This window comes from Colossoma macropomum, unplaced genomic scaffold (assembly GCF_904425465.1).
Source record: "Colossoma macropomum unplaced genomic scaffold, Colossoma_macropomum, whole genome shotgun sequence".
Classification (NCBI taxonomy): Eukaryota; Metazoa; Chordata; class Actinopteri; order Characiformes; family Serrasalmidae; genus Colossoma; species Colossoma macropomum.
The window spans coordinates 593,127-665,215 of NW_023494816.1; the positions used below are offsets into that span (position 1 = coordinate 593,127).

Here is a 72,089-nt window from a genome sequence, read left to right on the forward strand (position 1 = left end):
TACATATCATTCAGCATCAATGGTGCCTCTTAAAATTTCTTTAAAATTTGTCTAACAAGCATGTTTGCCACACGCTATAGTTCATAGTTAAACATTTGATGGTGTTTATTTTGAATATTGTATGTTTTTTTATGTAATTTATTGTGTAAATATTTTAAAAGTATTCCCCTAAAAATGTAACTGTATTCTCAATAGTGCCTTTACAAAATGTAACTTGGACTGAATACAGGTACTTAATTTCTGTATTCTGAATACATGTTCCCAGTGCTTGTATTCCATTACATCCCAACCCTGCCCTTAAGACACCTTTAGATCCCATTAGGAAACCATCAAATGCCTCTGGTCTGAGTCCCAGAACATCTGTGAACCCATCAGAATCCTTTACACTGTGACATCAATCCATCAGGAAAACACACAATACCTCACTACACAATACCTTACTAACTGTGGCCACGACTTGATTATCTCATTCCCATGCCTTACTAAGTTGTGGCCACACCTTATTAATGTGTGGGAACGAGATCCTAATGCATGGCCATGACTTAGTAAGGCATGATCTTGTTCCCACACCTTACTAACGGTGGACACAACCTGATTATCTCATTCCCATGCCTTACTAAGTTGTGGCCACACCTTATTAACATGTGGGAATGAGATCCTAATGTGTGGCCATGAACTAGTAAGGCATGATCTTGTTCCCACACCTTACTAACGGTGGCCACAACTTGATTATCTCATTCCCATGCCTTACTAAGTTGTGGCGGCCACACCTTATTAACATGTGGGAATGAGATCCTAATGTGTGGCCATGAATTAGTAAGGCATGATCTTGTTCCCACACCTTACTAACGGTGGACACAACCTGATTATCTCATTCCCATGCCTTACTAAGTTGTGGCGGCCACACCTTATTAACATGTGGGAATGAGATCCTAATGTGTGGCCATGAATTAGTAAGGCATGATCTTGTTCCCACACCTTACTAACGGTGGCCACAACCTGATTATCTGATTCCCATGCCTTACCACGTTGTGGCCACGCATTATTAATGTGTGGGAACGAGATTCTAATGCATGGCCATGACTTAGTAAGGCATGATCTTGTTCCCACACCTTCCTTACGGTGGCCACGACTTGATTATCTCATTCCAATGCCTTAGTAAGTTGTGGCCACACCTTATTAACGTGTGGGAACGAGATCCTAATGCGTGGCCGTGACTTAGTAAGGCGTGGGAATGGGATTCTAATGTGTGGCCATGACTTAGTAAGGCATGATTTTGTTCCCACACCCTATTAGTGGTGGCCACGACTTGATTATCTCATTCCCATGCCTTACTAATTGTGGCCATGCTTTATTAACGTGTGGGAAAGAGATCCTAATATGTGGCCATGACTTAGTAAGGCATGATCTCATTCCCACACCTTACTAAGTGGTGGCCACCACTTAATTATCTCATTCCCCTGCCTTACTAAGTCATGGCCATGCATTAGGATCTTGTTCCCACACGTTAATAAGGCGTGGCCACGCATTATTAATATTTATATGGGATGTCACCAGCAGGGCTCCGTAGTATTGTGAAAACATCTCGAAATACTGCGATAATACATTTATTTTTCATTTTAAAAAATACAGCAGTGAGATTATAGAACATAAACCCCCCAAAAGTGAAATATCAACCCATTAGGAAAACACACAGTACCATTAGTGACTCCTGGACACCATCAGGAACCAATAGGAACTTTTAAAGGTTTCTGTTTTTCTCAGAGGGAATCCCCGCAGCTATACTGAGCTAACACGCTTCAGCAGGAGGTCTGATTTGGTCCTAAAACGAAATAATGAGTTCACTCCTCTCCTGCCTACATGAGGGGGGGGCTAAGGAGGGAGTGGGCGTGACCAGGCCTTCGAGTTTCCTGCCGGAGTGAGCACGTGCTTCCGCGTGTTGTGGCTGGCTGAGTGTGTTGCGCCTTTGCACCTTTAAATCGCCCCCGAAACCCACCCCCACCCCCCAGCACGGCGAACCCCGGAGCTCCGGACTGCTCCCGCCCGCCCGCGCGCGCCTGGCTCTGACGGCTTCTTTCTGAAATCAGGTTCAGTTCGGCGCTTTTTTTAAAGACAACAAAAAAAAAGGCTCGGAGAGCGCGCGGGACATGACGCTGGAGGCGATCCGGTACCGGGCCGGGTCTCTGCAGATCCTCAACCAGCTGCTGCTGCCGCACGAGACGGTGTACGAGGAGATCCGCTCGGTGCAGGACGGATATGAGGCCATCAAGAGCATGAAGGTAAGGAGCGCGCGCGCGGCTGGACTTCCGCACCAGACCGCCGCGAGGCCCTGCTCTGACGAGGCTGAAGTCAGCTTCTTGTTCGAATTTCCCCGTTCCATCTTAAATGGTGCAGCAGTTACATTCTGGCGCCTCGGGCTCCATTTAAGGTGGAACGGGGAAATTCGAACAAGAAGCTGACTTCAGCCTCGCATTGCTTTGGCGGCGGCGGCAGCGCGAGAGCAGATGTTTCTTTGTGTTAAAGCGCGAGCTGGAGCACGGGGGTCGCGCTTTTGTTCGTGCCGTCAGTGTGGCTGATTTGCATAGCGGCGCGAGCTCCGGCCTGCGTGGTGCTAACTAACGTTACGCGCCTGACGTTGGAGTGAATGCGTGGAGCGCGGGAGCGCGCGCAGGTCTTTTATTATGCCCATTCAGCTCGGATATGCTGCACAATAGCAGCGTTTTGATAATGAAACCGGAGCTGTAACGATACGATACTCTAACGTTCGACGAGATTTTCCATTGTGAGGTCACGATTCGATTCGATTTTCCATTGTGAGGTCACGATTCGGTTCGATTCGAATTTCCATTGTGAGGTCACGATTCCATTCGATTTCCTACTGAGCTCTAATTACATACAATGTTGATAGGCTAGGCTTAGAAATAGTGCTGGACAATATGACAATATTAATCATTATTGTGATAATTTATGTGGCAATATGCTTTTCTGAGTATATTATTGATATAATCAGTACCTAAAAACACTTCCGAACTGCATGTTTGACTTAAAAGTGAGCATAATTAATCCTGTTTAACTGGGTTTAGTTCAGCATAGAGTTTGAAATGTTGAACACCAGTTGTTGTGTTCATCATTTTTGGTGTTTTGTTTTTTAAATGTGATGCTATTTTGTCTTTTCCAACTTGTTAGAATGTTATGTTAGAAATAGAGGTTAGAAAAATTAACTGTCATATCATGTATCGTATGGAGCCCCACTGGTGACATCTTGTATAAATCAAAATAATGCGTGGCCACAACTTAGTAAGGCATGGGAATGAAATCCTAATGCGTGGCCATGACTTAGTAAGGCGTAGAAACGAGATCCAAATCTGTGGCCATGACTTAGTAAGGCATGATCTCGTTCCCACACCTTACTAAGTGGTGGCCATGACTTAATTATCTCATTCCCATGCCTTACTAAGTTGTGGCCACGCCTTATAAACGTGTGGGAACAAGATCTGTAATTTATTGTTTCAGTTTTCTGAAAGTTTCCCATCTGAAGTAATTGTTCAGTAAATGTATCATTGACAGTGGCTAAGATGAAAGATGGCAATATTCATGATCTGTGGTTTAAAAAATGTTTTTACATACAAGTTCAATCAGTCAATTTTGTGCTTTTTACTTAAAACCACTTTAATTGTTTTTCCAACAATAGACTTTTCTATTGAGGTAGCAAAGCCAGTATATGCTGGCTCTACTCTGTCTGATTGAATGGAGGTGTGTGGCATAATTAAATTAAGTTCATACAGCAGTTTACTCTCAGAAGAGACAGAGAACCTTATCAATACAGTTTTAAACTTCACTACACTGTTTAAAGTGCTCATTTTTGGGTTTTTCAGTAATGTACTGAGATTGGTAAACCCTTTTAAAACCTTAATTGTCCTTTTAAACTTTAAATTATTATCTTTCCACATTGGATCAGGTTTGTTACCTGGCACTTTTATCCATCATTGAGTGTGTTTACATGCAGTTGATTATGCGATAACTGCAGAAGATCAGATTTTGTCAGTAATCTGATCATTTGTGAGTCTATATGAGTCAGACAGTAATCAGATTTCTGCTTTGCAACGAGCCAGTAAACTTCCAGAAGAAGACGTGACGTAAACGTCACTTTATCTGAAAATATGAACATGCATCATTTTGCAGATGAGAAATATTTAAATCCTTCATTTCGTTGAGAATGTATTTGGTTTCAGTGTCGCTCCAAAAGTGTTTTGCTGCGTCTCGCTGCGATGCTGCTTGCTTATTTCCAGTTTTCTCTCATGCGCAGACTGAGAAATCCGAAAGAAATCAGAGTACGAGTTTACATGCACTGAGAAATCTGATTACTGAGCTAAAATCCAGCTCTCTTTATCTGATTTCTTAATTGCATTTCTAGATCAGAGTATGGTGTTTACATGGCCATTTGAATAATCAGATAACTACAGAAATCCGATTATGATCGAATTATTAAGTGCATATAAACACACTCGTTGTCTGTGAGCTGTAAATGTTGGTGGCCGATTGATCGCTGTTCATTCTCTTCACTCGCTGGTGGTGCACATTGCACAGCGTTACAGCAAACCTGCTCCATGCATTATTGATGCAGCCAGCTCCCTCCCTCCTTCCCTCCTTCCCTCCTCTTCCCCTCGTCCCCTTTTTCTGTTGGAGTTCATCTCCGCTCTTCCCTCAGCGCTGCCGCCTTCACTAAAGGCCCCTCTCTTGCTCAGTCAGACCTTTTTCTCCTGGCTCTCCAGCTGAAAGTGCAAATTGGGAGTCAAACAAAACCACATCAAGTTTATACACCAAGACAGACAGACAGAATATGATGTCATAAATTTTAATGGGTGTGATGTCATAATGCCTGACAGTTACACTGGTGTCAGAGTTGCATGATATACTCTTTACACCAATCGGTGATTTCAATGATGATAAACGTTTCCTGGAGTATGATATCATGAAGGTTTAACCTTCACCAAAGACAGTGATGTCATAGCTGCATGATATCACTGCCTCCACACACGAAATGATGTCATAGTTGTAAGAGGCCTGTCATAGAGGCATAACTGTCGCCAGGACAAAGATAAGTCATAAATACATATGACAGTCTGAAAGTGATGAAAGTGATGTCACAGTGGCGAATTCATAATGTATGATGTCATAATGGCTCATCTTTAACATGTAGGAGGACACCAGTATCTGCTTGATAAACAGCCTGTGATTATTTATGCTTTCGTCCTTCAGTGCTTCCTTTTTAAGACCATGTTTTGACCACATGGTTGAGCTTATCATATTGCAAACTTTAATTCTGAGCTGGGGCAGTATGTAAAACACTAATAAAAACAGAAAGCAGTGATTTGTAAATCCACTTTGGCCTGTATTTAAATAGAAATGATATACAGACAATATATTTAATGTATTACTTTATCAAATTAAAGTCAAAGTTGGGACAGGAGCAAGTTAAAACGCTGTAAAACTTTCAAAAAACACCTTGAACAGTTGATTCAGTTATGCTTGGTTGTAAAAGAAACATCTAGAAAAGGCTGTGTCCTTTAGGAGGAAGGATTGGTCAAGGCTGGCCACTTTGGCAACACTGCATCAGCGAATAATCCAGTAGTTGAAGAACAAGTTCCTCTGCAAATAATTAGGTATTTCACCCTCTGCAGAATAAAGGGCAAGGCTGAAATTCACAGCTAAGACGGCACTGTGTTAAAAACCGGCGTGCTTGTGTGATTGATATCACTGCATGGGCTCAGAAATACTTTGACAAACCATTGTCAGTAAACACTTCAAAACTGCATCCACAAATGCTAGTTAAGACTGCACTATGCACAGTGGAAGCCATATATTGATACTGTCCAGAATTGCCGCTGACTTCTCTGGGCTAAAGCTCAGCTAAAATGGACAGTGAAAATGTATATTGTGGTCAACTTTTTAGATTGTTTGTGTAAATATTGGGCAATGTGTTCTCCAAACCAAAGCAGAAAGGGAGTATCCAGATTGTTACCAGAGTAAAGTTCAAAAGGCAGGGTCTGTCTTAGTATAGGGGTGTATTAGTGCTCATGGCATGGTTACTTTACACATCTGTGAAGGCACCATTATTATATACACACACACACACACATTGGACGTCCATGCTTATTTCCAAGTGACAATACTAAGCCACATTCCTTATAAACATGAGTGCTTGATAAACACTCTAGAGTCACACCAATATGGGAATTCTGGGCTGAATTTCAATATTTTTCAAGTATGTAGTTGTCAGGGTAGAAACTGGGACAAGTGTTAAAGTTCTGGAGTACAATTAGTACGTCAACAAATAGTAATTTAAAATATCAGTCAAATTTAGATTTAAACTTCACTTCAATGCCAGTTATTTGTTTTTTCAATTGTCTGCCAATACCAGTGTGGTTCCGATATCATCATGCGTCCTTAAAATGTACATATCGTATCTTCCCATGAATGCACTCTCGTAGCCCTGTAGCTGTTTAAAGGCCTGTGTTGTAGTAATAACCAGTCAGCCACTCTCAGAACGAAAGAGCAGATGATTGATTTTGTTTTCAGTCTTATTACATAAAAACAGATAACGCCATCCTTGGTGACCCCTTTGTCTGATGCCTTTTGACTCCTCAGGTGCGCGGCGCTCCTGCCATCGCCATTGTGGGCTGCCTGAGCCTCGCCATAGAGCTGCGGGCAGGCGCAGGGGGTGAAGACCCCGTGGGCTTTATCAGGGAGTCGCTGTGTCACCTGACCTCAGCGCGGCCCACTGCCGTCAACATGGGCCGAGCTGCACGTGAGCTGATGGAGTTTACAGAGAACGAGAGCATGGAGAAGAGTGGAGACCCGCTCAGAGAAAGGTACTGGGAGAGATTCATTTGGTTCATTTGGTAGCTTATAATAGGGTCTTTACAAGTGAGTTTGCCATAATAATTATACTGCTACTACTAGTACATCTACTTAATATTTAAAAATAATATTAATATTAATAATAATAATAATAATAATATAATAATAATAATACTCTATGTGACTAGGACTATATTAATATAAGTAAAACATTGGAAAGACAAAACACTGTACTCTAAATTAAAACAGCACAATTACCAACAGGCAGAAATGAGCCATAATGCTTCTAGGCATATGCTAAACAAATACGTTTGACTGAGCGCACTCAAATGGTAGACTAGCATCCAACAGTAATACGTCTGTTTCATCAGAGTTTAGCAAATGAAAGCTCCTGGCCATCCAGCCTTTTATGTCTTTAACACAGTCTTCCATTTGCTGTGGCTGTTTCACTGAATCTGGCTGCGTTGACACGTATAACTGAGCATCATCGGCATCAAAATGAAAGGCAACTTTGTGTTCCCGGATTATATATCCTAGGGACTGTACATAAAGGGAGAACAGTGAGGGGCCTAAAACAGAGCCTTGTGGAACACCATATTGTGCCATTCTGTGTTCAGAACAATCCACATGTATACTGATGAATTTAAAAACAGTCTGTCAAGTGGAAACTAAACAGGCAAGAACTTGCTAAACTGTGTAGTTTTCCTGCTTAAGACATTTAGTCAGTCAGTCTGGACATGAGGTAACTGTGTAATGATTTAGGTGTGCATTTAGCACAGTGCCAATGGGTGGGATGTAAGCTTCCATTACTTATTAGCTACATTAGCCTCATAGCTCTAGTACAAAACTAAAGGACCAAACTTCAGACGGCAAACATGTCTTGGATGATTGAATTTATTTGGTGTAAAGGAGGAAATCTGTGTATGTTTTTGTTTTTTTTTCACCGAAACGATCACTTCAGTGTTCCCCAGCTAATAAAAATAAAAATAAAACGTGGTCTGATTTGATGTCTTCAGATTTAACTGGGTCCTGGGACTCATTGTCATGTCCCTACATTTAATTTACACCCTTGTGATATGAGTGTTGAATCCCTTTCTGGCTGTGCATTGTGTTTATTTGCATTTACTTGTTTACTATTTACTGTCTGTTGTCCATTTACATAGTTCCACATACTTCAATCCACATTGCTTGTACATGAACATGTACTTATTCTGAGCATGTTTTACCTATAATAATACACCTCCCTATGTCTTGGCCCCGCCCCTTTGCAGCGTGATTAGCTGCATCGAGGAGATGTTGGAGCGGGACGTCAACGATAACAAGAAGATCGGTAACTATGGCGCCCAGCACATCCTGTCAGGAGTGCCCAGAGACTCGGTCACCATCCTCACACACTGCAACACGGGCAGCCTCGCCACCGCCGGATACGGGACCGCGCTCGGTGAGTGGGTGTGGCGAGATTAGCACTAACAGAGTGTCTGAAAGTTTACTGTGTTATGTCACTACTATAGGTATTCAGACTTTAGATATCCACAAGGACTCTGTTATGATCTGTGTACCCAAAGCATTATCTGAGATAGTAATGAGCTAAATATATACAAAATCATCATATATAGGGTACTTTCTGTTAGGTGGCGCTTCCAACAATAACCCCTAAATTTACACTTGTGAAAATAATACTTATTTTTTGTATTTTTTTCAATGTTTTGATTCTGTAGTGTCATGTTTTGGTAGTGACAAAGAGGAATGTTCAATCATTTAATCAATGTCATAAATTTAGCATGTTTAAAATGTAATAAAATAAACATGATTAAGTTAAAGGTTCATTCAAAGCAAAAGGATTTTTAGTATTTTTAGTATAAGGTCTAATACGGTGGTCTCTAATCCTGTTCCTGGAGAGCCACTTTCCAGAGTTTGGTTCCAACCTACATTTAACATGCTGCCCCTCCCTTACCTAACACTCCTACATCTTATCCAACCAATCAGGGAGTTTTGAAGAAGTTAACTAGTGGAGCAGGTGTGGCAGATTGTGGTTGGAACTAGACACTGCAGGAAGACAGATCTCCAGGACTAGGGTTGGAGACCACAGCTCCTATATATATATATATATATATATATTGAAGTATTGTTATTGTATTGTTAGGTGTAATATTGTATTGTGAGGTCTGCGCTTCCCACCCCCAGAATCCCGTCAGGACTGTGTGTAGTCTGAGACATGCTGCTGTGTATTAGACTGAGTGTGTTTATGGTGTGTGTAGGTGTGGTGCGGTCTCTGCACGCTCTGGGTCGTCTGAAGCGTGTTTACTGTACGGAGACGAGGCCGTATAATCAGGGAGCCAGGCTGACGGCGTATGAAGCCGTGGCAGAGGGCTTCCCCGCCACGCTCATCACAGACAGCATGGCTGCGCTCACCATGAGGGAGAAGAACATCACCGGTGAGTGAAAGAGTGAGAGACTGTAGATCCAACATAGCCATGTGCACGAGTACTCTGCTATCCATACAGGTGCCAGTGTTCGAATTCTGAAATCACTATCCTGATATTCGTTGCCGTTCATTTCATGTTATTAGCAGGCTCAAGTACTCGGTTAACGATTCAAGGTACCGGTACTCAAATACTGAAACACTATTCGGGTATTTATTATGAAAAGACAGATAAATTAAACAGGCTGACAATTCATTGTCGGCACATCATCTACTAAGGAGAAAATACCTCTTCTAGGAGACAACGAGTCCTGCTCAGCATCCGGCGTAACACTGGTCAGTTCTGTTAGCTCATTGGCTCATCTGAGGAAGCAGCCTCAGTTACTTGTCCAGCATGAAAACCTAATGTTGTCCCTTGGCTGTTTTTGAGTATTTCTCTGTGTGCTGCCATATGTGTGGGCAACAAAAGTACAGTCATCTAAGAAGGTAAGCCAGCAGGCTTAATGTTGTCACAGACAGCCTACCTCAGCTCGGGTTTGCTGTTTCTGTCGAGTGTCCACAGAAATACTGATTTCCAGTCTGGATTTGATTGCTGGTTCAAACATCCAGACTTTAAATGACTCTTGTAATCTTCTTGCTTAGAGGTTTTTGAACATGTGAACGTTTCTCAATATGAAGTGTTTTGTTGCAGTTCAGGTTATTTATAGCAGCAGCAACTTTTTAACTGTTAGAAGTGAAGATGTTTATTAATTTCAAGGTGTAAATATTTCTCCTTGCTGAAGTTGCAAAGCCAAATGACATCATGGTAGATTAAAGGGTGGGGTGATGGCTGTGCAGTCCCAATATAGGTGCACCTCTACCAACTGAAACAATACAGAGGAACTCCATTGAGATGTATGAATAAAGCTTTATAGGTTCTGGAATAAAAGAGATCAACATTCTGTTTAAGTTTAGGCTAAAAAATAATTAGTTTTTATTTAAAATATTTACTGAACGTTTGTTCATTTTTATAAAAACACAACTAGCAAAAATGAACTTGGTATTTTCTGAGCAGATCCCACAGAAGTAATGTTGCTTGTGAACCACTAGTGTAAAGAAAAGAGAGTCTTGACTTTCAGTCTTCTTGGATGTTGAGTGTTTATCATTATGCTGTGTTTGTATGTGCAGCTGTTGTTGTCGGAGCTGACCGGGTCGTTGCTAATGGCGACACGGCGAACAAGGTGGGCACGTACCAGCTGGCCATCGCTGCAAAGCATCACGGGATACCGTTCTATGTGGCAGCTCCCAGCACGTCATGTGATCTGAGCCTGGAGAGTGGACGGGACATCGTGATTGAGGAGCGGCCGGCGGAAGAGCTCACCAGCATCAACGGAGTTCCTGTGGCTGCACCAGGTGAGTCCTCCGTTAATAGTGGATATTATCTGTCCACTATTATTCGCTTAATCTCGTTATTATTATGCCTTCTTTGATTCCTCTTACTTATTCTGTTGTCACAAATGACTTTTTCCACAATAACTGTTGCATTCCGCTGAGCAACGGTTGCTAAGTCATGACTCACTTCACACTGCAGCTAACTGCTACTACTGTTACTTCCCCACTGTCCAAAAACCACTAAGTTAATGTAAAGAGATTTTATTGCAAAAGAATATCTAGATAAACCAGAGGCATTTTGGAGTCAAGTGCTGTGGTCTGATGAAAGGTATGCTTGGAGAAAACAACAGCATTTGATGAAAAGAACACCTTGCTAACTGTTGAGCATGGGGTGGATCTATTATGCTTTAGGGTGTATGGCAGCCAGTGTCGCAGGAGATGTTGTGGGGACAGAGGGAAGAATGGATTCCACTAAATTTAGGGCTCCAGACTGCGACTAAAATGAAATGGAATGCAGTTTCGACCACAATTATTCTTTTGCAAGTAATGAAATTGATTAAGTCTCAAGTGGCAACAGGTGGAAATTAATTATTATTAATTATTACTATTCTTCTGTATTTATTACCTTTTTTGTGTTTATGTATTTTCTTTCCTCATTTTTCATCTTAAAAAATGACTGATATTCTTTAGCGTCACATAACCGGCTGTGTGCTCGTGGGATTTCAACCAGAACAGCAAAGCGTGACAAACAAAGCAGATGAGCTGAGCTGAGCTGAGCCTTTCAGTGAACGTCGGCATGTGGAAAATGGCGAAGCAAAAAATTTCAGATTTTTTCACACAATCTACGTTTCTGTCAGAACTTAAGAGGCTGTTTGCCCAACCCCAGTCTGACACAGGACCAGTGAACTAGTGAAAGACGTACATGAAGATGTGCCTGAATAACCGTCCACTTCATGCACTTCATGCAAAAGTACAACCACAAAGATTTCAAACCTTCCTGGCTTCAGAAATTTGCATGGCTGAGGTATGATAACATAAAGCAGACTCTACTGTGAATTCTGTTCGAAAGAAGCATAGATACAGCTGGAAAATGAATTTCTTAACCGGAACGAATATTCAAAAAAGACACGGTGAAAAAACATGGTGAGAGTCGAACGCTTAAAACGCACGCGATTTCATCTTCGTAAAGAGTGCTACTAAGACAGCTCCCTTAGTCCGTGCATGCGAAAAACAGCCGAGAAAGAATTCAGAGCTTAAAATTAAATTCAACACACCCTACATCTTAGCATGTGAAGACTTACCCTTCACCAAATTCATCTCCCAAAGCTTGTTAATGAAAAACTGGATGCGTCGAAGACGTCTGATAATATGTATGACAAGAATCAGGCATGGTGGAAGGCAGAGATGCTTAAATAACAGAGCTGACCTGAGGTGTGTTGAAAAGCTTTATTTTTTTTGACAGTTATTATTTGGCACTTAAAAAAAGCTACTGCCACCTGATATTTTTTCTTTTAAGAGCCAGCGGCTCCTTATGCAAATTTTTGTCTGGAGCCTTGTAAAATCAAAGAATCCTGGCAGCTAATGTCGTACAGTCAGTGAAGGAACTGAAGAACAGAGGTTGGATATCACAACACGATAATGATCCTAAACATACATCAAAATCAGCCTTGAACTACTTCAGTGAACAAAAGATTAAGCATCTTCAGACCTGAATGTTACTGAAACTCTGTGGTTAGATCTCATATATCCTGTGCAGGCAAGATGACCCAAGAGTATTGAGAAACTAGAAGCGTTCTGCAAAGAGAATTGGGGAAAAAATAGCCTAAATCGGGAAGAGAAAGACTTCTAGCTGCTAGCTGTGTACAAGACACATTTAGAGGCAGTTAAAGGGGTTCTTGCTGCACTGACTGGGGAAAAAAAAACTTGTGCACATGCCACAGTTTAATTTTTTTCAAATATATTAAATTCAGCAAATTAGCCATAATTGTCTGTTTAAAATTAGCAGAAAATGTCTCATATTTAGGTTTGCTCCATGCAGAGGTGAGTGTTTACTCCTGTATTGCACCAGTGCTGTTCAAACTTTCACACACATCTACATGCATGCCATCGAGTTAGTGTTTGTAGAGTAATGCGTGTGAATGTATGCGTAAAAAGAGCTGGAGGAGATGTAGGTGTATGACAATGTGCGAAAGACAGCGTCTGTTCTGACATGAGAGCTGAAACTATATTGTGCTGTGTTTAATTAAACACGTCTGATAGAAGAACGACAGAGCAGAGAGAGAGAGTAATTAAAGGTGGCGGTTTAATTGCTGTGTGGAGTCTGGAGGATGAAGGCTGTTCTCCGGGGGGGGGTTTAGAGCTGTTCTGAGAGCAGAAACCGTCTGACTGTAATAAAGGCCTCAGTCAGAGTTCATATAGAGAGCTGATCTCAGATCTGTCAGATAGATAATCTCAGTTTTCTGAAATTATCAGACACTGTTAGGACAGAATGTGTAAGGCTGGCCTTATATGGGGAAACTTTCATGCAACTAGTTGCATGCTGTAAGTCGCCTGTAACATGATTTCGGTGCAACTTGACAGTTCTTCAAAGCAACTCAAAAACAAAGTTGCACACAACACATTCAGTTTCTACATTCAGTGTGTTTACATTCACTCAATAATCCAATCGTAATCGGATTTCTGTAGTTATCTGTTTATTCAAATGGTCGTGTAAACAGCACACTCTAATTTCTTAGATCAGAGCAAAGTCTGGAAATCTGATTTAAGAAATCCGATAAAGAGAGCTGGATTTTAGCTCAGATTTCTCAGTGCATTTCTCTTACTCTGATTTCTTTCGGATTTCTCACTCTGTGCACGTGTGAAACAAAAATAAGCAAGCGGTGTCGCCGCGAGAAGCAGCAAAACACTTTTGGAGCGACACTGAAACCGACTACATGCTTGACGAAATGAAGGATTTAAATAGTCTTCATCCTCCAGATGATGTATGTTCATATTTAAAGGTAAAGCGGCGCGAAAAAAGACGCATCATGAAGTTTGAGTTTTACATTACGTTTGGATCACGTCTTCTTCTGTGAGTTTATTGGCTGGCTGCAAAGCAGAAATCTGATTACTGCCCGACCCACATAGACCTGGAGTTTCCCCATTATCTGATTACCCAAGTGCATGTAAAGGCCTCAAGTTTAGCTAAATTAGCGGCTCATATTTTTGTGTTATTCTCACTAAAAAGTCACCTGCGAGGTGTAATTTACATATTTGCAGCATTGTTATCATCTCTGTTTAATTTTTCCAGCTCATTGCCAACCTTAATCTGTCTTTTATCTACAGTTCTGCACAGTAAATTGGAGGTATTTTATCTGTTGTGTATGTTACATCTTTTAAAATGAATTTTAAAGTAGCTGTTATGGGTAAATCCTTCTTGATGTTTTGCTCATCCTCATAAGCCGGGTTTCGATTCAAATGTTTCGCAAATGATGGCACATTTACGAAATTTTGGCAGGAAAAAAATGCAAATTAAGTTCCATCCACTACAGTTATGTGAAGAAGCTTTAGATGACGTAGGCTACCATTATTAGGGGCTGCATCGAAACAGGCAAGATGGAGAGATTTAACTCAGTCTTTCCTTTAAGAGAAATTATCTTTACAACCATTTGCCCCCCAGAAGACTGGGAATGCAAATGCTCCAGACAATTATGGACACTTTTTTTTTGTTAATAATCTTTGGATTAGGCACTTCAGAATGTCGAAAGCAACCTTCAGACAGTCTGTAGGAATCACAGAATCATGTGACTTAAGGCTTGATATGTCGCAGTTTATTTGAAAAACACTTTTCTATCACTCCTTTTTGCATTTCGGCTTTAGCGACATTTTCTAACTTTTCGGCCTCATCTTGGTGTAAAACTATTTTTGCAATATTTAAGTGATTCTTCATTTATTTATTTATTTATTTATTTATTTATTTTTTATTTCGTGCTTTCCGTTTTCAAAAATTTGCAAAAAACGGTAAATGGAAAACCTGCTATTCTTCTGCAATAATCTTCATCATTTGGGTTCCAAATTCCAAATCTGAGTGTGAGTGTGAAATTAGAGGGCGTGAAGAGAGAATAATCCAGCTACATAGATCAGAAGAACAGCAGCTAAAGAGGAATAAATAGTGGAACAAGCAGCCGTTTAAACAGCTGTTAGTGTAGTGTTGGCTAGTTAACGCAGCTGCTTACGTAAACAGTGTCGAGAAAGTCAGATTTTTGTTGTGGATCAGAAAACTGTCAAAATGAAAAACTACCAGTCTGGAGTCAGTCGGCAGTAGGGGAGGGGTGGGTGGTCTCCTTTTCAACTGTCCGATAAACCGTCTTTTGTTTTATTCTCTTGTCCACTGATCAGGTGAAATCAGGTGTTTAAAAGTAAGTCGTTCAGCTTGATTACGTGGCACGCTATCAGCGTTTTGATTGGCTGTTTGATGAAACTTCTTCCAAGTTGAGACGCAACTGTTGCGGCTGAGTTTCAGAGGAGTTGCATGATGCGAGTGCAATTTAGAATGACGTAGGTTTCAAGCAAAGCCTAATGATCACATTACACTACACTATGACTGATCTGACAACAGTGAACCAACAATCTTTCTCTCTCTCTTTCTGTGTATCTCTCTCTCTCTCTCTTTCTGTGTCTCTCTCTCTCTCTATCTCTCTCTGTAGGTATAGATGTGTGGAATCCAGGCTTTGATGTTACTCCTCATCAGTTGATAACGGGTGGTATCATCACTGAGCTCGGTGTGTTTCTGCCCTCTGAGCTGCAGGCCGCGCTGACCGGCCGCCTCACCGCACTCTAATGCCACAGCGCCCTCGCAGGCCAGGCTGCGTTATTGCACCACAGTTACCACTCTCTATAAATGTCTCTCTATCTATTCCTCTCTCTCTCTCTCTCTCTCTCTCTCTCTCTCTCTCTCTCTCTCTCTCTCTCTTTTCTCACTTCACAGTGGTGAAAGTTACACCTTTAAAAAAAATATATAAAAATACACACGCATTGGCACAAAATGTGTCGCAAATACACACACACACACACACACACACACACACACACACACACACTCTGTCACAGTCTCACAGCTCTATAACATAAACCCAGGGACAATTACAAACTTCCTTTCCTCTCTGTTTATAGAGTAGCTTTCAACAAACTGGGTTTTCTTTTAAAGGGGAACTCCACCCATTTTTTTTTTATTTCTGCGTAATTAAGTGGTTGAGATTGACAGTCATTCAAAGTGGTTTGATCTGAAAAGGTTCATTGTATTGAAACTTACAGACTCAGATGTCTTTACAGTGGTGCTGATAGGAACCAGGGGTCACAATGTCTGCAACACAAATACAGCCATTTTATTTACTATCCAAAAACCACCAGTGAACCCACACGCGTCTTGTGAGTGTTTATATGTAATCTGCTCAAAACTATGATAAAATTATGTCTCAGACATCAGGCAGTGAATTCATAACCATTTCATGTAATAACTTTTAGAGGTTTTAAACTCTTCAGACGTCTGGTTCCCATCACCACCACTGTGAACCGTTCTGACTCTGTCAGTTTCTCTAGAACAGAGCGTTTCACACCAAACCACTCTGAACGACTCTGTTTACATCTTAACCATTTAATAATGAAGAAATTTTAAAAATCAGTTGAGTTCCTGTTTACTATTTAAACCCTATTCAAGCTGGATCAGTTTTACCATCAGAAAATAGAAGCTACATCCGTCTGAAATTATTACTTCACTGGCTTGTAAAAACTATGGACATTGCAGGTTCTTATCATGGATCTTATTGGTAATCACTCAGATTACAGTACCTCCCTGTTTAAAACTAATCCTTGAATAGGGTTTAAGATTGTTTCCCCTTTCTTTCTCTCTCTCTCTCTCTCTCTCTCTCTCTCTCTCTTTCTCTCTTCTCTCTCTTCTCTCTCTCTCTCTCTCTCTCTCTCTCTCAGCTCCAGTCTTTAGTGAAAGGTATATAATAATTATAGGGAAAGGCTTAAAGGCTTAATGGAGGAAATCCATTGAATAGAAACACTTCAGCTGCGATAATATGACGTTTTCAAAAGTCACTTTAAATCGGGTTCAGTTCACGTTCGTGGACGTGTTTCTTTTAAAGCGTAGACTCTCGAGTAGCTATGATTGATGGATTAGCTAAGCGGTATTTGACTTTAGCTCTCTGCAAAATAAGGGCTATCCAGTAGTGTACATATGTACAAAATGATCATCGATTTGCATAAAACCCTCTGGAAACAAATCCTTCGCCATGAGTGCTGATTCGTAAAATGAGCCTATCGGACAGAAGCTGATTGAAAATGTTATATTAACATTTATCTTTTCATTTTAGACATGTATACTGAAATATACAGCGCTTAAATAATAATATTGAACAATGGAAACACGAGCAGTCTTTGCAAATTGCCTGAAATACACATTGACTGCTTATCCTCATACTGTCCTGATAGCAGAAGGACGTTTAGACCACGCTGTAGAGCCCCTCTGCCCACCCACACAGAGAAAATCATTTCATATTGCTAGTTTATGAAGTAAATAAGTGAAGAAAAGAGAGTTAATTTAAGGTTTCAAGACTACAGGCAAGTTTACTAAGCAAGCGCATTGTAAATGTACCTCCTATACGTTGTAGTAATTACATTATTGCTAATTGTTCTGTCAATGCTCCGCCCACAAATATGATCTTTTGTAGCTATTGTAGCAGTGGTACCTTTTACACTTGTTTACTAATTTGGTAATTAAATTAATTAATATTAATTTGATCATGTAAAACTAACGTTAGCATGGTGATATATTTATTGTTTTTTGTTGTCATTGTTGTTTGTGTTTCTAACCCGATTAGCTACGGTTATACACAGTGCAGTGGAGTGTATAGCAGAACCCTTTTGGTCCTATACAGAACCATGTTTTTATTAAAGATTCTTTAAATAACCATGCAAAGAACCGTTTGTCCATTAAAATTGTTCTTTTGTGTTCTGTGCAGTAATGTGCAAAAGTATAGGCACCTCTGGTCAAATTCCATCTATTGTTCATGTTCTAGGTGAAATTAGTTAACACACCCTCTACAGAGAAACTCGCTTAAATATGGCATTTTCTGCACATTTTAATCCAATATTTCTATTTATATTCTGTGTTTAACATACTGGGAAAAAGGAAAACCTAAAACAGAAAATCTGCCGTAACTTTTGCACACTTCACATTTTAAGTTAAATCTTTTGCATTATGTTAAATTCAGCAAAGAAACAGTAATTGTGCATTAAAATGTGCAGAGGTCTCTGTAGAGGATGTGTTAAATCAACAAAGACGTCATTTGACCAGGGGCGCCAAAACTTTTGCATACAACTGTATATATCTGTTGTCTTGGCTCTAGAACTGTTCCAGAACTACTTTTTACTTTTTTAAGGGCGTACACTTTCTCATTAGGTTAAATGTGATGTTAAGCAACCAAGCAGCAGTCAGAGACGGTTTATGAGGAGACTGGCCTCTTCTTATTTCCCCCGTTATATCAAATACATGACTGCAAAACGCCAGAGGGCGCCCGCGATGGAGTCCTCAATGAATGAGAGTAAATGGAGCTCAACCGCTAAAAACAAAAACTCAAAATAGCTTAAAATTACTGCTACTGAGTGCTGATTGGCTGGCAAACGGAGCAGCTCATTGGCTGTTCGTGCTCACTGATGTCATGAACGTACATGAGGCACCATTTTAAACTCCCATAACTCGAGTTTAAAAGCTCTTAAAAATATAACAGCGAGGTTAAAATGTTTTATGCTGTTCAGTGTTCAGGAAATTAATGTATTCTTTACATTAAAAATGTTTAAGCATTTATAAACTATGATTTTACTCAAATGCTCCTTCTTAACCCATTCGTTTTGGGCTCGCTCGGGAGCGCCCTCTAGCGTTTGAAAAAACCCGGAAGACATTACAGAGTGGGAATCCTTCTCTCTACAAGTTCTCTGGCAGCAGTAGCTACGAAAGAACACATTTGTGGGCGGAGCCTGGATGGGCTAATTGAAAGCTTCGGCTGCAGTATTCAAATTTAAATCCTTTAAATTTAAATCCTCCCTGAAATCAATGTGAACGGAAGCTCCTTTAAAAGAAACACAGTGTCTTATGAGGTCAGGATACAGTGTTGGAGACGGATCTTATGAGACGTTTTTGTAAATGGGTAAGTGGGTAGTGTTAGTTGTTGTCCGCGTGAGTAAACGGTGCTATGGAGCTAGACTACACTATACCTCAGCAGATTACCCAGAACCCTCTGCTTCTACAGCATATAAGTGTTTATTTTTCTCCCCATTGTGAGGTGTAGTCCCGTGTTATATCACACCACAATCACATACACACACACACACACACACACACACTCATGCATATTCGCACGATTCAGCCAGGGCCTTTACTTGCATAATTACATAATTTCATAATAATACAAGTTGACATGACTTTGTTCGTTGTCGATTGGCATCAGCAGTGGAATAAAAATGAATAATCTGGACTGGTTAGCAAGTAGCTTGTATAAAACCTCGTATGCTAATATGCCGCGTCAGTATTCATTCACCAAGACATTTTATCCACACAGCGATCATATTTTCACAATATTGACTGTATTTTCAGACTGGAATGTGCAACTAATGTCTAAATTCATTCCCCAATGTTTAAAGGTCAAATGAGATTAGCAAAACATCCAACTGGTCCATCCTGATTCAGTCTCCCGGTCTAAAAATAGCTTTATGTGCTTAACAATGCCAACATGGCTAACGTTAAGCGCAGGCTAGTTTTACTCTTTAAGCTTTACATCAGGCTAACTAGGAAGAAATTTTATCAGTTTATCATTTTATCATTTTAACAGTAGAAGTGAATTAGCAAACAGTGAAAGCCAGTCTTGCCAGTTAGGCTAATAGGACACCATGCTAATTGGCACCTTCTAGCAAGGGTGGCTTTTGTTCATTTTAGGCTAACAGTGAGTGAAAGGAAACATTAAGTAACAGCAAATGAAAACCAGTGTTTCCAGTTAGGCTAACAGGACAACATGCTGATTGAAGCTAACTAGCGAGAGTGGCTTTCATTCATTTTATGCTAGCAGTGCCAGTGAAAGCTAACATTAGTTAACAGGGAATGAAAGCCAGACTTCCCAGTTAGGCTAGTAGGACACCATGCTAATTGGCACCATCTAGCAAGGGTGGCTTTTGTCCATTTTAGGCTAACAGTGAATGATAAACTAACAGCAAACGAAAACCAGTGTTTCCAGTTAGGCTAACAGGACAACATGCTGATTGAAACAAGCTAGAGTGGGTTTCATTCACTTTATGCTAACAGTGCCAAGAGTGAATGAAAGCTAAGATTAGCTAACAGGGAATGAAAGCCAGTCTTCCTAGTTGGGGTAACAGGACACCATGCACCATCTAGCAAGGGTGGCTTTCGTTAGTTTTAGGCTAACAGTGAATGAAAGGTAACATTAACTAACAGCAAGTGAAAGCCAGTACTCCCAGTTAGGGTAACAGGACACCATGCTAACTGGGAACATTAGTTTTTCCTCACTGTTAGCAATGCTGTGCTGTTCTGGTTGTACTTTCCCAGTAAAGGCCGAGATTAGCATAGTGAGATGCCAGCCAGTACATCTCCATAAGACTGAATTGGTGAAGTCTGGATTTGAATGTAAGGAGGCCAGTTCTCCTCACTGCCTTACACAACCAGCAAAAACACCCACCACACCCACTAGACTCTGACTGATTGAATTGTGTGACCACCCCCCCTTAATATTTCCCACACTGCCCACCCTTTGCGATGCCACTGTTATAGCGACATGGGATACCAAAATATACAATAAAAAATATACAATAAAAGAACAAAAAAGTTTGAAAATGTGAAGAATTACCCTCTATTGTCTTTTTTTGTCCACTTTTTTTGTCCACTCTTCTCCCCTTCTGCCCCTTCTCTGTAAGATTTTGTGTTACATTAATATGGATAAAAGCTTTTTGGAACAAACTTGGTATGAAGGGTATTTTATTTTATAATTTCAGCGAAGAAAAATCATGTAGCACCAAAAAAACGATCAGATCTTCTTTACAAGTGCAACAGTGCGTCCATCAAATAACCTGTATATTCAAAACACAGATCTGGACGTCGTTTCCCAAAAGTGTTTAAATCGCCTTAAAAATTAAGAGAAATTGTCGACAGTTCAAGGTGTTACTTGCTGTACCATCTTAGGGTTCTTTGAGATTTAATGCTTTTGGGAAATCGGGTGCTAAGCAACATCTCTGCTGTGGTTTTATTTTTAGGATATTAATTCTAATAGTTTTTAGGATTTTTCTCATTTTGTAGAGGAAGGAAAAATGTCGACCTGAGCAAAAGTCACTGTACACAGAAATGTAGCAAATTTTGTGGCCATTTGTATGTTCACTAGCTTTGATTCATTCAAAAAAAAAGGTACGAGGTTTCATTATTTTCTCATCATGTTCACTCTTCTTTGGCTGTGACCTGTTTTTTATTATATATAAATATATATGTATACTGTATATCTCTGAATTGTGGTTCTTGGTGATGAAATTTGTTTAAAAGCTTTGATGGGAAGGCCTTCTTCATACATAATGCATCTCGCCACACCACGGAGCATAACACGGCTAACGTAGCTAATCGCAGTGTCGAGATGCCATCTGAACACTAGAAAATAACATAACACAGCTAACGTAGCTAATCGCAGTGTCGAGACGCCGTCTGAATACTAGACAATAGCATAACATGGCTAACGTAGCTAACCGCAGTGTCGAGACGCTGTCTGAATACTAGACAATAGCATAACAAGGCTAACGTAGCTAACCGCAGTGTCGAGACGCCGTCTGAACACTGGAAAATAGCATAGCATGTAGCTGTGTTATGCTATTTGTGCTGTGTTATTTGCTATATGTGTCGAGATGCCATCTAAACACTAAAATATGTGTTATTTTAGATTTGGGATGAAAAGATTATAGATTAGCTTTGCAGAGAATCGTACTATCCTTGCTGTGCCCACAAACGTGTTCTTTTGTAGCCACTGTTAGCAAATGTGAATGTTAGCAAACATCTCATTCAACCTGTAGCACACATTCAGTTTTGGTCAGAATAGCTACATTTAGAGTGTGTTATTAATTTCAGATTGTGTTTATTTTGTATGTGTGTACACAAGATCACACTGTTACGAGACACCGTTATGTTAGCATGGCAGCTAATTTGTTGTAGTTTCTAACCTGCCTAGTTTTCATAACAACTCAGCACTGCTCGTAGCGCAGCGTTATAAACGGGAAACTCGTTATGTAGCGACTCTAAACACCAAAGAGATTTTTGCCAACATTCTGTAAAGTTTCTGAAACCTAGTTTCCGTTGTGGGCTTAGCTTGGGTAGGTCAGCTAAGAAGTGGTCAAGCTAGAAAGCTAGAAACAGGCATTGATACTGATTGACAGGATGCTTCTTTTGCTAATTACGTTGCTGCCACTTCCATTTACAGTAGACATCTGCAGTGGCGTCATTCGCTAGTTGATGTTATGCTCGTAAGAGGAACTCCAGGGCATTTTTCTCATTGGGGAAAAATGAGTGACATTTTTAAAACTAGCCGCTGTCGCGCCCTGTGGCAAACAAAAACATTACAAACCTGATACGTTCTGCACTGTGTACATTTTCACCTCAGTATCACTGGATGCTGGATGAGTTACGAAGTCAAAAAGGAGCCCGAAATATGCATATTGCTACATGCTGACTCTTAACAAATTGAACTGAATTAACATTGTAAAGCCACAGTCGGATTAAATGCAAGTAAAATGTGCCTGGCGAAAACAGTTAAGTTGAATAGGAATGGACATGGGAATGCAGACAATGAATTGGTATCGGTTAATTTCACATTGTGACGAGTTCCTATAGATGAAATTTAAGTAAATTTGTGAATATTGGCAGCATTAGAAACAATAGAAACCCAAATAGATTAATGAATATGAATGCTCTGACTTATGAAGTCAAAAAGGAGTCGAAATATGCCTTTTGCTACATGCTAACTCTTAATAAATTGAAGTGAATTAACATCTTAAAGCTGCAGTCAGACTGAACACAAGTAAAATGTGCCTGGCAAAAAAGCCAGTTAACTTGAAAGGGAATGGACACGGGAATGCGAAAAATGAATTGGTATCAGTTAATTTTACAAGTTCCAATAGATGAATTTTTAACTAAATTTGTGAATATTGTCAATGTGAAACAATAGAAACCCAAATAGATTAATGAATGTGAATGCTCTGACTTACGAAGTCAAAAAGGAGTCAGAATATGCCTTTTGCTACATGCTAACTCTTACTAAATTGAGCTGAATTAACGTCGTAAAGCCGCAGCCAGACTGAACACAAGTAAGCTGAAAATGAATCGGTGTTGGTTAATTTCACATTGTGATGAGTTTCTATAGATGAACTTTAACTAGATTTGTGAATATTGGCAGTGCAAAACAATAGAAACCCAAATGGTGAGCTGTGGTGTCGTCTTTCAGAGGAAAATTAAATAAAGTGGAGGAGCTGCTCCTCAGTCAACATGATGTCGCTAGGCACCCACATACTAGCTAATGCTAGCTTTGCTAGCTTTTCACCGAAATCACACATCAGGACCTCCATTAATCACCCGTTTTTTGCTCCATCATGGCAAAGAAAATGGTGAAAAAGTAGTTTGGTGTAAACACTGAAGGCTAAGACTGTTAGCCTTGCCAAAATAAGCCACGCTAACCACCCAGCATTGTCAAATGTGGTAGACCTCTTCAACTCCTTGACACCACCAGTGGTTCCAAAACGCACTTTGTCATATTCTTCATAACCTTCATATTTCATAAGCTACATTCAGAAGGTGGGGGTCGTATGAGAGCTGTAACTGTCTTCTTTCCAGTCAAATAGATGGGTGATGTAATTGTAAACCCTTATAATAAAAGAAGCTGAACTCAAAATTTTTTTTCCCCATTTTTCCACAAATCTGGGCTATAAACTATAAACAGATGGCGTCTCTTCAGTGATCTGCTCTGTAAAAATTACTTTTATAAAATAATACAAAGAGCGTCTGAGATTTTTGGCTTTCAGCAGTAAATTGTAAGCATATAGCAATATGTGTGATCATAAAACAGGTTCTGTTAATTTGAGGGGAACTTTGAAAATAAATAAATAAAAGAAAAATTTACATTTATTTCACACAGTTACTGAATAATTTGCCTTACGATTTGGTCTTGTAAATTCAGATGGACAAACAAAAATATACCCTGGAGAATAAGAGGTTAAGAGGCAGTTTTAAGCCTCAGTCACACCAGACTGTTAGCCTCGCTATTTTGGATGGAGTAACACTGAGGCGAGTATGTGTGTAGACGAGGTCCTGATGTGATGTGACTTTGGAAGAAACATATAGTGAACTTCTAACATTAGCTAGCTAAGCACTGTTTGTCTCAGCTGTGAACACAGTATGTTGACTGAGCAGCAGTTTAGATTTATTCAGAAAGAAGATTCCACAGCTCGTCCTCTTGTTTCTATTCATGAAACGAAGGTTTATGAATGAACGTGGTGGGAATTGACCTAGAAGAACTCGCACAAAGTGAAACTGACCACTAGCGGAAGCAAATTCTTCTTTCACCTCCCTGTTTTCATTACCGTTCAAGGCTTTTTCGCCAGGCAGACTTTATTATTAAAAAGTTCAGCAGTAGCTTTACCAGAGCCGGTTTATGAGGAGCCTGGCCACTTACTATTTCCCCCGTTATATCAAAAACAGGACTGCTAAACAGCAGAGGGCGCCCGAGTGAGTCCTCAATGAATGGGAGTAAATGGAGCTCAACGGCTAAAAACAAAAAGTTAAAATAGTTTGTAATCACTGAGCCAGAACTTTCCTTTAGTTTTAGAAAGTAGAAGGATGTATTTCACTAAAAAAACAAAGAAATCTCACCTGTATGTTTCCTTTTTTCTACAGAAAACGGGTTTTGGGCAGCAGAACGCTGGCATTACTGCTAGAGAGTGCTGATTGGTTGGCGAGCGGAGCAGCTTATTGGCTGTTGGCGCTCACTGACGTCATGATTGTACATGAGGCGCCGTTTTAAACTCCTATAACTCGAGTTTAAAAGCTCTTAAAAACATAACAGCGGTGTTAAAATGTTTTATGCTGTTCAGTGTTCAGGCAGTGATCGGATTCTTTATATTAATGTTTAAGCGTTTATAAACTATGATTTTGCTCAAATGCTCCATATCAACCCATTCATTTTGGACTCACTCGGGAGCGCCCTCTAGCGTTTGAGAAAACCGGAAGACATTGCAGAGTGGGAATTCTCCTCTCTACAAGTTCTCTGGCTTTACTTTGAAGCGCAGGAGTGTTAGCTTAGCTTGTAGCATGTCTATAGAAGTTTTTGTACTTCAGCTCCTCTTGAATCTTGAACAAGTATTGAAACATTTTTATTTACCACAGAGCACAATAACAGCAATTTTCTGAAAACTGAATTTATTTTCCCCATAGAGGAAACCAGCCTGGACCCAGAGTTTCCTTATATGGGCATGACTTCCTCTGAGGTCTACTGCTGCTACCTCCATTTGCAGTGAGGTAGAATGAGCTCAACCTCTGGTGCCAAAAAACAGTGCTTAGTGCTTTGAACCAATGAGAGCGCCTCTCGTTGATGCTTCGACCAACGGGAAGGGTGCTTGGTGGATGGCGGCGTCAGTTTGAGAAGACCTCCCCATGTGTACGTGTTCATTCTCGTTTATTATGACTGATAATCACAGCTCGATTCTGTTTTGTATAACGTGGAAATAGCTGGAGAGAAAAAAAGACTGGATTTTTTAATACATATGTATATGAATATAATACTGTATACAGCATACATGAACTAAGAAACGTCTCTTTCACGTCAATACAATAAAGAAGAGGGAAGCGAAGCAGTTCTGGACTCGTTATTTTTTGTGTGTTTTATTGATGATGATTATGACAACATCTCAGAACTGGCATGCAAAAGTTTGGGCGCCCCGGCCACTGTAGATTTTGTTCATTTTAAGTGAAACTAAGAGAACAGAGAACTCATTTCCTCACATTTTAGTGCATAATTACTGTTTATTTGCTGAATTTAATATACTGGAAACAAATAAATCAACAAAACAGGGTGTTAAAACTTTTGCATACAACTATAAAACATTGTATAAAATATTACAAGTCTTTTTGTTTTTTTATATATGTGTGTATATATATATATATATATATATATATATATATATGTGTGTGTGTGTGTATATGTATATATATATATATATATATATATATATATATATATATATATATATATATATAGATAGATAGATAGATAGATAGATAGATATGCACAATGCACAATTGAATTTGTATATACATTTAAACAGATTCCGACCAGCCACTTCATCAGGTACACCTCCTTGTTTCTATACAGCTCCACTTACCATATAGGAGCACTTTGTCGTTCTGCGGTTACAGACTGTAGTCCATCTGTTTCTCTGCACTGCTGTGTCTGATCCACTCGTACCAGCGCATCACACACTAACACACCACCACCACGTCAGTGTTACTGCAGTGCTGAGAATGATCCACCACCCAAATAGTACCTGCTCTGTGAGGGTCCATGGGGGACCACTGAAGAACAGGGTAAAAGGGGGCTAACAAAGTATGCAGAGAAACAGATGGACTACAGTCTGTAACTGTAGAACTACAAAGTGCACCTATATAGTAAGTGGAGCTGATAAAATGGACAATGAGCATAGAATTAAGGGGGTACACTTAATGAAGTGGCCGGATGGTGTATATGCATGGCACTGTCAGAGTCTGAGACCACCCATCAGATATATAAAACAGCCTTTTCAGGAGATATTTGTAAGGGGATTAGGTATAAAATAACCCACTTGCATAAGGACCCCATCAGATAAACAGCACTTAAAGCTTTCATCTCTGAGAGAGAGGAGAAAATCAAGCTCCACTCTGGATTCAGATCTGAAAACATCCACAGGAGTTTCTGTCCATCCTTCCACTGTGAGACACTCAGCACTATGAGTCTGAAAGGATGTGTAGCTGTTAAGAAGCTCTTACTGAGAAAAGGAGACACATCAAACAAAGAAGCTGAACAGTGGACTGACCACCCCCGAGTCCAGACCTCAACATCACTGAATGTGTTTGGGATTATTTGCATTGTGAGAAGCAGAAAACGCAAAACCAACCACTAAGACAGCATATGCATGGTACAACACACACAATACTGAATATAATAGCATGTAACACAGCAATCCAGCCCCTTAGACTGAATTTTGTAGATGTGAAAAATATCACTGCAAATTTCTTTGAAAAACTGTGAGTCTACTGAAAAGAATGGAAGCTGTAAGGTAAAGTGTGGACTCACTAAATACTATTTTCTTTACTATTTATATAAACTATTTTCTGTAAAATATGGTTTCTTTTTTCCTGATCCTGGAAAATGAATATATATATATAATAGTATTACATTATATAATATAAATGTATTTTTATTTTATATATGTTTAAGAATGTATATAAATTTACTTAGACTGTAGCCCATCAGCTGATGCGCAAGAGAATGAGAAAGGCCCACCTCTCAAATAATATCTGATCATGGGTGGTCCTATGGTGGCCTCTTTCCAGGGATGAACAGGTTACGGGGGGTGGGGGGGGGGACTATGCATCAGCAGATGGGCCACCGTGAGTAACTGTAAATCGACAAAGTTCATCTGTATTAGATGTATCTGATAAAATGGCCAATGAGGATACGTGGTGTTTCCATTATTTTGTCCACCACCTTAGTGCTATGGTATGTGTGTGTATATCTATCTATCTATCTATATATATATATATATATATATATATATTATATATCTGTATCTATGTATGTATGCATGTATATGTGCGCAATAATGTTGCACATAAGGTATGAAAATAAACCTGTAATATTAATTAATAAATAAAACGACTTCTTTTTTAATTCCAGAAGTGACTGGCGGAAAGTACCGCGTCGGTGACGTCACTCTGCGTTCCACCAATCAGGTCTCTCTCTCGGTTCCGCTGCTCTTCCTGCTGGAGCCGAGCGCGGAAAAGAGACGATAAACAAAAAAAAGAAACACCTGAAAAATTACAAAAGCGACCAAAACACTGTCTCAAAACATGGACTAATGAACGGAGGATTCGGTTTGAGGAGGGATTAAAGCCTCGACGGGAATCAGGAGCGGGAGGAAGCGAGCCCTCCGCGGCTTTCAGACATTAGATCTCCGGTTAGCGTTAGCTTAGCTTTAGCTTAGCTTAGCTTAGCTTCGCATAGCTGCTGCTAGCAAGCAGAGAGAGAGAGAGAGAGAGAAGGGGTGAAAGGGACGATAGAGAGCTAAGAAAAAGACGAGAAGCGACTCTGAATGTCATTTTTGTGGGGTTTAAAGCTAAACAGGACGTTGTTTGTAGCAGAAGCCGCTCGACCCCTGGAGAGCCGTTTCCAGGTAGTTGTTAGGAAAGTTGGCTAACTCCCCAGTCCGGTCGGAGGCCTGCTGGTATAAAGACACTGCATGTGTCCGGAGTGTCGAGGAGATAAACAACCAAATTAAACCCCAATAAAGGAGAAGATGTCGGCCCAGGCGCAAATGCGAGCCATGCTGGACCAGCTGATGGGCACCGGCCGGGACGGTGAGTCACTTTACCCGGTTTAAGTCGGGGTTTTGTTTCTCTGTAACGAGGAAACCAAAAGTAGGAAAAAGGTAGCTCGGCTCAGCTTAGCTTAGCATAGCTGTCATGCTAAACCATGCTTGATGAGGGCTGCCTGGTTTAGCTTAGCTTCCCCGGCTGAGTGACTTAGTTAGCTAAGCATCCCACTGCAGCAGCAGCAGCTGCTAACCTACCTGTTGTAAAAGCCGGGAGTAATATTATAGTCACACTCTTAAAAAGGATGGTTCTCTAAGGGTTCTTTAGTAAAGACTATGGTTCTGTTTAGGACCAGGAGTCATATATAGAACCATTGTATGCTTAAATGGTTTTAAGCAGTGTGAAATGCTTCTTCAGACTGACGGTGAATGTGTTATGTATGGTTCTGTGTAGCACCAGAGAGGGTTCTGCTTCTGGGTACGATGTCAAGCTTGTAACAGTAGAAGAACCCTTTTTGGTGCTTACAGAAAAAGTTCTATGTAGAGCCTTATATAGCACGTTTTCTCTCAATCTAAGAGGGATTTTACCATGCAAAGACCCATTTAAGCATTACATATTTCTATGTGGAACTCGTGGTTTTAAATAGAACCGTTCCCTTTACTTAAGAACCCTTGAAGAACCATCTTTTAAGAGTACGTACTCCAGAAACGTAAGAATAAGTACTTTCAGGTTCAGTACGATTTTCAGTTCTGAGGTCAATATTTGGGGTATTTTTCTACTTTTTGAAGTGTGAAACTTACAGACTCAGATGTCTTTACAGTGGTGCTGATAGGAACCAGAGGTCACCATGACTACAACACTAAAATAGCCATTTTTTAAAGTTTCGGACCAAAACCTCACCCAAAAGTTTTGCTTTTCGATGTCTTTGGCATCAGACGTGTCTTCTTAACCATTTCTTGTCATGACTTTCTGGTAAGGACTCTGAAACAGTTCTGGACAACTGAGAGAAGATTGTTTACATCTTAACCATTAAATTCTGGAGGCATCTTTAAATATCAGAACTCTCCTTAAGTATCTTATGTTCAGCAGTGCTCATTACAGAGCGTACAGTTTGGGTTCAGCTCCGAAAAAGAGACAACTTGTGCAAATTGTGATGTTATAAAATAGTTATTAATACAGCTGAGCTATGCACAAAACACTGACTGCCTGTCTCATATAATATCTTTTACAGCTTGTCTCCACTAAACCCACCAAAACTGATGTCAACTCTAACATGTCATAGAAGCACAACTGAACTCTGTTCACACTCTATACTGAGTCCAATCATGATTTCTGCTTAGACCCTCAGTAGATAGTGAGGGTCTATCAGTGATGCAGCATCTCTGCTCACTGTTTCCCGAGTTTCTTATTCTCCATACTGTAATGTAATTGTTACATTCTCAGTTATGGCTGGATCGTTTTATGTAGTCATGTGCTGCCATCGGACATTCAGTGATGTGCTGACATTGGGCCGGATTCACGAAAACTTTCTTGAGAAGAAAACTTGTGAAGGTTCTTAAGACAAGCACTAAGAAGTTCAAATCAATGTTCTTAAATGCAATTCTCGAAAAAAACTTAAGAAGTTCTCAAAAATTCTCTTAAGATAACCTTAATAATTTTCTTAAGATTTTCTTAACAAAATCTTCATTGTTTTCTTATGTAGGCTACATTGCATTTTACCACATACCATAAACGACACAAGGTACGTTTTTAATTTGTATTAACTGTTGTGTTTAATCCAATCAGATAAGCAAAATGAAGAAAAGACAAAAAAACTTTTATACAGTTTTAGCAAACAAGAGCTGGGATAATGGTGGAAGAAACAGCCAACAGGAAAAAATCCTCATTGGAAAATACAATAATTGTGGGGTGACAGCAGAAAGCGAGAGACGAGATGGTCAGGAGCTAATAAACTGATAAATTTAGATGCTCACCTTGTCAGCTCTTACAGCCTAAGATGAGTGTGAGGCTGTCGTTAGGCTAAGAACATAATATTGTCAAGAATACCAACTGTTCTTACAACTGTTCTTAAGAAAATAGTTAAGAAAAGAAAATGAGAATTCTTAGTAAGTTATTTGAAGAATAGATTGAAAATGGTTGGTATAGTGTAGTGGGTAACACCTCAGCCTTCTACGCTGTAGACTGGGGTCCCACCCCCCGCCAGGTAAGCACCGTACACTATACCATTAAGAGTCCTTGGGCAAGACTCCCAACCCTACCTTCACCTACCTGTGTAAAATTATCGAGTTGTAAGCAACTCTGGATAAGAGCGTCTGCCAAATGCCGTAAATATAAGAATGGCATTTTTTCGTAGCTTTTTTCTTAAGAATGAAGAAAAAACACGCATTTTATAAGGTTTTCTTTCTTCAGGCACTTTCGTGAATCGGGCCCCAGCTTTTTAATGTTTTGTAATACAAGCTGCACATAAAGTGATGCTCGTTCTGATTCTGACATAACCAGCTCTGCGTAGAGCCGAGCCTCAGCTCGGAAAACCTAATGGGGTTTTTTTTCTCGCTGTGTGTCGATACAGGAGACACCATGCGCCAGAGGATCAAATTCACAGATGAAAGAGTGTGTAAAAGTCATCTACTGGAGTCCTGCCCTCATGACATACTGTCAGGAACGGTGAGTAAGGAAGCCCAGTCTCTCTCGCTCACTTTCTCTCTCTTTTCCTTCCACTCTCTGAGGTTCCTGAGACTACTCTGGAAGTCAAGTCAGTGTTGATTGACTTTACTCAGTAGTCAACTGAGTTCTATTTGAATTATATGTCAACGCACTCACACCCGTCAGATTCATCTGCTAGAGAAGGGGATCTGAAGCACACACGTTATAAAATGTTCTTACGAATGTTGCGTGCAGTTACACCAGAAGGGGCTCCAAATCCCCAAAACTGACAGAGCAGCATTTTAAACAAATGAATATCTTCCAAAGTAAGTAACAACAATTCGGGTGCAAACATTCAGATTTTGGTATCACTGTCAGCCATGGAGGGGCAGCACGGTGGCGCAGTGGGTAGCACTGTCACCTCACAGCAATGGCCTGGGTTAAGTTCTCGACCAGGGTCCTTTCTGTGTGGAGTTTGCATGTTCTCCCTGTGTCTGCCTGGATTTCCTCACACAGTCCAAAGACATGCAGTCTGGCCAGTTGGAGATGCTAAATTGCCCCTAGCTTTGAGTGTGTGTGAAATATATAAAGAAATATATAACATATATATTCTCACACATTCATGATGTGTGAGACTACACTTTTTTTTTTGTTTTGTTTTGTTTTGTTTTTTTCTTTTCCTTTCCTCTCTTTCTTCCTCTGCACTCTCTGAATCAGTGTGTTTGTGGGTGCTTTTCAGCGTATGGACCTGGGGGAGTGTTTGAAGGTTCACGATCTCGCTCTGAGGGCAGACTACGAGATCGCCTCCAAACATCAGGAATACTTCTTTGAACTTGACGTGAGTATGAAGTTGTAAAGTCCTGTTGAATCAACATGACAGGACCACAGTTCACACTGCATTCAATACATCAGTTTTTGTTGCTGAGCTTACCAAAGGCAGATATAGTAAAATAAAGTAAATATATATATATATAATATATAAAAACAGTGAATTCAAAATGTATATATATATATATATGTGTGTGTGTGTGTGTGTGTGTGTGTGTGTGTGTGTGTGTGTGTGTGTATATATATATATATATATATATATATATATATATATATATATATATATATATATATGAATAAAAATTGAGCACAAAACTGAAGAAAATTAAGGAAAAGTTTTGTCTTTGTTAATTGCGGCTACAGTGGTTCTTTTTTCCAACTGATCAGATGTGAAAAAATAAATATTGTGACTTTGTGTATCAAGAAAGTTTCGTGAAGTATTATGTTTTTACCCACCTCTAATTTAAGTGCAAATTCTCTGCATTCTTTCAATGTCCTTATTGAATACCATCCTAAAACACGTCCCTGTACTTTCTGAAAATGTCTAAGCTGTGTGTTATTCACATTTGTCTAATTTTAGCTAAAATATTTCATATTCGCATTTTTGAGAGATGTCAGCGTTCATTTAGGGACGATCTCTGAAGCAGATGTAATGAGATGTAATGATCTTTTTATGAAGTGTGTTGATTGCTTCTGTTCCTCCAGGCTGCAGAGCACTTGCAGTCGTTTATCGCAGACTGTGACCGAAGGACCGAAATGGCCAAGAAACGGTTGGCCGAGACACAGGAGGAGATCAGTGCAGAGGTCGCTGCGAAGGTAACCACCTTAGGGTTGATTCTTTTAGTGACAGCTGTTCTCTCTCCAAATGAAAGAAGGCATGAATTAAAATAAAAATGAATTAAAATATGCACCATCAGAGTTACAGTACACTTTTCTGAGCGTCATGACTGTTGTCAGTACGTCTAGAACAATTCTACAGTGTTTTTATTTCTCAAACACTGCCTTTGCTGTAGCCTGTAGAACTTTCTAGATGTAGAAAATTTCAGAACACTGCTTCATTCTAGAACGTCCTAAATGTAGAATATTCTGTAGCACTGCTCTGTTCTAGAGCATTGTAGATGTTGAACGTTTAAGGACACTGCTTCATTCTAGAACGTCCTAAATGTAGAATATTCTGTAGCACTGCTTTGTTCTAGAGCTTTGTAGAGTTTGTAGAGTTTTTTGGGCGGTGCTTCATTCTAGAACATTGCTTCATTTCAGAATGTTCTAGATGTACAGTAGTCTTGAGTACTACTTTATTCTAGAGCGCTCTTTAATAGTAGAACAAATCAACTGCATGTATTATAACAAGACAGATTTAGTGCAGTTTTAGAGAACCTATGAACAACAACCAGTTTATAGTAACTGTAAACTGCATAGTAACAGGTAGCTGATAGGATGGTAACCCGTTATGACATCATCTTATTGTATATGTATATTTTCACCAGTTGTTTGATTTCTTTCCTCCTGTTTCTTCTTAAATAGTTTACTTTTGGTGGATTTTGTTCGTTCCAACTTTTTCATGTCGTGACGTGATGTTTTTATCTCATCACCCCACCCTTAGCATGACACGCCATTATACACACAGACAATAGAAAGAACGATAATGATCAAAGATAACGGATCCTTATCTTTATAAAAGTGCATACGGGGAATTCCCTTGTGTCTTAACTTTCCCCTGAAACTCTATTTTCGGACTGAAAGGATGTCAGTTATGCAGCGTTTAAACAGACGTTTCGTACATCTGGTTGATTGTGGGTTTTGGAGGCAGTTTGTCACAGCTGGCAGGAAGTCCAGGACCGTTCTGCTGGGTGTGTGTCGCTCTTGTCTTTGTTTGAATGTGTCCATGTGTGTTTAAATGCACGTGTATGAGTTTTACTGAACGTGTCTGTATGTTTAATGTGCATTTTTATACATTGATCTCTCTTGTCTTTGCAAAGGGCAGTTTGGTGTTCCTAACATAAGAAAAGACAAGAAAAGAGTTTTTCTTACAGCCCCATTTACAAAAAAGTTGGGACGCTGTGAAAAATGTATATAAAAACAAAATGCAATGATGTGCACATCATTTAAACCCTATATTTCATTGAAAATAGTACAAAGACAACATGTCAAACTGAGAATTTTTTTTTTTTGAAAAATATATGTCCATTTTGAATTTGATGCCAACAACACATTTCAGAAAAGTCTTCTTTTAACAGCACTCTGTAAGCGTTTGAGAACTGAGGAGACCAATTGATGTGAAATGTTTTCTCATTTTTGTTTGATATAGGATTTCAGCTGCTCGTCAGTTCAGGGGCTCATTTGTTGTATTTTTCATTTCATAATGCGCCAGATGTTTTCAATGGGTGACAGGTCTGGATGGCAGGCAGGTCAGTTTAGCGCTCAACCTCTCTTAATATGGAGCAATGCTGTTGTAATACATGCAGAATGTGGTTTGACATTGTCCTGCTGAAATAATCAAGGCCTTCCCTGAAAAAGACGTCGTCCGGATGGCAGCATATGTTGATTTCCAAAAAGAATTTAAAATGTTGATTCGTCAGACCACAGGACACTTTTCCACTTCCCCTCAGTCCATTTTAAATGAGCTCCGGTCCAGAGAAGGTGGCAGCATTCCTGGATCCTGTTTATATACAGTTTCTTCTTTGTGTTTGAGTTTTAACTGGCATTTGTGGATGCAGCGATGAACTGTTTTCACAGACAGCGGTTTTCAGAAGTGTTTCTGAGCCCATGCAGTGATCTCCACTATAGAATCATGAATGTTTTTAATGCAGTCCCACCTGAGGGCCCAGAGATCACCTTTGGCCTTGTTCATTGCATACAAATGTTTCTCCAGATTCTCTGAATCTGTTAATGATATTATGTACCGTAGTTGATGAAAAGCAAAGGTTCTTTGCTATTTTACATTGAGAAACGTTATTCTTAAATTGTTGCACTATTTGATGGTGCAGTCTTTCACAGAGTGGTGAACCGCTCCTCATCTTTACTTCTGAAAGACTCAGCCTCTCTGAGATGCTCTTTTGTACACAATCATGTTACTGACCTGTTGTCAATCAACCACCTGGTGTTTATTTATTTATTCATTTTTTAAGCATTACAAAACTTTAGCAGCCGTTTGTTGCTCCCATCCCAACTTTTTTGGAATGTGTTGTTGGTGTCAAATTCAAAATGTATTTTTCAATAAGGCATGTATTTTAGAGTTAAAGTTTACAGTTAGAGCGTGATTGGTTGTGCTTTTATATTAATCCAGTGTCCTTGTTGCAGGCGGAGCGGGTTCACGAGCTGAACGAGGAGATAGGAAAGCTGCTGGCTCGAGCGGAGCAGCTGGGCGGAGAGGGAAACGTGGAGGAAGCTCAGCAGCTCCTGGAGAAAGTGGAGAAAACACGAGCCCTCAAAAAAGAGGCTGAGGTCAGTGCAGTGTTCACTCGTCCTCCACAGAGAACACACTTCTGCACATTTAAATGCAGTTACTGTTTGTCTGAATTGAACATCCTGGGAAAAAATAAAATAGAAAATGTGGCCTGTGCAAAAGTGACGGCACACTTTATTTTTTATGTTTTTCTGATATGTTAAATAAATAAACTGTACGACTGTATATAGACTGTCAAATGATCATCAGTGGAACTTGCCTTGTGTTCCCTGATGGGATCATGAACTTAAAAGGATACAAAGACATTTTGGATGCAAACCTGTCAGAGTCTGTAAAGAAATAACAAACTGAAACAAACCTGCTGCATTTTGAAAGAATACAAACTAAACTAAAAATGACAGTCTTGAAACAATCTGATTGAAATAAATGCCACTTGGTTTGGAATTTGGTTTTCTAAAGCTGGCTTTACATGGTGAAACTTTCATGCAACATGAGTTCCGTATAACTTGTCAATTACACAAAGCAGTTTAAAAAACAATCAAAGTTGCAACAAATTCAGTTACTTCACTGGTTAGCTAATTTAGCAGCTCGGTTTTTTTTTATACACCATATCGGTCTCACTATAAAGTCATCCACAAGGTGTAATTTACATATTTGTAACATTTTTATAAGCTTTAAATCAAAAGAAATGGCTCAAAATTAGTTGGTAAAAAGTCTGGTTCCATTGACCTACATTAAAAGTAAAGTATGTTTTTTCCTTCTCCTGTAAACTTACGAATTTTACTGTTTTGTTCTGAAAACAGCAATATATATATATATATAGATATATATATTATATATATATATAGATATATATTATGTATGTGTATGTGTGTGTGTGTGTGTGTGTATATATATATATATATACATACACACACACACACATGTATACACACATACACACACCAGCTGCCCTTTACATTGTGTGAATATTTCATGATGAATGGACCAATAAAAATGTTGTAAAATCACTTGGAATAAAATCTCTTTACATTAGCTTACATTGAAAAGTAATAGAATAAATAAAACCAAATAAAACAGATGTTTGTTCACTGACCTGTTTGAAAGTATATGGTTTGACGCCAACACACGATGCGATTCATGAATTTGAGACACTTGCAGCTGATTTGCAAATGAGTTGTAGGACGCTTCACATTATGCAACCCAAGTGCAATTAAGTTTCATGTATGTTTCAAGCAACTGAAGTTGCATAAAGGTTTCACCATGTAAAGCCAGCCTAACACAATTAACTTAATACACTAATTATGCCACAGATGTCCAGATACTGTTTAGGGGTCGCTGTACCAGAATAACAGGAATGATCGTCAGGCTGAGAGTCAGTGTCTTTGTGTGTAGGACATATATAGGAACTCCATGCCGGCCTCCAGTTTCCAGCAGCAGAAGCTGAGGGTGTGTGAGGTCTGCTCCGCCTATCTCGGTCTCCACGACAACGACCGTCGCCTCGCCGACCACTTTGGTGGGAAACTGCATCTGGGCTTCATCGAGATCCGGGAGAAGCTGGAGAAACTGAGGGTGAGGACCAAAATGTGCTTTCACAAACTGGGTGGAACGTTCCTGACTGTGGTTCTGTATCAGTGCTGTTAGAAATCATGGAGGTCTGAGCATCTGCCAAACATATTTCACCGTTTTTCACTTTTACTGCTCACTCAAACTTTATTACAAGGGTTTTGGTTTTATTTATTAATTTAAATTTGTTTTTATTTATTTGGTTGTATGCCATGGGAAAACGCCAGTGGCCGGTTGCACCAGCTGTGCGTAAGTTCAAACGTAGACTAGTTGTAACATGAGTGTTTACTAAGCTCAGGTTTATCCTTACTAAATCAGAACGGTTCGCACCACAAACTAGTTTTAATATTGAGCTTAGTAGCTACTAAATATTCACACCTCCCTCCTGAGCAGGTGTAAGTGTTGAGGAAACCATCAAAAAACATGTAGAAAGCACAATAAAGACTAAGAACACAACTTTTTTGGTTAACTAAGCTAAAAATTCTAAACCCTATACGCTGTGACTTTACTTACAGCTCAAATCGTCGCCCGAGCCTGGAGCTAAACACCACACCAACACTCCAGCTCAGAGACTCAGCAGCTGCCCAAACGGCTAAACTGAGGCTGCCGCTGTGTCGGTCAGTGAGAAACCGGCTTTTAAAAAGCTGCATATTCGGTTTTCTCGGGAAAATATTAAAGAATAATCAGGCAGTGACTGTAGATAATTAGTTTTATTCAGTTTAACTTGTACACATCGTTCTCTTCTATGATATGTGTTTCCATTGAAAAAGTCAGAGCAGCTGCTGCTGCGTTTCCATGGCAGCAGGTTCCGAACATGTTTTCATCGTATTAAAGAGACGAACGCATTAGTTAGTTGTTAGTAGTTAAGTCATGACTTGCGGATTTGTGGTGCAACCAAATTTAGTAACAGGATAGTTTGAAACTAACTAGTGTAACTAAGGACTCAGTGAAGACTTTACGCACAAACTTAACTATAAACCTACGCAAACCTGGTGCAGCCCAGTCCAGCTGCTTTGCACATTTTGTGAATATTCGGTGAAACGCAGACCGAAAGAAATTTTAAAAAGCCGACTTTCTATACGGAGTTTCTTAAAATATTAAGGGTTTTTTTATTCTTTTCCTGTAAATTTACCATTTGAAGATGTAGTTGAAGTTACTGTCTGCTGTATTTGCTAAACTTGTCAACTGACTGTCTGTTTTCTTTATCTTTTTGTCTCTCTTCATCCTCTCTCTCTAATTTTTCTTTTTCACTTGCTGCCATTTCTCTCTCCCTCTCCATTTCTGTCGCCTCCGTTTTTTTCTCTCTGTTCTTGGTTTCTGTCTTCCCCTCACTCTGTCTCTCTTTATCCGTATCTTTTCTCTCTTTCTTTCTTTCTTTTTAATTTTTTTTTCTTTTTATCTTTTTTCTCAACCTCACTTTTTTCTTTTTCTTCTCTCTCTCTCTCTCTCTTTCATTCTCTTTTTTTCTTTGTGATTTTTTTTTTCCTCTCTCCTTCCTCTCTTTGCATCATCTTGCTTTCCTTCTCTCTCTCTCTGTCTCTCTCTCTCTCAGAAAGCAGTGACAGAGAAGCAGGAGCGAATGAGGATGAGGCGAAGGGAGGAGAGGGACCGAGAGGAGAGAGCGGAGCGAGAGAGGGAGTGGGAGGTGGAGAGAGAGAGGGAACGTGAACGGGAGAGAGAAAGAGAGCGAGAGCGAGAGAGGGAAAGGGAAAGAGAGAGAGACCGCCGAAGGTGAGTTACTGTCCCCTGTGAGTTTGTCTTCACCACCTGAAACATTCAGAACTACTCACAGAATTATTGACTACATATTAAGTTTACATATTAATATTAGTATAAAGGTGTTTCTATAATATGTAATTAGTAATAATATAATTTGTATGTAAATTATATATTAATAATAACATATTACAGAAGTGTTGTTGACTACAGAATTATTTACAAACAGGAACAATTTATTGTTATTAGGTTGTTTTTATTAAGTTCGTGCTTCGAGGTTGGGACCCTTTCGGTGGATAGATTCTCTTGGTTTTAATTCTGTCCAAAACTATGCACTGTTTGTTATCTTGGTGCACTACATAGTGAAAAGGGAATAGTGTTAGACATGGCCTGAAGTACCGCATTTCACAGTGAATAGGGAATAGTTTTGGACACGGCCTGAAATAGTGCACACATAGCGAACAGGGAATAGTTTTGGACATGGCCTGAAATAGTGCGCTGCACAGTGAATAGGGAATAGTTTTGGACACGGCCCAAAATAGTGCACACACAGCAAACAGGGAATCGTTTTGGACACGGCCCAAAATAGTGCACACACAGCAAACAGGGAATCGTTTTGGACATGGCCCGAAATAGCGCACTATGCAGTGAATAGGGAATAGTTTTGGACACAGCCCAAAATAGTGCACACACAGCAAACAGGGGGTAGTTTTGGACATGGCCCAAAGTAGCGCACTACCCAGTGAACAGGGAATACTTTTGGAAACGGCCCGAAGTGGTGCACTACACGGCAAACAGAAAAAATTCGAACACGGAAAAGTTTCGGATGTAGCCCAAAACAGTTCACTGCAGCCCAAAATAGCGTACAGCGTAGGGAATAGGGAGTCCTGACAGACACAGCCTTATATAAGACACAAGTCTTATCGAGGCCACCAGTGCAGTAGTCAGTGTTTTTATTGCATCTCTTTCTCTGTCACTCAGGTCGAGATCTAGAAGTGGGGACAGATACAGGTGAGTGCGACTGACAACTGGCTCTGATGCCTGGAGTCTGCAGTAAAGCATCGCTGCCATATACTTCATTATATTTGTCTAGTGTATTTCTGTTAATTAGCCTAATCTTTTCTTTTCTCTCTCTCTCTCTCTCTCTCTCTCTCTCTCTCTCTCTCTCTCTCTCTCTCTCTCACAGGGACGGAGGGAGCTCCTCTCATCGCTCTCGGCGGCACCGCTCGTCTCGTTCTCGGGACAGAGAGAGAGAGAGGAAACACAGACACAAAGACCGACACCGCTCTCGTTCGCACTCGCACAGGAGGAAGAAGAAAAGGTGCAGTTCAACCACACAGACAGTTCACGCGTCCTCTCTCTGTTCTTAAAGCACAAACAGTTACACTCAACCTCACTTCGTCCAGATCAGTTCATAAACAGGACCTTTACCTGACTTACTATTATGAAACAAATATTATCTGTGAGCCCCAACAGGGAAATGTTTTATATCACTATGTAGTGACGTACCGGTCGAAATTCTTCTTCAGGTATGTGTTTGGTCATCGGTATGAGTTGTGGATGTTTCGTCACATTTCAAATGTAAATGAAACACAGAAGACCCTCAGTCACCTCTTTGCTGGTACTGAGGCGTAAATTACTGCGATATTTTCCAAATTCCAGCAGTGTCTGATGGCCTGAGGGGTGACTGTATAGAATGTACTTATGAGACAGATGACTTCAGAAACTAGATGAAGCTGAAGTTGGCTTCTTTTTCTACTTTTCCATGCCACCTTAACTGCAGCAGTTACATTTAGGTGCCCATACAGGTCCCAGAATGTGCTGCTGCACTATGAAAGCTTGAACAAAATAATAATAAAAAATAAGCAGACAACTCCAGCTTTGTAGAACTTAAGATGTGAAACAATAATTAGCACCGTTTTTGCATGATTAACTGGGCTAGTGTTAAAAACCACTGTTAACACAGGTTTATATATTGTTCAGTTTTGTTTTGCCTGTTTTGCCCAATAAAATATTTCAGATTTACTTTGTTAAAAATGGTTCCCTCTCTGTTCTCTTTCTCTTTTTTTTTTCCCTCTGTCTCTCTCTGTCCTCTCTCTTTGTTTTTGCTTTTCTTTTTTGAACTGTTCCTTTTTTTTTCTTCTCTCTCTTTTATTTCATTTGTCTCATTTGTCTCTCTCTCTTATGTCTCTCTCTCTCTCTCTCTCTCTCTCTCTCTCTCTCTCTCTCTCTCTCTCTCTCTCTCTCAGGTCCTCACACACCAGAGAACAGGAGCACTCTGTGTCGCAGGAGCGATGGAGGGAGTATCCAGGAGAGGACAGATGGAGAGACGATGGACGAAGGGATGTGGAGAGAGAGCTGGGCCAGAGAGAGCGGTCGCCCCCTTCGTCCCCGGAGACGGGACAGACTGAGGGGAATAGAGAGATCCGTCTCGCTGGAGAGAGAGAATCGCTCCAGCTCTGAGGAGAGAGAGTCGGGAGAGATATAGAATAGATAGAAAAAGAGTGAGAGAGAGTGAGAGAGAGTTATACTTTTAAATGGCTTCCTGCCCGTGTTCTTCGTTTCTGTGTATTTAGCTGATCTGTCAGTCTCTGGATGGGCTGAACCAACAAAACAGCATCAACTGCCAATTAACAGTGTATGCCGGTCCTGTCCAGGCTCCGCCCACAAATGCATTCTTTCGTAGCAACTGTTCCCAGGTTGGACAAGCTTTCCAGAACGTTGAGAAATTCCCATTCAACCTCGTGAGAAACTGTGGCGCACGTTTTTGTGTCGCTGCATAAAGACACAACAGTGGGTGCGTTTACATGCACGTAATAATCTGATAACTGCAGAAAATCAGATTTTGTCAGTAATCCGACCAACATGCACTTGAGTAATCAGATAATGGGGAAAACTTCAGGTCTACATGAGTCAGACAGTAATCAAATTTCTGCTTTGCAACCAGCCAATAAACTCACAGAGGAAGACGTGACGTAAACGTAATGTAAAACTCAAACTTGATGCTGCGGCTTTTACATTGTGTCACTTTACCTGAAAATATGAACGTACATCATCTAGAACATAAAGAATATATCCTTAATTTTATCGAGCATATAGTTGTTTTCAGCGTTGCTCCAAAAGTGTTTTGCTGCCATCTGGTGGAAACGCTGCTCACTTATTTCTGGTCTGTTTTCATACATGCACAGACTGAGAAATCTGAAAGAAATCAGAGCAAGAGTTTACATGCACTGAGGGATCTGATTACTGAGCTAAAATCCAGCTCTCTATATCAGATTTCTTTTAGATTACTAGATCGGAGTTTGGTGTTTTCACGACCACTTGAATATTCAGATCACGGCAGAAATCTGATTGTGATTGGATTATTGAGTGCATGTAAACACACCCAGTGTGACATTCTGACACCATTTTTCACATCAAAATTGACCCTTTTTTTAAATTTGTTCATTCGGTTCTCCTTTTTTTTTTTTTTTTGCAGAAAAACCCAAACGAACAGGCAGAATGTTTTCCAGTGACAAAATAGGAAAGGTTGACATTGGTCTCCTTTCCATTTCGCAGCTTCATTCAGGAGCTGAAGTTCATGAGCTCAGATTTCTTGGGTCTCTGTAACTCAGTTTGAGCTGCTTTTCGGATATCCAGCTCCACGTATCACGAAGCAGAAGATAAACTAAACCTTTTAATGTTTGTCAGAAAGTACTGGTTGCTGGGACACAGCTGGTCCATCATCGTGATTGGTGTCATGCTGGCATCAGAGATGACAGTGATTGGTGAAGTGAGCTCATGTCGCCTGTGATATTTAACAAAAATTGCGATAGTGGGTGAAGAAAATACCACTGTTTTGAACGTCCAGAAAATATTGATAGGTGTACATATGATCAGTTATACGTGTCCAAATTAATTTGACATTGGCGTGATCATTGTGTAAAGGCCTTAACCTAGCAACAGTTGCTACAAAAGAATGCGTTTGTTGTCCATAGATTGGATGAATCAAATGAATTGAATGTTCTCAGCCAGTATGAAGTCTGTTAAGTCTAGTTTTAGACTCATTTGCAATGGTGTTTCGCCACCAAGCACGTTTAAAGCTGAGGCTAAAGATTAGTCTGGCTCAGGGAAAGCTGTCCTGTAGGTTTCGGACTGACAGATACGTCTGATTTCTTTGAATTTTACCACATACACTGCCAGTTTCTAAAACATGGAGGAAGTTTAGGTTTAGACTGAATTGCAATGCGGAGGGTGATTTGACGTTGAATTTTTTTTACAGTCTATGTTTAGGCCTAATGAGGCTCCAGGAAACTGGCCCACAGTTCGACAGATAAATCTAATGTTTCTCAATTTGATTATTTGTATCTCCAGTTGAAGTTTATTAAGTTGAGTCATAGACTAAATTCCATTGCCTGTAGCGATTCACAATTGAAAATCCAGACTTAGGCCTAATCTGTGTTGGAGAAACTGGTCCATTCCTGGCAGATAGATCTGATTATTCTGCCTTCACATATCTACAGTTCTAATGTTTACAGTGAAAGAAGATCCCATCCAATCTGAGGTTTTCAGTGTAAGCTTGGACCATATTCTCTTAGTGATCTAGTTAAAAAAAAAAAATACATACCTCAACAGAGTCCTTTCTAATCCAGACCCTTGTTTCCTTTAGCCTGCCAAAACTGGTCAGATGTAGTAAACATATCATTGCGGTCCCATCCAAATCTGTTTTGTTTTTGTCGTTTACATCATTCGAATGGTCCAAAATTACCATTTCTTTAAAGTACATTACAGTAAAGGACATTTTTACTTTTTCTATAACATTACCATGTTGAAGTTTTGTCACCACGGGTCAGTTAAGGTGTTAGGCATTGGGACAGGACTGAGTATTTAAAGAAGTGGTTCACCAACAATATATATATATATTTTTTTACCCTTACCCCAAATGTGGTCATTTGGCCAGGACATGTTGTCTCAAGTTTGCTTCTGGAGCTGTGAGGCTAATGTAGCTAACGAGTAATGAGTGTCAGTCTTTTTGGGTGACCTGTTTCATCACCCTCATTACCACTAAGGAAGCAAACTTCAGACACCAAACTTGTCCTGGTCAGACGACTTTTGCTTGGTGGGGAGAATTGTGGAATTTCAATTCAATTATCATACAATTATCATGATAATAACTGCTCCTTTAACATTTTGCCCATCTGGCGAGTCATAAATCAGTGGACGCATGTTGAATATGGAAAGGAAGCTAGTCAAAAGTTGAAGTGCGTGTGAATGAGAGGTTAAGATAGGAACAGTCGGTGAAACAGTGGGCGCCTCAAAGCGGCAGTTCTCGAGCATCTTGAAACGGAGGAAGCCAACCAAAGGAGTCGGACATGTCCATCCCGTTTCACTTCAAGTTACAGCGAGTTACTAGAGGAATAAAGCATCTTGAGAGAGGCGGAGCTACCACCGAAGCTGTGTATTTTCTTTCAAAACAACCCAGTGGTGGATTTTTTTTTTTCTCCTTTTTGTTATTGTTATTGAACATTGACTATTGATCATCACTGTTGATGATGTTTATGCAGCTACTCTGAGGCCGGGTTCATTGGTTAGCGAGCTGACCGGTTCGTTTATAAGGAGGAGCCTCTTATTTTTAGGTGTCACCTTAATTGTGAGTGCCTCCTTAAAGGAATAGTTCGCTGGGTGACGGTAAAGGGCAATTCCACCAATATTATAAAATTTGATATTGAGTTGTTGGGATGTAAAGTAAAGAGTGGTTTGGTGTGAAATGGTTCACTGTAGAGAAACTTACAGATTTCTTTACAGTGGTGGTGATAGGAACCAGGAGTCATGATGTCTACAACACAGATATAGTGATTTTATTTACTATCCAAATCCACCAGTGAACCTACACAGGTCTTCTGAGTGTTTATATGTAATGTTGATGATGATAAAATAGTGATAAATGTGAAAAAATAAGTTTTCCTTTGGGACTATTTTGTCTTACAGTGCCCTTCATGTATCCCTCCACCATGAAGGTATTTTAAAAACACAGATTAGGTTGGAGGTTTATTGTAGAACTGTCATAAAACAGTGTCTGACCTCAGGCAGTGCATTCATAACCATTTCATGTAATAATGTTCTGTGAAGGAGCATTAAACTCTTCAGACGTCTGGTTCCTATCACCACCATTGTAACCAATTCTGACTCTAGAACAGAGCATTTCACACCAAATTTGTTTACATCTTAATCATTTAATCTTAAATTTTGGAAAGTTGGTGGAATTCCCCTTGAAAAGCATTGCTAATAGAATAAACATGTAGAGGGCAGAACATTTTTTGGCCTAATTTACTCTTAAAATAAGACAAAATGAGTACAAACCAGTCAGGAACTAGGCAGTCATCACTCTCATGTAATGAGTGATGCTGTTGATAAATGTGGATATAATTTCCCTTTCTGTTCGCTCGTTAACTGTGTGGTTCCGGTTTCATAGTACACATCCAGTATGGTTTAGTTTGAAAGCTGAAAAACTTGAGTTTATGAATTCATTGCTATGTACACAAAAGACTCGAGCAGCGATTTACTGTGAATGCAAAAGAGACGACGCCACTTCCTTCCAGGCATATTTGTACATTTGGTTACATCGCAAGCCAACTATTTCTCTTCTTGTTAACGTGTGCAGAACTTTTCAAAACTTCTTTTTTCTTTTCCTTTTAATTTGCTGTGTTAGCAGGTTCTCATCTGAAGAAATCTGATCCTTCCTGTCAAATACTATAAAATTTAATAAACCAGTCTGAAAAGTCCATGTTAAAAAGAATGATGGGTGTGATTCTTTTTTTTTCTTTCCCTTTATTATTTCGAAAATGTGTTAGTTTGGATGCAGTCTCAAAGCCAAGGTGGTGTTCACACTCGTACCCTGAATCTGATCTATTTTTATATCTGAATTCGAATAGGATCTTTTTAATAAATGTGAACAGCTTCAAAAAAACAATATAGTTTTTTACAGATTCAAAACATGTTCGTGTGTGGTTTTTCACTCACAGTACGATCTGAATTTTACAGTAACACGTTACTGTAGGGCATTGTTCATAAGGCTACATGACACTTACATAAGCCTTTCATGACAACTGACAAAAAAGTCCTGGCCACAAATTAGTTAGGAGTGGGAGTAAGATAGTTAAGTCCTGGCCACACGTTAGTAACACATGGGAAAAGGTAGTCAAATGAGCCGCTCTGCTCGATAAAATAGAATTTGTATGAGTATGGTATGTTTGTTTACCCTCGACAACCACAAATTCCATGTCATGACTTAGTAAGGTGTGGGAAAAAGATAATTAAGTCCTGGCCACGACTTTGTAAAGTGTGGGAATTGGATGATTAATTCATGGCCACGACTTAGTAAGCTGTGGGAATGAGTAGTTAAGCCATGGCCACGTCTTACTAAGGTGTGGGAATGAGATAGTTAAGTCCTAGCTTTGACATGGTAAGGTGTGGGAATGAGATAAGTCCTAGCCGTGACTTAGTAAGGTGTGGGAATGAGATAGTTAAGTCCTGGCCATGACTCAGTAAGGCGTGAGACTGAGATAGTTAAGTCCTACCCATGACTTAGTAAGGTGTGGGACTGAGATAGTTAAGTCCTACCCATGACTTAGTAAGGTGTGGGACTGAGATAGTTAAGGCAGTAAGACGCAGAATGACCTTTTTTAAACGCAAACATGTCAACGCAGCGTTAGTCAGAGCCACACTTTTATATTTAGCAGGGCTGTTATAAGCAGGGCTCGGTAATCATCAGTATTTAGAGACATAAACACCGCTCGGCTCCTCTTAAAGCTAAGAACAGCTGGACGGTGTGTTTTTAGGTAGCAGTGCAGTAATTACCCCGTGGAGCCTTCAGGCGGCAGCACCGCGCTGCGCCGGCGCCGAAGTGGTGACGTCAGCGCGTTTGAAAAGAAGCGGTAGGAACTCGCCGACCCGCGCGGAGCGGAGCGGAAATGAGTTACAGTGGTTAAATCTCACTTTATTCACCGTGAAATGGCGCTTCTGAGCCCGTACAGCAAAACACCCGAACTCAACACGGCCACCGTCCTGGTGAGTAGCGCTGACGGCGCTGGGGTCTGTCTGAGTTTGGGCCAGTTAGGGCTGAGCTAATGCTGAGCTAACTGTGTTCACAGTGTTCACTGTGTTTACTGTGTTTAGTTTTCACTGTGTTCACAGTGTTTACTGTGTTCACTGTGTTTAGTGTTCACAGTGTTCACTGTGTTTACAGTGTTTACAGTGTTCACTGTGTTTAGTGTGTTTAGTGTTCACTGTGTTTACAGTGTTCACTGTGTTTAGTGTGTTTAGTGTTCACTGTGTTTACAGTGTTCAATGTGTTCACTGTGTTTACTGTGTTCATAGTGTTTACAGTGTTCACTGTGTTGTGTTCACTGTGTTTACAGTGTTTTACTGTGTTCAGTGTTCACTGTGTTTACTGTGTTCACTGTGTTTACAGTGTTCACCGTGTTTACAGTGTTTAGTGTGCACAGTGTTTACTATGTCCACAGTGTTCAGTGTTTGCTGTGTCCAGTGTTTACTATGTCCACAGTGTTTCAGTGTTTCACAGTGTTCACTGTGTTTACTGTGTTCACTGTGTTTACTGTGTTCAGTGTTCACAGTGTTTACAGTGTTTAGTGTTCACTGTGTTCACTGTGTTTACTGTGTTCAGTGTTTAGTATTCACAGTGTTCACTGTTTTCACAGTGTTCACTGTTTTCACAGTGTTCAGTGTTCACTGTGTTTACTGTGTTCAAAGTGTATAGTATTCACAGTGTTCAGTGTTTACTGTGTTCACAGTGTTTACTGTGTTCACAGTGTTTAGTATTCACAGTGTTCACTGTTCACAGTGTTCACTGTTTTCACAGTGTTTACTGTGTTCAAAGTGTATAGTATTCACAGTGTTCAGTGTTTTCACAGTGTTCACTGTTTTCACAGTGTTCAGTGTTCACTGTGTTTACTGTGTTCAAAGTGTATAGTATTCACAGTGTTCAGTGTTTACTGTGTTCACAGTGTTTACTGTGTTCACAGTGTTTACTGTGTTCACAGTGTTTAGTATTCACAGTGTTCACTGTTCACAGTGTTCACTGTTTTCACAGTGTTTACTGTGTTCAAAGTGTATAGTATTCACAGTGTTCAGTGTTTTCACAGTGTTCACTGTTTTCACAGTGTTCAGTGTTCACTGTGTTTACTGTGTTCAAAGTGTATAGTATTCACAGTGTTCAGTGTTTACTGTGTTCACAGTGTTTACTGTGTTCACAGTGTTTCACAGTGTTCACTGTGTTCAGTGTTTACTATGTCCACAGTGTTTACTGTGTTCACTGTGTTCACAGTGTTTAGTGTTTACAGTGTTACAGTGTTTCTCAGTGTTTCTCAGTGTTTCTCAGTGTTTCACAGTGTTCACTATGTTCAGTGTTTACTATGTTCAGTGTTTACTATGTTCAGTGTTCACAGTGTTTACTGTGTTCACAGTGTTCACAGTGACGCGGTTCAGACGGTCGATTTAGGTTTAAGTTCTGTTAGTAAAAGCCTTGAAAGTATTTTCACAAGTCTCTTTTAGTTGTAAGGAAACCAGGTTTGTCACAGAAAAATCTGAAATAGAGCGGCTAGATTATGCTAAAAATCATAATCGCGATTAATTTGGTCAGCATTGAGAGCACGATTATTTAACACAATTACTCATCGACTTTGGAAACAACATGCATTTACTAAACTTGGAAAAAATACTCTTTTTAACAGTGGATTTGCTTGAACTTTAAATATAAAAAGATACCTAAATGAAATAAATAATATATATATATATATACAGTACTCCATATAATGTGTTATATGTACATTACATTAATAATATAAACATTATAAATAAAAATAAATAAGATCAACCATGGTCATTATGACATATATAAAAATATTAAATAAAAATAAATTAGACCAAAAAAAATTGGATGAGTTTGGCCTTTTAGGAGAAGCAAAGCACTTCGCTCTAAATGAAAGAGGAGTGCTCTGGATTTATAACGCAAGACAAAATGAGAGCATCATTGTGAAATGCACTGCGGCACAGTATCGTTTTATCTCCAATATCTTGTTTTCATAGTCGTTGGAAGCCAGAATGGTTATTGAAAACAACATTTGATCAATTGTCCCACTCTGAACACTTTAAACTAAGGCTGAGCAATATGGCAATATTTATTGTTATTGTGACAAATTACATCACAATACCTTTCTGAACATATTGTGGACATCGTCAACACTTAAAAACCACTTTCCAACTGCACAGAGAGCATAATTAGTCCTGTTCAGTTGGATTCAGTGCAGCACTGTATGTGAATTGTTGAATGAAGTAAATGAATGTATAGTTTGTGATGGTATTTTTAAAATGTGGGCTTACTTTGTCTGTTCTGACTTACGAGACGTCAGGAAAAAAACTGTGTATTGTAAAAAAAAACCTCGTGAAGTATCATCATATTACGTTTCGGCGTATCGCCCACCTCTGCTTTACATCTGTAATTCAGAAGTGATAGTATCAATAGAAACCTAACTAACACTGGGGTTGTTAGGAGTTGTTAGGGGTGGGCAATATGGCAAAAATATATCACGATACAGGTATTTTCTCAGTACACATCACGGTATTTCGTTTTTCTGAGGTTTGATGGGTTGGAACAGACAAAGAACCACCAGTAGAGCCTCAAACAAACTGAATGCAATGATTTTTATTTAGTGATGCACCTACAAACCCAGTCAAATGTGGCTGATTCTGCTCTCTTTGTAATGAGACATGCAGTTGCTCTTTAATTACTGACGATATCCAAGATATCTGATATATATGTCAGAATTTAGCACTAAATATCGTCTCATTTGCCCGTCCCCAGGTTGACTGCAGTTCAGTTTCTTCCTGCTCGCTGTTGCTGTGAATATTTTGAATATAACTGTCCATGATAGATCTTACATGCTGTCGTTGCCTTTGACTGATTGACCAAACACTGTTTACTGTTTCCTTTAATGACAGCTGGTTGAAAATGAGGAGCAGTTTCAGTCCAGGCTGGCCGATGCCATAGTGCAGCGGGAAAAGGACATCAACGTGAATGTGTAAGGCTTTTTTTTTGTTTGCTTGTTTTTTTTTAAACGTACAAGATCAGGTAGGGATGCATCAATACTGTTTTCTTAAGACCGAGTATGAGTTCATTTTGTTTAGTAATCACTGATACCGAGTCCGATGCCCCACTGAGTAACCTACTTAGGATAAAATCAAGCCCATTAGCAAGCTGTGCTGTATTGCTTAATGCTACCTTGGATTGAGTAGCGCTGCAGTGGAGAAGAGTGGGTTTAGTTCCCTGTCAGAAAAGCACTTCTGTACGTACAGCTGTATGTTTGAACATCAGTCTCTGTAGTTCAGTGACAGCAGGAATCACGTCCGAGGAGCTCACCTGTGAAGTTTAACGTCTTCTCGGAGTCTTGGCTGGTTGAGCTGTAGCTGAATTTCCACTAAAGCCAGACAAACACTGTGATTGTAGAAATATTGTTTTATGGTGAGTCTGTGCGTTTAAACAGACCATTATATACATACAAAGACTACGATTTATACACTCACTCTGTATGAAAATGCTCTATCCATGCTACGTGAAATGCAGCCTCTGCAGACAGTTTCAAATAAAGCATTTCAATTTAAAATAACGTGCTGCGCACCGAGTACTGAGCAGCACGGCTAACGCTAAGCACTGAAGCTAAAACCAGGCGGTGATATTACATGGTAAAAACACTGTATTGACATTTATATATGGTAATTCTGTTCAGTCGAACAGAGTAAAGTCAGCATAGATGGACTTTGGTAGCAAATATCGACTTTCTTCCACCTCCGTTTCGCTGGCCTTCGTGTCTCCACCCATAACGGGGAAGCGGTTGTGATTGTGTGTTTGAAACAGGCTAAAATCACAGTGCAGGTCTGGCGGAAATCTTCTAAGGCGAAATGTTTAAAGGGACCCACGGCTTTGTGTCCGACAGTGACAGTCATTGATTCTGCTCTGTGTGAACAGAGCCTCCTGATTTTTATGAGTGGATGAGCACAGTGCCACCTGATACCCGATACCAATATCAGTATCGATGCATCCCTACAATCAGGCTTGATTTAATTCATGTTACTTTGGATGTTTCTGGTTCATTGTGGTTTTAGCCTCATTCACCCAAATTCTGGGTGCTGATTGATTCTGTTTCTATCCAAGTTTTTACTTTAGTTTATCACTTTTGCCCAACATGTTCAAGCAAGAACATCTATCTTTGTTGAGGGGCATCAGGCTGTTGCTTCATGATTTTTGTATTGTGCTTTCTTCCAGGCGGCTGGCTCGAAAGCTCCCTCTCCCTGTGGAAAACAGTGAGACTCGCCCTCGTATTGACCTGGTGGTGTTCATAGTCAACCTGCTGTCTGAGCGCAGGTGAGCCGCCTTACGGTCCAGTCTGGAAACCATTCCTTCCATGTTGTGAGATGGACAGTAGTTAAAAGGCTTATTTCATGTGAAACCAAAATTTCTGCCAAAACTGCCTGTTGAGAATTAATTGTTTTTATGATGCCATGAAAACCAAGACATTAACATATGTTCACATACGCGGCGAACGGCAGTTGAGCTCCACCCATTCAGATCTGCCTTTTGAATGAGGCAAGATCCAAGGAAGCCAATCAGAGGTCATTTACATGTGTCAGTCTTAAAATTGGCGGGAATGTGAAATCATGACTTATTTTAATTCCGCATGACATTTGTGAGTGAAATGCGGTCTGAGAAGGGGTCTCTCATATCATTGGTCACCCGCTAGTGCACGGTGATGTAATCAATACTCAAAAGATGTTTTAGAGGTGGACAAAACTCTTGCATTTTGAGGGAAGAAATGATTTTGATGAGAAAAGAACTTTGTCTTGAAATATTATGATAAATCAGGCTTAATATGACCCACAACATGAATTAATTAGACAAGAAAAGATTGTGAGGGAGCTTTAAGTTGGCTTGACAAAGCTGTTGCTATGAAGGTTGCTAAGGTGTTCATTGGCCATTGCTATGGAATTCCAGGTGGTTGATAAGGTGTTGCTAAGCCGTTGCTATGGAATCCCACGGCGTTGCTAAGGCGTTCATAAGCCATTGCTATGGAATCCCAGGTGGTTGCTAAGGCGTTCATAAGCCATTGCTATGGAATCCCAGGTGGTTACTAGGGTGTTCATAGGCCATTGCTGTGGAATTCCAGGTTGTTGCTAAGGTGTTCGTAGGCCATTGCTATGGAATCCCAGGTGGTTGCTAAGGTGTTTGTAGGCCATTGCTATGGAATCCCAGGTGGTTGCTAAGGTGTTCGTAGGCCATTGCTATGGAATCCCAGGTGGTTGCTAAGGTGTTCGTAGACCATTGCTATGGAATCCCAGGTGGTTGCTAGGGCGTTGCTAAGCCGTTGCTATAGAATCCCAGGATAAAACCAGGGATGGGGAGAGGTAATGTAAAAGTAAATTCTGTCTGTTTTTGGTACATAAACCCACACAAACCTCTGGTTTCAGAAAAAATATAAATACATTAAAAATGTAGGACGTGTACCCTTTTACCATTTTTATGCCTTTGCTGATATTCCCTTCTGTCTCTAGTCTTCAAGCAGCGGAGAATTCTGTGAGTCATTTAGGCTCAGACTACTTCCTGGGAAAGCTGTGCTTTGTGGTTACTGATGGTAATTAATGTTTTTTCTTTTCATTGTTTGTTCCTTTTCATTATTCTTTTAACGTTACGTGTCAAGAAAACAGCTTCTGTCAGATTTAATCATTACTTGTAAGATTAGTTTGATTAATTGTGGGAATAATTAGTTGTACTGATCTGTGATTCTCTCTGTGTGTTTTCACTCAGCTCGTTGTGGTGCTGTAGCTCAGGAGCGTCTGCTGAGTGTGAGGAGGCTGGCTGCGTCTCACCGCTGCCCTGTGATCTGCGCTGAACACCAGGTATGCCTACAGCAGGAGTGGGAAACTCCAGTCCTGGATGGTGAGATTCCCGCACATTTTGGTGATTTGCCTCCTCGAGCACACCTGATTCGACTCATCAGCTAATTACCAGGTTTAGTTGGTGTGCTAGAGCAGGAAGATCACAGAACTGTGCCAGACTCCAGCCCTCAGGTCCGTACCCCTGGCCTATGACATAAGCATAAGCCACTGTAGGGCCAGTCGGTTCTGAGAATGGAGAGTGAAGGTGCGTTTAAAAGCTCACCAGCCAAAAATTAGTCGCATGCATCATTTCTTGTGAAATTCTTAGTTATGCGTTAACCCTCTATAGCCTTAACCCTCTATTGCATGAACTACTACTTAAAAATGACAAAAAATATTTCAGTGTGTTTTTGTTATTTAAATTTGCTTAAATAATGGAAATATTTGAAAAAAATAAATTCTAAAAATTAAGTGGGGTATTTGATAAATTGTTGGCATATGACAACAATGTGCAATTGTACCATAAAAAAAGCACCATAAAACCTAATTTCTCTCTAAAAACATCCTTTTATTGAAAACAAGAACAAACAAATCCAACTTATACTTATAAGGGTTAATGACAATATCAGTACTGTCAGATAAGTCCCCATTTCAGCCACTCCTCTAAGCTATTTCAGCATTTCCCCTGCTGCTCCAGACCAAACTACCAAACAATACCAAGAACTACCAAACCGTGCCACAAACTGTCAAACCATACCCAAAACTACCAAACCTTATCAAAAACTACCAAACCATACCAGGAACTGCCAAACCATACAATGAACTATCAAACCATACCAACAACTATCAAACCATACTAAAAACTACCAAACCTTATCAAAAACTACCAAACCATGCCAAGAACTACCAGACCATACTACAAGCTATCAAAAACTGCCATACCAAACGCCAATTACAGAAACATGTAAAATTCATGTAAATTAAAGTTATGAAGAGAACTAGTGAAAAAGTGAAACAATACGAGGTAAAAACCAGAAATCTAATCAACAAAGAATTCAGTGTAGCTCTGCCCCCATCTGTGGAGGTTTTTACACTATCTGTGTATCTGTCTATCTGTTTATCGCACAGACAGAAGATGGCGTTACCATGACAGCGATGAGGGTCCTCACCATCTTGAAAGTGTCGGCTGGTTTATCTCCTGTGGAAACCACCGCTCTCTACCTGTCCACCTTTACCCGATGCACTGTCCCCTCTGACTTCGAGGAGGACTGACATCAGGCTTCTGACCTTATCCCTTCTACGCTGTTTAGTGTTTCCTTTGGGGGCCACGTGGCGTCAGCTGAACTCTGGGTCAAATATCTGAATGTAAAGACTGTTTTTAAACTCCATCAATTTGGTCGTACAAAATTCCGTAAATGTGACTGATAAAACCAAAAGAAATCAGTGGAATCCAGACACGTAGATGAGTTTAAAGCAGTGAACAGAGGGATTAATCAGACGCTATTGCAGAAGTCGTATAGGGTAGTTTGTGTATCTTACTGACTGTGTTAGTGGCTGTAGTTGGTGCTCATTGTTGTTCTCAGATCACAACTCCTTATTTTATTATTTGTGTTACCGTCATCATTAAAGGAATAGTTAGAGGAAATCCCCAATCCCCCCTCCCCGCCACTCCGAATGTAGTTGATCAGTCAAGACAAGACGTGTTTCGTATATCTGGAGTTGTTTTCTTTAGTTTTGCTCTGGAGTCACGAGGCTGATATGGCTGACACATAACAGAAGCTGTTGCTGTGTTGATTTTGACTTGAAATAAGGAGTCTACATGTTCCAGCTGCAAAGTGGGGGAAAAACATGAAATGAAAACGGGTATTGTTAGCAACATGCTAACCAGCTAACAGTGATATTTTTCATGTTGATGCTGAATTTGGTGTCTCATAATCTAACTTTATGTTTAGTGTCATAGTTTAACCAACTACTGTGTTTGTATGTAGAACAAACATCATTTAAAATTAGAGAAGTGATTATTTCTGTGTGCAAAAAAAGAAGCAAACTTCTGACACCAGATGTGTCTCAACTGATCCGACTACATTTGGGGTTGGGTGTGGAGAAGGGGTTGTGTATTTTGTCAAACTATTGCTTTAAGGAAAAGAAGTTGGTGGAATCGGGTGGTGCTGTGCAGTAATGAGTACCTGAACCCTCATGTTGTTCATTGATCAGAAAGAAACACACCTTTATCTGTTAATCTTACTCATTCATTCATTCATGTCATGCTCCAACACCCCTCTGTCCATTATGTACATAATGTAAATATGTGTAGTTGCATTAATATGTTCATTAAAGTCAGCACCATGAACTGTCCAGTGGTTTCAGATTGATGAACATTCATCTCCAAGGTCGCTAATGCTTAAGCATTGAGGTACAAGGGGTAGTGGTTGAAATCATCCTCTATGAAATGGGACCCTCAAATAAAAAGAGCATCACTTCATTAACAGCTACCAGCGCTGCTCTGTAGGCGACCCTGCCAGTCTGCAGTGACAGCAGAGGAGGGTAAAGTTCAGCTCCTCACTGCTGGGCTTTAGTTACATTTAGGGCATCATATGCCTTCAAAGAGGGGGGGGGTGCAATTATTTATTATCGCCCACCCCTAATTCTTCAAGAATATGAAGCTGAAGTCAGATATTCAGCAGCTTCTCGTTTGAATTTTTTCATTCCACCTTAAATGGAGCAGCAGTTACATTCTGGCGCCTCAAGCGTCAGAACTGCTGACTAAGGTGGAACAGGAAATGTAGCTAACTAGCTACCAAGACGTTAGCATACTATTAGTGATTTTTTTCATGCTTGTTATGAAGAAAAGGACCAAAATACATTGAAAGGACATTAAACTAAGGTAATACAGTAGTTATTGTAATTTTATAACGGAAAATTCTCACATTTGTGGGTTTCTTTGGTCTTTGTTCAGCCATCTTGCTTGCCTCTGAAAAACCTGGAGGGCCATGTAGCCCTAGCACTTCGCCCTACCCCTCTATTTCTACAACAATCGGGACACCCTACCCCTAGACATGAACGCATAAAATGGAGGGGTAAGGCCTAAGTTGTAGGGGCGAGGGATGAAATGGGATTGGGCCTAAGTGACCCATATTACCATTTTTCAGAACAACAAAACAGTGAGGAAAGTCAAAGCTCTGGCCAATACATCCTACATTCTCCTTTGAAGGTCTCTCATTTACCATCTTTCATAGAAACCACTGAAAACAATCAACACTAGACATCTAGGTGGATCCTATCAGAGCTAAATGGGCAGGGCTTATCCTGTGGACACACCCTCATTGAAATGACTGGGGTTTTTGTTTTTACTCAAGAGTGTTTAAATTATAGGAGCTGTGATTTTTAGGATTTATCAAAAATGAAAAATCATATCAACCGCAGAATCATATTGACCCTGTAAATATGTGTATTGTTACACTCCTGGATCGTGCACGTCATTAGTCAGTCCATCACTGCAGTAGCAGTGAAATGAAGGAATTAGCAGCACAAGTTTTCATCACAAAGTGAAGCACACTTAACAAAATTCACCCTTAGCTGCCTCACTTTTTTTGTGCATCCAATGAGATATTGCTGAGGAGATGAGATATAAGATATTCCACTTGCATAAGGAAGGAGAAGGTCAAAGGGAAAAGAAGTGGGGGAAAAAAAAGGATTTTCCAAAACTGTTAAAAAAAATGTTTCAAATCTAAAGGGAAAATGTGACTCCTAACAGCCACCTGGAAGACCCGACAGACACCAGAACTGTTCCCGTCAGATAAACAGCACTTAATGCTTTCATCTTTGAGAGAGAGGAGAAAATCAAGCTCCACTCTTGATTCATAGAGTCATGCTTGAAAATTGGCTTTAGAATTTTCAAGATTTCTGCATAAATTTGACCTTCATCAGATTTCCACACAAGTCTTAATGGTAGATAAAGAAAACTAAATTATACAAATGAGACAAAAATATTAGACTTAGTCTTTTATTTACTGAGGAAAATGATCCAATTTTACAGCTCTGTGAGTGGCTAAAGTATGTGAACCTTTGTTTTCAGTATCTGATGTGACCCTCATGTGCAGCAACAACTGCAACTTAATGTTTCCGGTAACTGTTGATTAGTCCTGCACATTGGCTTGGTGGAATTTTAGCCCCTCCGCACGAAAAAACTTAAACTCTGTAATGTTGGTGGGTTTCCTCCCATGAACTGCCGCTTCAGGTCCTTCCACAGCATTTCTATAGGATTAAGGTCAGGACTTATAAAACATTACCTATATTCTTCTTCAACCATTCTTTGGTAGAATGACTTGTGTGCTTAGGGTCGTTGTCTTGACCCACATTCTCTTGAGTTTCAGCTCAGGGACAGATTTCCTGACATTTTCCTTCAGAATTTGCTGAGTTCATTGTTCCATCAATGATGGCAAGCCATCCTGGCCCAGATGCAGCAAAACAGGCCCAAACCATGATACTACCACCACTATGTTTCACAGATAGGGTAAGGTTTTTATGCTGGAATGCAGTGTTTACCTCTCTCCAAACATAACGCATCTTTTTTAAGCTTTAAACTAAGAAGATCTATTTTGGTCTTATCCATCCACAAAACATTGTTCCAAAAGCCTTCTGGTTTATCCATGTGATCGTTTTCCTCAATAAATAATTGACCAATCTCATTTGTCTCATTTGTTTAATTTGGTTATCTTTATCTACTATTGGAAGTTTTAGTTTTAATCAGTAGTGGACAGTAACGAAGTAAATGTAATTAGTTTCTGTACTTAAGTAGTTTTTTCTTGTATCTGTACTTTACTGAAGTTTTTCCATTTTGGGTGACTTTTTACTTTCACTCCACTACATTTCAAAGTCAAATATCTCACTTTTTACTCCACTACATTATGAGAAATCTGTTGTTCCTTTTGAATTATGTGTGTATAAAAATGTAACACATCAAAACGAAAGAAGCGGGAAGCAAGAGCACCAATCAGGGCACAGCGCGCACTTTGTTTTGAGCTTGTTTTGAACTGTTGGACATACCGACCCAGTGCAGCACACGGTTTAACGTCAGTGTAGCAGCGTAAAAGTTTAGGAGAGTCTATTCAACATAAAGGATGAACTAACCTAACTTTGTGTAAATAGACCCCAGTATAGAAATATGTACACATATGCAGTTGTGACTGATGTGTCTTTTTTCTGAATTTATACAAACACTTTCATTTTATAGTAAATTCGCTTTGGCTAGTTTATGTTTATAAACAGAGACCTACAGATACAATATAGTAAAGGAAAACTCATTTGTGAACCTGTGATTAAAGCAAGTTTTTATTAAACTTAAACTTGTTTAAATTAAACTAATGTTCTGGTTTAGGTCAAATTGATGCAGAAATATAGAAAATTCTAAGGGGTTTACAAACTTTCAAGAACTACTGTATCTGAAAAAAATCCACATTTGCGTCTGTCCATCCTTGTTCTGACATCCAACTGTGAGAAGACAACTAAGCACTATGAGATCTGAAAGGATGTGTAGCTGTTAAGAAGCTCTTACTGAGAAAAGGGGACAGATAAAAAAAAAAGAACATTTGCACTAGAAAACCGAAACTGGACTTCTGAGATGTGGAGTGAGGTTTGACAGATTAATGGGTCTAAATGTGTGTTGGGATTGTTTGGATCATGTGAAGCATGAAGACTGAACTTTGGAGGTGTGAAAAATATCCCTGCAGATTTCTCTGAAAAAATGAAAAGAATGGAAACTGTAATGAAGGTAAAGAGTGGAAACACTAAACACTAAAGAATGTGACATTCAGCTGTTAAGGCTTCTGTGTGAAGTCCTTTTAAATCAGCTTTTTTGCCCTGACACTGAAAAATAAACAGCTATATAATTATAAAGTTATTATAAGATAAACTGAACTCTGCTGTCCAGCAGGGGGCAGTCTTGCTCAGTTAATGACTCTCAGCTCAGGTGTGCATTACTGTGATTAAAAAGTCGTTTATGGTGTTATTTCTGCGTGCCAAGTCTGGGGCTTCATTCATTTTCTCACTGACTGAGTTCCAGTCTGAATGAATGGCCGTCTGAATGAACTTGGCTCAGTTCATACAACCTGCTTCCCTCCTGTCTGAGTTCACCTCAACAATCAAGGACTTTTACAGAGGAAGTGCCAGCGTGATGTGCTTTTCCTTTTCTCTGTTCTTTCTTATTATTTTCTTTAACCCTTCGCTTAATCTCTTCATTATTATTTAATTATGATTTAAATATTTATGATCGTATTTAATTATAACCCACGTAATTACATACTTAGTTACAGTGTGAGCTGCACGTACATTCAGTTTACATTCTGCATTGACAGGTTCGAGCCAGCACTTCTTTTTGCTTCACTGTGAAAAAATGACAAAAACATGGAAAATGTGTAAAGGGTAGATTGTTTTTCTGGGACAAAAAGACTGTAAAGATGATTTTGCTTGTTTTGAGACAGAATGCGGATAATATTGTTTATTATTACCAATAATATTACTAAATATTACTGAAGAAATGCTTGAAAAGAGCGCAGTTGTCTGCCAATAGAATAACAGTTTCTTCAGATAAAATGAGCTATAGATCTAGAAATAGGTTAAGTAGGTTAAATAGTCTTATTATATTCTTATAACAATGTTATAATGAGAACTGTTAGATTTATTGACCATATATAAATATCAGAGTTCTAACTTTATTTATCTAATCAAAATAAAATTACTTTTCTTTAAAATGTTAAAATTAAATTCTTTTAGAATTTAGAAAGATTTTCTTTAAAAATGTTACATTTGACTGTCTTTATGTTTATTGTATTATTATTTGTTTTGTTTTTTTTTTAGTATTTGTTCTAATTATTAATATTGTTTACTGGCAAAAACATGTACTGCTAAAATAAATAGTTTATATGCAAAAGTATGAGCACCCTTGGTCAAATCGTGTGTTGATTTCCATAGTGAAAATAATTTAACACATCTACAGAGAACACACGCAAATATGGCATTTCTACTAATTTTAATGCACAATTTCTGTTTATTTGCTAAGTTTAACATATTAGAAAAGTAAATAAATATAAAATATGTACAAAAATGTGCCATAACTTTTACACACAAGCCGTATTTGTATTTTTTTCTCCCAAAGTGTTAAAATCAGCTAATAAACAGTAAATGTGCATGAAAATGTGCAGAAGTGCGTTCTCTCTGTGTTTACAGGAATGCATGAGCTTTTGCACACAGCTGTATTTAAGACTTCTGTGCTGCATTGAATCATCGCCGTACAAAGAGAAACAAGTGTCTCCAGAACAGTGACTTTACAGGACACGACGAAACATTCTTTACTTTTAAAGTAAGTTAATGTACAGAGATTTTATTTCACACAAATTTGGAGCATTTCTGTTGGTCCGTTCATCATGAAAGTTTCACACGGTGTAAAGGGCAGCTGGTTTTCTCAAATTAGGTCAAAAAATTAAAATATTGTTGCTGTCGGAAAAAAACCTCACATCTCCATTTTTGTCCGTTTTTCAGTTTTTGACATAATTTGAAAATGCCTGTTACTCTTTACATTATATGTAAATTTCATGATGAATGGATCAAAAGAAACGACCCAAAATGACTTGGAAAAAACTCTGGTTCCATTGACTTACATTAAAAGTAAAGTAGGTTTTTTTCTTCTCCTGTAAAGTTACTATTTTGGAGATACGAGGTTTTGTTCCGACAGCAGACAAAGCTTTGTAATTTTTCATTTTATGACGTAGTATGAAAAGACCAGCTGCCCTTTATGTTGTGTCAAAATTTTATGATGAATGGATGAACAGAAGTGTTACAAAATTACTTTTTTCTCCATTTACTTCCAATTAAAGTTAAGAACATTTTTCCTTGACCTGTAAAGTTACGTTTTTGGAGATATGAGGTTTTGTTCCGACAGCAGTGATTGATTGAAATAAATAAATAAATAAATAAATAAATAAATAAATACACACACAATGTTGCTGTTGGAACAAAACCTCCAATCTCCAAAAACATTTATATATATTATAATCACACACACAGTGGGGACCCATAAATGCTTCAATTGTTTTCTAATTGAACACAAAATATCTCATTACAAATTTAAAAATTATATTATGAAGTTATGATATTAGCTTTTGTTAAGGTGTGTCCTCCCTTTGTTTTAATGACAGTGTGCTCTCTCACCAGCACAGTGACTCTGATCACTGCGACACTGCAGATCAAATCCTGCTGAGAGTCGTCTGAACACTAGAAATAATGCAGAATCTCTGATAATTATTCTTAATTTTAATTGTAATCACTTTTCTTTGTTTTGTGTTTTTCTGTGTTTTATTTCCAGGATTAAATGAAGACCATCCCAAATTTTCAGCCTGGTCTCCGACTTTTGCACCCCACTGTGTGTGTGTGTGTGTTTGTGTGTGTTTGTGTGTGTGTGTGTGTGTGTGTGTGTGTGTGTGAGTGTAAATGTAAGGGTTAATATGAGATGAATGAAGTGTAATATCAGTGGTTAATTTAAGACCAGCGTCCCCGTAAGTGGAATTTCCAGGGTGTATTGGCCTGGACACAGAAAGCGTTTCCATGGCGTTAAGTGTAATGTGTATTCTCCTGAGGCTCCGCCCCCTCTGTACTGGCCTTGGTCAGTTTTGTCCTTAAGTGACTGCAGTTTCTCATTGCCATGGCAACTGTTCACCTGTTGGTGACTCACCTGTAGGCCAGAACCGCACCAGACTCTAACAGCAAGATTAGCACCCCTCTCTCTTTCTTTCTTTCTCTCTCTCTCTCTCTCTCTCTCTCTCCCTCCCTCTCTCTCTCTCTGTGTCTCTCTCGTGACTGATCTGACCTCTGTTTGTGACCTCATTATCTCTGTGTGATGGTGTGTGTGTGTGTGTTTGCTGGACTAAGCGTATGTCCAGATTTCCTCTCCAGCAAAATTACACTCACGCAAACCCATGAGCTTCTGAGTGTCTTAGGAAAAAACTTTTACTTTCGAGACTAACATCTAAAAGTTTCATTCTTCTTCGTTGGAAAGTTAAGAAAGAAACTAAGACATTTCTAAAGAAGCGCTTTGAGGAGTAAAGATGTTTCTTAACTTTTTTTAGTCAGAAAAAAGTCAAGTTTAAGACGAGTTGTGTTCACTTTAATCGTACAGTAGCTTTAATTCGGCAGAGCTGATACAGTTGCTTCTTACACAGACACTTCTAATAATCACAAAGTTGTGTGTTTATCGTTATTGTTTGCCTGTAGCTTAACTAATAATCCTGACTTTTTTAAAGAACTAATTCTTAATTCTTTTTTTTTTACTGTTGTTGTACAGCTTTAACTTCTAATCTCCACAGCTTTCTTTAGAGAATAATTCAGAACTTCTTAAGGTGTATTTTTATTGTTGTACAACTGTAACTTCTAATATTTAAGCCTTTTTAAGGGAACATTTTGAAACTAATAAGTTGTTTGTATTATTGTGGTACAATGACAAAAATAAAACTTAGAAAGTTCTAAATGATTTCCTTAATAAGGGCGGAATTGTCACAAAACGTTATAGTTGTTAGCTTTCACCAACACAGATAAACACTTAAGAACCTTAAAATAAACATCAGGAGCTTAAGATAAACACAAGACTGTTCTTAATCGCCACTGGGCAAACAATAAACAATAGAAACAAGTAACAATAGAAAAAGAACAACTTAAGTAGTTCTTTAATGTTGCCTTAAGGAATTCTTATTATTAGAAGTTACAGCTGTACAAGAACGGCAATAAAAATACACCTTAAGTCATTCCTAAATGTTCCTTTAAGAAAGGCGTAATGTTTAGAACTTGCAACAATAAAAATACAACTTAAGTAGTTCTTAAACGCTCCCTTAAGGAGGTCTTACATTTAAAAGTTACAGTTGTACAAGTACAACAATAAAAATACAATTTAAGTAGTTCTTACTCTCCCTTAAGGACGTCTTATTAATAGAAGTTACAGTTGTACAAGTACAGCAATGAAAATACAACTTAAGTAGTTATTTAATGTTGCCTTAAGGAAGCCTTGTTATTAGACGTTATGGTTGTACAAGTACAGCAATAAAAAAATACAACTTAAGTAGTTCCTAAATGTTCCCCTAAGAAAGGCATAATTTTTCAAATTTGCAACAATAAAAATACAACTTAAGTAGTTCTTAAACACTCTCTTAAGGTCATCTTATTATTAGAAGTTACAGTTGTAAAAGTACAACAATAAAAATAAAACTTAAGTTCCTAAATGTTCCCCTAAGAAAGGCATAATTTTTAGAATTTGCAACAATTAAAATACAACTTAAGTAGTTCTTAAATGATCCCTTGAGGAATTATTAGAAGTTCAATAAAAATGCAAAAAAACGTTTTTTTAATTTTTAATCTTACTATTAGATTATTAGTTTACAGTAGAACAACAACAATACAAAAGCATAAACAGTCATAATTCAGAAGTTCTGAAGTTGTTTATTGTTACTGTTGTTTGTTGCTTTTTGCCGCAGCGGTGCTTAAGCGCATTCTTGTGTTTATCTTAAGGCCCTTCTGAGGTGTTTATCTACATAAGTGTGTTTTATTCACTGAAACGCTGTAGCGATGAGCGGCTGCAGGTGATCTGTTATCTGTGTTTGGGCGTCTGGCTCATATAGGATGGTGGGATCTGGGCATTTTCTGCTGGTATTCGTTAATCTACACACGCACACCTTCACTTAAGCATGTCCCTGTGGATCTGCTGTGTGTCCTGCGGCACCACAGGGCGCATTCTGTTACTGAATAATGCAGTGTGTGTTCAGATGCTGATGGATCGGTAGAGCAGGTTTAAAGTGGCTACGTTACTGTATGCACGTACCACTTTCCCTCCCTCCCTCCCCCCCTTGCGCTCTCTCTCTCTCTCTCTCTCCCTCGCTCTCTCTCTCTCTCGCTCTCTCTCTCTCTCGTCCTTCCTCCCCTATCTGCGCTTGACTGCTTACTAGAGTCAGGTAGTCTGTGTTTGTCAACGTGCAAGTCATTTGAATATACGCTGACCCTCCTGATGTAAAGACAAACAGGATATCACAAGGCCAGGCCAACAGACATTGTTAGGTTCATCAAAAGCCCCATCTGGAACATCAACTATTCATGAGCGTGCTAAGCTTATATGCACTATATATACACTATGAGTAACCAGACAGAACTTCTGACCAGTGCATGTATGTACGTTTTCCGAATTTCCTAAATGAATGCATAATTCTAACGTTTAGATGTAAACAGAGTCCTTCTGAGTGGTTTGTTTATACATTGTAGAGAAACTTAGGAGCCAGGCGCTGTGATGCCCACAACACAAATATATTAGAAATTAACTGGAAGTGCTGTTACTGTGAAACGGAGGCGTCTTTGATCAACAGCAGCTCACCCGTGAAGCTGCAGAGTGCTGAAGCAAGTAAAATCACATATCCTTGGTTGAGTCACTCACTACAGAGTTCCAAACTGCCTCTGGAAACAACATCAGCACAAGAACTGTGAATCAGGAGCTTCATGAAATGGGTTTCCATGGCTGAACAGCTGCACACAGGCCTAAGATCACTATATGCAATGCCAATTGTCGGCTGGAGAGGTGTAAAACACCACCACTGAAATGTGGAACAGTGGGAACGTATTCTAAGAAGTGACGAATCACGCTTCACTATCTGGCAGTCTGATGGACGAATCTGGGTTTGGAGGATGCCAGGAGAACATTACCTACTGGAATGCACAGTGCCAATAGTAAAGTTTGGTGGAGGAGGGATAATTGTCCTTTTTTTACAAAGTATGAATTTTAGCCAATTTAAGTCATTTAAGTGCAACTTAGTCAATTAGCCAAATCATCACAAAGCACAACTACAACAATAATAATAATAATAATAATAATAATAATAATAATAACAATAATGGCACAGATTTCTTTAGACATTTTATTTTGAGTGGTCATTTTGAATAAAACTAACACTCAACAGACTTTCAGTAACAGGTCAAAAACATATGAGGGTTAGGATCAGGTTTTGGGTTGAGGTTAAGGTTAGGGTTAGGGCCAGGGTGAGGGTTGGGGTTAGGTTTGGGGTTGAGATTAAGGTTAAAGTTAGGATTAGGGCCAGGGTGAGGGTTAGGATTAGGATTTGGGTTGAAGTTAAGGTTAGGGTTAGGATTAGGGCCAGGGTGAGAGTTAGGTTTTGGGTGAGGTTGGGTAAGGTTAGGTTTTGCATAATGGAAGTTACATATTAACAATACATCTACTTAATGTAAGTAATGTATCAACAGAACATCTACAAGATATTTACTTCAATGTATTCAGATGCTTCACTACTGCTACTTCACTGATATGTTGTTGATGTGTTACTGATACTCTGTTAAGAGTTTATTAATCATCTACAGAGGACCACTCTGAATAAAGTGTTAGCCCTCTTTTTATGTTTGGAGCTCTGCTTCTATGCTACATTGTGTTTTTTGCAAGCAACCACACACTCACTTCCCAGTAAGTGATTTTAAACATGTTTTCAAGTGGACCAAAGCTTTTACACGGCACTATAACTTTAGGAATGAGCTGCATGCATTTTTATAGCATTTCCTCTGGCTAACACAACCATTGTGCTGTTACATTTTTAGCTTTCTGCAAAGTTATGGGGGTCTTTGACCGCGTGTATGAGCATTTGCATCATTGGGAGGGTCTCTGGAGGGAGTTCCATGGTGTGTGTGTGTGTCTGCACGATTTACAGTGCCTCTTGGGGTCCGAGATGTCTCCGCTTTCCTGCCCAGCCCTTTCCTCACACAAAACAGACAATGCCGTCAAACACTCAAATTCCCTGAAGAAAACACACACAGGAGAAGACGCTCTCGAACGCACACACATACTCACACATCTCCTAAACAACACACACAAACACACACAACACTTCAGACCAGCTCTTCTCTTTATCTCAATCACACACACAGTTTCCCCAAAGATCACACGTACTCGGGACACAGTAGACGTCCTAGAACCCTCAGTAACCAGATGCTCCTTGTTCAGAGAGGACAAAGAGCCCACTGAGGGGCGCAGGAGCCGCTGAGAACCAGCTCTAATGAGGGTCCACTTTTTACCGGATAAAACCCAGTCTACGACTGAATTACAGCATTATTGGAGATCCTGCTTTGAACCCCTTTATATAGGCCAGGATTGGCCTCAGTACTCACCTTTAAATGGGCACATATCCTTCATCTTTTCTTGCATTTTATTCTTTCCACTTATAGTATATATAATATTACAGTTGGTCTTAATTAATTTTAAATGAACACTTTCCAACCCCTTTTTATCCTTCAGGCCTTTTTCACACGTGTGAATACTGTTTCAAATGCACAAAAATGGAACCTGGTAATAAAAGGTACCCTGCTAAATTGACTTGACTGTAAAATCAACATAATAAACACAAAAAAATGCTGAAATATTCTGTTTGTAGTCAGTTATCTATGATGGATAAATGCCATAAATGTCTTTGCATTGACTTGCACCAATTTGATTTTCTGTGTAAAATTAAATTAACACATCCTCTACAGGAACACCTAAATATGACATTTTTCTGCCAATTTTAGTGCACAGTTTCTATTTTAACACATTGTAAAAATTTATATTGTGCCATAACTTTAGCACAGACCACAGTTTATATTTTATACTTTCTTCAACTATGTTAAATTCAGCATGTAAACAGTAATTATGCATTAAAATGTGCAGAAGTGTGTTTCTGTAGAGGCCGTTTATCTTATTTTCACATAGAAAGTAAACAAAGCATCATCTGATAAGGGGCACCCAAAGTTTTGCATATGATGTTAAATAGCGATGTCAGTTACATCAGTCATGTGTTTTGCCAGACCAATCACTGAGTTGCATTAAAATATTTGTGCAAATAATCTTAAAAACATTTGCCACATTTAACCCCGTAAGTCCCAGGCTTATTAGATACTAAGCCTTATTATTCAGTAACTACAGGGACTCCAATGCAAACTGGTTGGGCTATTCTTAGGTTATAGAAGTGTGTAATAAAACTTTGGGCCTGCTGGTGGACCCATGGCTTTTATTTATTCAATTATTTTATTTTAACCACAAAACATGATTACAATGTAGACATTTTACCAGAATAAATAAATATTTTTTGCAAACCAGCATGACCCTGTAAAGGTAGCATAATGGTGGAATGCAAAAAAAAAAACAGGCTCACAGGCGTCTAAGAAATCACCCCAGCATCAGGAGATAGTGAGTCGGAATACTGCCAATGCCAACAATGGTTAGTGACACGTTGCATAGCTCTCAAGCAGTGCAATAAATGTTCCAACTGAGCCTGATTTAGCATTACAGTGGTGGAATATGTTCCAACTGAGCCTGTCTTAGCACTGCAGCAGTGGAATATGTTCCAACTGAGCCTGTGTTAGCACTGCAGCAGTGGAATATGTTCCAACTGAGCCTGTGTTAGCACTGCAGCAGTGGAATATGTTCCAACAGAGCCTATGTTTGCACTGCAGCAGTGGAATATGTTCCAACTGAGCCTATGTTTGCACTGCAGCAGTGGAATATGTTCCAACTGAGCCTGTGTTAGCACTGCAGCAGTGGAATATGTTCCAACTGAGCCTGTGTTAGCACTGTAGCAGTGGAATATGTTCCAACAGAGCCTGTGTTTGCACTGCAGCAGTGCAATAAATGTTCCAACTGAGCCTATGTTTGCACTGCAGCAGTGGAATATGTTCCAACTGAGCCTGCGTTAGCACTGCAGCAGTGGAATTTGCTCCAACTGAGCCTGCGTTAGCACTGCAGCAGTGGAATATGTTCCAACAGAGCCTGTGTTAGCACTGCAGCAGTGGAATATGTTCCAACAGAGCCTATGTTAGTACTGCAGCAGTGGAATATGTTCCAACACAGTCTCTGTTAGCACTGCAGCAGTGGAATATGTTCCAACAGAGTCTGTGTTAGCACTGTGGCAGTGGAATATGTTCCAGCAAAGCCTGTGTTAGCACTGCAGTGGTAAAATATGTTCCAACAGAGCCTGTGTTAGCACTGCAGCAGTGCAATATGTTCCAGCTTGGTCTGTGTTAGCACTGTAGCAGTGGAATATGTTCCAACAGAATCTGTGTTAGCACTGCAGTGGTAGAATATGTTTCAACAGTGGCTGTGTTAGCAGTGGAATATGTTCCAATAGAGCCTGTGTTAGCACTGCAGCAGTGGAATATGTTCCAACTGAACCTGTGTTAGCACTGCAGTAGAATAAATGTTCCAACAGAGACCATGTTAGCACTGCAGCGGTGGAATATGTTCCAACAAAGCCTGTTGAATGAAAACAACGTTTGGTACCTTGTGCTGCCAGACATTTGCCATTTGTTTTCAGATTTTACAGCGTAAGTTGATACTGTTATAATACTAACAACATCTGGCATAACAGGTGATGACAGCATGTGACATATGATCTACCATGACACGATTGTGGCATGGTTACGTCAACGTTATGCTGCAGGGTTCAAGTAAGTGTTGCCTTTTTTGCTGCCTGCCTCTATAGAAGCGTATATAAAAAGTAGTGGGTTTAGAGGGGCATGATGATTAATGACCTAAATGACCCCTAGAAGATAAGCCTGAATGCGGTAATACAAATATTAATAGGCCTTAGTATTATGTGGTTTGTTGTGAAGTGGCGTGCCCCTGGAGTGCCAGCAGGGTGTTCACTGATGAACGCAGTAATCCACACTAATAGATCTTTAACAGCTGTGGAGCTCACAGAAAGAGAGCTGTGAAGGACTCTGGGGCTTTGACCCCTGGAAACAGGCCAGCACTGTTAGAGAGAGAAAGAGAAAAAGGAGGGGATGCAGAGAGAGGAGGAAGAGAGGGAGAGAGAGAAAGAGAGAGAGAGAGAGAGAGAGAGGGTTGGCGTCCTCATGAAGAGGGTGTGAGTGGCGTCACGTCTGCAAAGGCACTTGAGTGCATGTGTGTGTGTGTATGGGGGCATGTTTTTAACGGACACACTCACCTTTCCACTTCACTATCACTGCTGACCTTAAAGCTATAGTTCAGCCAACAGTTAAATGTATTCCGGTCCCCCCTCCACCCCCGACTTACCATAAACATAGTGGATCAGCCAAGACATGTTTGGCGTCTGAAGTTTCTTTAGTTTCAGAACTGGAGCTATGACGCTAATGTAACTAACAAGTAATGGGAGCTTATGCACCACCAAGTTACATGGTGCGTGACTAAATCATCACTTACTTGCGTTAGCCTGCCTCGAGTCGTGAAGAAATCTGAAGCTTATTTATGTGGTTTGTGAGACAGTATCACATACTGTTACCTACACCTCTTTTTTTGGTCTCTGCTGCTTGTATAAAATGTAGTGGGTTTAGGGGGGCATGATGATGGGTTGGAGCAGTATTGCCCCACTTAATGACCACCTGATGCCAGGCCTGAATATGCTAGTAGAAATATTAGCCTTGGGTAGGAATGATGCGGTTGCTGTGGTGCGCCAAGAGGTAGCTAAACATAAATAAAAGCATATATAAAACTTACACACATTTATATAAACCAATCGCTGCTGTCAGAGCAAAACCTTGTATCTCCATTTTTGTCGTTATGCACTTTTTGACTTAATTTGAAGGTACTTGTTGCTCTTTACATTGTGTGTAAATTTCGTGATGAGTGGACCAAAATAGACAGCCCAAAATTACTTGGAAAAATTTCTGGTTCCATTGACTTACATTAAAAGTAAATGATGTTTTTTCCTTCTTCTGTAAAGTTACCAATTTGGAGATACAAGGTTTTGTTCCAACAGCAGTGATATATAAAGGTACTTTAGCATAGCTAATGACATTTTTAATAGAGCAATACTATTTGAGATTACTTTAAGCTGCACTATGTCAGATTTGGGGATTTGGAGACCTCTCTGGTGGAAATGTGTAATTACATGAAGAACATTCTGTATCATTGGTTGTGCTTAGACTCTTGGGTTAGACTTAAGCATCGAGCTAGACCTTCTTTGTGAGCCCATGTGTGAGGTTAATACGTAAAGATATATGAGGTGATCCAACGAAACATTTGAACCGACACCTCTGACTTTTAAATTGTTACTTCAGGCGTAACAGAATCAAAGCAGACAACAGTGCAAAAGATAATAAATACAATAAATACAGACAACAAACTAAATAGCAAACAAACAAATACACACTACAATACGCAATAAATTTATAAAAAATTAAGAACAAAACAATAGAGTATTATATAATAGACTTTTGAGAGTACCTTGGACGGCAAGAAAACAATGGAGTCTTGACCAAATCAAGCCTTACCTCTCACTAGAAGCCTAGATAGCTAAACTGAAGCTCGACATATAATGAGAATTCATTGGAAAAAACAAATTTTGCTTGAATTTTGCACAGCCAGCAACAAGTTGGACATTGCTGTAGCTCCAGTTAAATCATGAACACAAGGCATTCCTTGAGTTATACGCATTTAATTTGCATGTCTGTGCCATCAAAAAAGCTGTGAAAACTACATAAATAAATACACTAATCAAAAAATGAATCTAGTGCAATTCAGCAACATTTGCATAGAAAATAAACATTAAAAAACAGACCTCACAACACAAATACAGCTCACATAATCTATGAAACCGATGGCTATAAGCTTTTAAATTTATTATAATTAGCATGTTGAACATTTATGAAAACGTAGATATACCATCACGTTACTATATGAACTCCGCTAGCATTTTAGCTATAGGCTAATCTATATCTATAAACATAATGTGGAAGCATCAATGCAACCTCGTCTACCTCGTTGGCCACATTAACTCAAAGAGGGAAAAAGAGACTTCACTTAAGTCCAAGCTTCATGAACCTTAATATACAGCAACATAACTTAAAACTTCTTCCTAAAGCTTAACATGTGCTCTGCTTCTCATTATAATGCCAGAGCCGGTTTATGAGTCTGGCCACTTCTTATTTCCCCCATTATATCAAAAACAGGACTGCAAAATGCCCGAGGGTGCCCACGAGTTCTCAATGAATGGGAATGATTGGACCTAATGGCTAAAAAATGAAGAGTTAAAATAGTTTCTAAGTTCGCCCAGAACTTTCCTTTAATTTTAGAAAGTAGAAGGATGTATTTCACTAAAAAACAAAGAAAACTCACCTGTATGTTTCCTTTTTTTTCTACAGCAAATGGGTTTTGGGCAGCAGCATGATTCTGCTCAAATGTTCCATCTTAACCCATACATTTTGAACTCGCTTGGGAGCGCCCTCTAGTGTTTGAGAAACCCAGAAGACATTACAGAGTGTAAATTCTCCTCTCTACAGGTTCTCTGGTAATGCATAGAGCATGCCGACATAAAGAGTCCAACCCACATCTATGATACAAGAATATTGGTTCCACTGTGGCGTATACAGGTGCTCTTTAGACATGTTATTTTATACCTTAATTATATTTATGTCAACAAACAAAATTAGATTATGAGCTCTAACTGCACAACTGATCTTAACAGCAGTTACAGGACAACAGAAGAATCATGCACCGTTATGAAGCCTGAGGACCCAAAGAGAAGACCAGATATTCTAGAGGATCACTACCCATATTGTCACCAGGACTCTTAATAATAATAATAATAATAATAATAATAACACATAAGCTTCCATTAGTTGTTAGCCACATTTAGCCACCCAGTGCTAAAACCAAAGAAGCAAACTTCAGACATCAAACCCATTTTGGCTGATCGACAACATTTCATTTAAATTTGGCTTTTTGTTTTTGGCTGAACCACGGCTGTAACCACCTCAGCGACGGTGCTGTCCAGCATCCACAAATGGTCAGTTATAACATGATTGGTCAGCAGTGTGGACTAAAGGTTTGTGATTGGTCCAGAATGCAGATTGGGGTTATGGTGATGGTCACAGAGAATGTAGGCATGCACTGGAACAGAAACAGTGGACACTGCATGGCCTTTGCATGGGTCCAGAGCAGTAGCTGTAGGTCAGGCGGTGAGGGGGGAGGAGGGAGGGGTGGAGGAGTCTAAGCCAAAAAAATAATTTAGTGCTGCTGTGGATACGGTCACGTCCGCAACAGTGATAAGAAGTCCGGAAAGAAGGAAAACAGCACACTGTGTGGAGAGAGAGAGAGAGAGAGAGAGAGAGAGAGAAAGAGAGAGAGAGGGAGAGACGGAGCAGTAGTGTTTCTCCATGGTAATAAGCTTGTAGCCGACAGGGCAGCGAGGTCAAGTCATTCCCCAGAGGACGATTTTAATGCACAAATATTGCTGTTTGATAAACTTGGTGGTGATTGTCCTAAAATTCCTCCGGAGAAAGGCCCAATGAGTTCTGTGATCTGAATACATGGAATACATGTGGTTTCTGGGTAGAGTTAAGCTAAGTGAGCTCTGGTTGGTTGGGCATTCAGGAGCACTGAAGGCCTAATGTGTCAGATTGACCACTAACATATGTAGGAACTGACCGTGGAATCATCGAGGGACGTGCACGAGTCCTCAAGTACTCAAGGTTAACCGTTCAAGGTGCCAGTATTTGAATACCAAAGTCACTATTTAAGTACTCGTTCGGCTTCATCACAAGTTGACAGGCTAATAAACAGGCCAACAATTCAGTTAAATTTTTTGCTATGTGAGTTTAGGCCAGAAGCCCTGTGTCTACAATAAATTCATGCGCAGGCCAATGTCTTTTTGCATAGTTGAAGGCTTGCACTGTTGTGT

General features: G+C 39.6%; 3 protein-coding genes across 3 annotated transcripts; all 3 read left to right on the plus strand.

Annotated features, from left to right (window-relative positions):
* The first annotated feature begins 1,999 nt into the window (after positions 1-1,999).
* Positions 2,000-15,978, plus strand: mri1 (methylthioribose-1-phosphate isomerase 1). The gene is made up of 6 exons (XM_036560290.1): positions 2,000-2,279; positions 6,649-6,872; positions 8,133-8,302; positions 9,120-9,296; positions 10,451-10,675; positions 15,340-15,978. Exons 1-6 carry the CDS (start codon positions 2,148-2,150, stop codon positions 15,471-15,473), a joined length of 1,062 nt encoding a protein of 353 aa, XP_036416183.1. The 5' UTR covers positions 2,000-2,147; the 3' UTR covers positions 15,474-15,978.
* Positions 15,979-27,716: 11,738 nt separating this feature from the next.
* On the plus strand, positions 27,717-45,220 carry zgc:158803 (LUC7 domain-containing protein). Its single transcript, XM_036560260.1, has 10 exons — positions 27,717-28,334; positions 30,859-30,953; positions 31,672-31,770; positions 32,466-32,576; positions 35,061-35,204; positions 36,562-36,738; positions 38,285-38,463; positions 39,430-39,459; positions 39,635-39,769; positions 40,698-45,220. The coding sequence occupies exons 1-10, from the start codon at positions 28,274-28,276 to the stop codon at positions 40,909-40,911; spliced, it is 1,245 nt and encodes a 414-aa protein (XP_036416153.1). The 5' UTR covers positions 27,717-28,273; the 3' UTR covers positions 40,912-45,220.
* A 1,145-nt stretch (positions 45,221-46,365) lies between these two features.
* Positions 46,366-54,719, plus strand: pane1 (proliferation associated nuclear element). The gene is made up of 6 exons (XM_036560282.1): positions 46,366-46,494; positions 49,444-49,523; positions 50,765-50,863; positions 52,048-52,127; positions 52,301-52,392; positions 53,500-54,719. The coding sequence occupies exons 1-6, from the start codon at positions 46,438-46,440 to the stop codon at positions 53,641-53,643; spliced, it is 552 nt and encodes a 183-aa protein (XP_036416175.1). The 5' UTR covers positions 46,366-46,437; the 3' UTR covers positions 53,644-54,719.
* The last annotated feature ends 17,370 nt before the right edge of the window (positions 54,720-72,089 follow it).

Coding starts and splice junctions, on each gene's coding strand:
- pane1 (XM_036560282.1), top strand. CDS start 46,438: ATGGCGCTTCTGAGCCCGTACAGCAAAACACCCGAACTCAACACGGCC. Junction 49,524..50,764: donor AAGGACATCAACGTGAATGT/GTAAGGCTTTTT, acceptor GCTTTCTTCCAG/GCGGCTGGCTCGAAAGCTCC. Junction 52,393..53,499: donor TGATCTGCGCTGAACACCAG/GTATGCCTACAG, acceptor TTTATCGCACAG/ACAGAAGATGGCGTTACCAT.
- zgc:158803 (XM_036560260.1), top strand. CDS start 28,274: ATGTCGGCCCAGGCGCAAATGCGAGCCATGCTGGACCAGCTGATGGGC. Junction 30,954..31,671: donor ATGACATACTGTCAGGAACG/GTGAGTAAGGAA, acceptor GGTGCTTTTCAG/CGTATGGACCTGGGGGAGTG. Junction 31,771..32,465: donor AATACTTCTTTGAACTTGAC/GTGAGTATGAAG, acceptor CTGTTCCTCCAG/GCTGCAGAGCACTTGCAGTC.
- mri1 (XM_036560290.1), top strand. CDS start 2,148: ATGACGCTGGAGGCGATCCGGTACCGGGCCGGGTCTCTGCAGATCCTC. Junction 2,280..6,648: donor AGGCCATCAAGAGCATGAAG/GTAAGGAGCGCG, acceptor TTGACTCCTCAG/GTGCGCGGCGCTCCTGCCAT. Junction 9,297..10,450: donor GAGGGAGAAGAACATCACCG/GTGAGTGAAAGA, acceptor TTGTATGTGCAG/CTGTTGTTGTCGGAGCTGAC.